Source organism: Syngnathus floridae, chromosome 13, assembly GCF_059516105.1.
Source record: "Syngnathus floridae isolate MCC-2025c chromosome 13, RoL_Sflo_1.0, whole genome shotgun sequence".
In the NCBI taxonomy this organism is placed as follows: domain Eukaryota; kingdom Metazoa; phylum Chordata; class Actinopteri; order Syngnathiformes; family Syngnathidae; genus Syngnathus; species Syngnathus floridae.
In genome coordinates this window covers 14,004,270-14,075,240 of record NC_142425.1, presented here as the reverse complement: position 1 = coordinate 14,075,240, position 70,971 = coordinate 14,004,270, and the positions used below count along the sequence as shown (strand labels likewise).

General features: G+C 43.6%; 4 protein-coding genes across 6 annotated transcripts; all 4 read left to right on the top strand.

The window, feature by feature from the left end:
- The first annotated feature begins 36,464 nt into the window (after positions 1 to 36,464).
- On the top strand, positions 36,465 to 38,696 carry foxd3 (forkhead box D3). Its single transcript, XM_088393989.1, has one exon. It carries the CDS (start codon positions 37,123 to 37,125, stop codon positions 38,293 to 38,295), a length of 1,173 nt encoding a protein of 390 aa, XP_088250115.1. The 5' UTR covers positions 36,465 to 37,122; the 3' UTR covers positions 38,296 to 38,696.
- A 3,500-nt stretch (positions 38,697 to 42,196) lies between these two features.
- On the top strand, positions 42,197 to 52,745 carry alg6 (ALG6 alpha-1,3-glucosyltransferase). Its single transcript, XM_088393939.1, has 14 exons — positions 42,197 to 42,371; positions 42,557 to 42,641; positions 42,954 to 43,043; positions 43,183 to 43,271; positions 43,343 to 43,425; positions 43,761 to 43,825; positions 44,092 to 44,277; positions 44,720 to 44,855; positions 46,492 to 46,577; positions 47,676 to 47,760; positions 47,941 to 48,011; positions 48,648 to 48,716; positions 49,728 to 49,908; positions 52,359 to 52,745. The coding sequence occupies exons 1-14, from the start codon at positions 42,290 to 42,292 to the stop codon at positions 52,551 to 52,553; spliced, it is 1,503 nt and encodes a 500-aa protein (XP_088250065.1). The 5' UTR covers positions 42,197 to 42,289; the 3' UTR covers positions 52,554 to 52,745.
- Positions 49,925 to 65,119, top strand: efcab7 (EF-hand calcium binding domain 7). Of its 2 annotated transcripts, XM_088393936.1 has the most exons (14): positions 49,925 to 50,520; positions 59,489 to 59,652; positions 59,863 to 60,074; positions 60,215 to 60,301; positions 60,375 to 60,570; positions 62,385 to 62,473; positions 63,025 to 63,166; positions 63,287 to 63,396; positions 63,563 to 63,726; positions 63,875 to 64,008; positions 64,145 to 64,293; positions 64,363 to 64,572; positions 64,831 to 64,938; positions 65,006 to 65,119. In XM_088393936.1, the coding sequence occupies exons 2-14, from the start codon at positions 59,523 to 59,525 to the stop codon at positions 65,084 to 65,086; spliced, it is 1,812 nt and encodes a 603-aa protein (XP_088250062.1). In that variant the 5' UTR covers positions 49,925 to 50,520; positions 59,489 to 59,522; the 3' UTR covers positions 65,087 to 65,119. The 2 variants fall into 2 exon arrangements, with proteins under 2 accessions (XP_088250062.1, XP_088250060.1); XM_088393934.1 differs by lacking the exon at positions 49,925 to 50,520 and having other exon boundaries at positions 59,310 to 59,652.
- pgm1 (phosphoglucomutase 1) lies at positions 64,853 to 70,562 on the top strand. Of its 2 annotated transcripts, XM_088393938.1 has the most exons (13): positions 64,853 to 64,938; positions 65,393 to 65,425; positions 65,961 to 66,217; positions 67,475 to 67,637; positions 67,786 to 67,929; positions 68,001 to 68,126; positions 68,234 to 68,424; positions 68,724 to 68,878; positions 68,959 to 69,074; positions 69,161 to 69,296; positions 69,562 to 69,745; positions 69,870 to 70,004; positions 70,164 to 70,562. In XM_088393938.1, exons 3-13 carry the CDS (start codon positions 65,975 to 65,977, stop codon positions 70,251 to 70,253), a joined length of 1,683 nt encoding a protein of 560 aa, XP_088250064.1. In that variant the 5' UTR covers positions 64,853 to 64,938; positions 65,393 to 65,425; positions 65,961 to 65,974; the 3' UTR covers positions 70,254 to 70,562. The 2 variants fall into 2 exon arrangements, with proteins under 2 accessions (XP_088250064.1, XP_088250063.1); XM_088393937.1 differs by lacking the exon at positions 64,853 to 64,938 and having other exon boundaries at positions 65,179 to 65,425.
- The last annotated feature ends 409 nt before the right edge of the window (positions 70,563 to 70,971 follow it).

Here is a 70,971-nt window from a genome sequence, read left to right as displayed (position 1 = left end):
CCTTTAAAGGCCCGTGACCGAAGGGGCTCACGTTTGATTACCACCAACAGCATTGGGACAAGGGCAAGGTTGTGTGCGGGGGGGGGCAATGCATTTTTCATGATCAACTCGTTATGCTTTTCTATGTTATACTGCTGGCTATTGCAACCTGGAAGATGGTTCAATTCCTTTGCAAGAATTCAGAATTTAGCATGAATGATAGCCAAAATGGAAGCGAATCTAATTGAAGAATTCACCGTTAAAAAGAATAATGCTTTTTTTTTTTTTTTTTAATCTCATCCAATGTAGCTCAGAATGTGTTTAGCGCTTGGGATCAAATGAATCCTGGCTTCCATTAGCAGTGCAAAAATTAGGGCCTAAAATGGAGCTCAACAAAACCCTTTCTTTATCATAATGTGAGGCGATTCAACATTTCGTGAGAAAGATTGTTCTCTGGACATCAAGTGTACACACCGCTTTCCCTCCCCCTGTCACCCATATTTGTTGCCGCTGGTCCAAATTCACACTGAGGCTTTCTTTAATAACAAATCATTTCTTTCCGAGTCTACTTTTTAATCGGGCCACGCTTGACAGGTCCCATCCTTTCCGTTGAGGGCCAAGACGACTTGGGGGCCAGGCCAATAAGGCCCAGCCCGGCCCGGGCGAGCCCCGGGCTGACCGGGGTGATTTGTCAGAGTGCTCGGCCGCGGCCACAGCGATGGATTTATCCCAAGGTAAATGGAGATCACTGGCCGTGGCTCCAACGTTCTGATTACACAGCCTCTCTGCAAGTTGCATTGATAGATGTTGCTTGTGTTTATCTATTTACAATGCCACTAAATTTGCGAATACAATGTAACACGGGGAGAAGGCCGATGACTCTGGGGGAGAGCGAGCGAGCGAGCGAGAGAGAGGGAGGGAGGGAGGGAGGGAGAGCGCCAGTCCGGTGTGATTTGATTTATGCTACGCAATGCAGAGCAATAGAGAGACAGCGCGGATGAAGGGCTCGGGATGAAGCGGCTCGCCGGGGCGGAGGTTGTGATTTTACATTGGAGGTCAGGAGGGTGCAAAATGAATCTCATGCATTTTTCAGCCCGGGTGCTGTCCACCATGCCGTAAGAATAACAAACATGCAGCAAAAGGAATGAGAGGATGGAGCCGCGGGACAGCACAATGTACTTTGGAGACAAGAAGGTTGAGCCTGCTGAAGATGGACGCTAGAGCGCCGGTGGGCGGGCGGGCGGGCGGGCCGGTGGGCCGACGGGCGTTTTTCATATCCGAGCTGTAGTGTAGAGTCATCGTGGCCAGGGACAATCAGTGGGACAGCTTTGCCTCAGACAGCCTTTTCCATCTTGTGCTCATTTAGCCAACATAACCTCCACTGATCTATCGTCCTGTCCAATTGTCTGGAATAAATATGAATTGATTCAAAGAATTTCTTTGCTTGCAGGGGGGGAGGGACATGTTTTCGTTTCCATTCATCCAAAGCCGGATTACTTGCTCCCCGAGATACAAATGAATATAACAAAAGAAAATGCTGGCGTAATAATGGATGTGTGCAACAATTTCTTTCTCTATGTCTCTTACATGCTGTAAGACTCGCGGCGGGTCTTTCTGTTTTACCATTATGAAAAGTCACACATAAATTTAAAATTGAACGCCTTGTCAGCCTTGTCAGCATCATGGGACTCATCTGCGAAGACTTTGAAAATGAACACCAGATAACACCAAATGACGGCTGTTTCTAATTAAATGAGAAAATATAGTCAGTCAGAATAAGTTCAAATCAACTGATCATCATTAGCCACGAGAAGACATTGTTAGCATGCACAGTAGGCCATTGTTTATGCAGCCTCCCTCGACGAGGTGCCATCCACTCATTGTTTCCTCAGCCTATTGAAGTAAAGATAACTGTGCCTTGTGAGAGACGTGAGTGATTATGCATCAGTAAAATCCCGCCGAGTATACATCACTGCCACCGAGACACACCCAATGCGATGAATCGGGTCGCATGAGAGCAGTGCATCGGGCAGGGCCCGCTGACAGTTACTAATGTAGCCACCGTGGTCACTAATAGGAGTGTACAAATTGCCAGAGGTTTATCAACTTTGCCTATTGGGGCATCTTGGAAGGGTAGCCGGTAACTAAATCAACTGCTCCCTGATACGGCCAGATGAAGGGGCTGGACTCTTCAAACAAAGAGGAGGGAGGGAGGGCAACACTTACACAAGTCAATGAGGATGAGATGGAAAGAGAAAAGATGGACAATGGCTGCTCTACTACACAAGCTACGCGGAGCTTGCCGCTAGTGGGCTTCTTACCACACTTTGATCGAATTGAAAACACTCATCGATGATTTCTCATAATAATGACTAGCAATGCAACAAAAGAGAAAAATCTCAATATACAGCACCTTATTTGTATTTGATTTGGGAAATGTCTCATTGAAAGAATGTTGTATGTTTGCATAATTGTGGCATATGGACTGGTTCTCCTAGTCACACCTGTCTGCTGCAGTTTGCACAGGGGCCAAGGGAAATGCAACAAGCATGCGGTGTCTGTGCATGCTGCTGCACCTGGCATCGAAAAGAAAGGCTCAGTGTCATGTTGCGGGTTACCGTGTTTTGCAGCTCCTGTCATGAATAACAAAGCTCTGAGAAAATACCTATCACAAAGTCTTTCGGCCGGCGCAACAATGAGGTATACCATGAGCTGAGTCCAATCCCACAGCAAAATATATACCGCAGCACTCGTTGATGTGAGCAAGCGTTTTTGTGTTGTAGAAGTAATGATACTTGTCCTTTCCCTTGGCGGGTGACTTGTTGGTCAGGCTAAGACCTCTTGTGTTTGCTGTAAGTCTATGCGCAGATATGTGCCAGTGTGGTGCGACTTGGCCTGTGGCTCGGCAGTGGACGGACACTCTGAAGCCTTTTGTGTTTGTGTACCTTCATGTGTGTATGTAGCCGTGACCTCTGCTGTGCGCAACACCTGTGTCCACGAAGAATGACACGGCCCCAATACTTGCAGCTGTTAGCCACGCCCATCCTCTTCATCGTTATATTTGCGTCCACTCCCGTTGATATTGATATGGAATGGAGACAAATGACATTCCCAGCTGGGAATGTGCATTTTCGATTTCCCCGTTTTTTTTTTGTTTTTTTTGGGCTTGAGGTCGAGGGGCGCTGCCTTGGAGCTCAGGAACCATCAGACTAAGAAAGAATATAAAAATACCATAATAGATCTACAGATCCAAAACTGAAAGATCAGACTAAGAAAGAATATAAAAAGATGCTCATTGAATTGTGGGTCATGCCACCCACGATGAGATTTGGTTGGCCACGCATGCGCTGACGTCCCGCTTTGCAGGGTGGGCGGCGGGCGGTCCAACATTCTCTTGCCACAGCTGCTGGCCATTTGCCCAGGGGCAAGAATGCTGCTCCACGCCACATTTCACATCCAGTGCCATTCAAAACACAACATTCAGATTTTTGCATGTACTGTCTCCTAAATAATTGCCTGATGGGATATACTGTGGTTCGCACACATTTTTGTGAAGTAACTGACTGCATGTGCACACTTTCTAACATTATGTTTTTTACACTCTGATCCTTCGTCATCAGCATGTTCCCATAGAAACGCACACACTCGGCCTTGGTGCACATAAGCGCGCGCGCACACACATGTGCACTCCTTGCAGGATTATGACATGTTATTAATTGCCACCATTATCGGTGACAGCTTGCCCGAGAATGTGGCCCTTCTCTGGGGGGCATTTGGCCTGCCTGGCGTTGCAGAAAAGGATGAGAAAAGAACAAACAGACACAGAGCCAAGAAAAGGGCACATTGAGTGATGGCCAGAAAGAGGCAGTGGAGGGAGGGGCAATACAAAAGGGATTGTGGCATTGTGAATAATTGATCAGAAAACGTTTTTCTTGGTCATTTTCACAGACCTACAAATCCTCCCTGATATCTCTCGAGGTAGGCTTGGACATAATATTGTGTGTGGATCACAGATGGAGGAGGGACATCGGACTTGTCGACGCGCATTCGTAAAGCAATGGCAGCATGCCATTTCATAAAACTTAGCAGCTATTACTGAGCCTTGTCCGTCCGGCCGTCCGGCCATCCATTGAGAAATTCTGTAAGACAATTTGTCAACACTGTCATGTTTTAATTTACAGCAATTACCACGTGAATGCTTGCCAATGTATCATGATGCAAGTGGCAGAGTCCACCATATTTCACAATCAATCTGTTGCCTCGGTGGCCCCGCCTCCTTCTACTCACCGGTTCCCTCCTTCTGCCCTTCCAAACATAAAAGCACTTGTAGTCACAGACACTGATGAGGTCATAATAGCCTATAGTGGGAAATGAATGTTTGTTATAAACAGGAGCATCTTATCATTTATTGTCCTCATTCAGCCAGTCGAAAATGGACAGGCACGTCTCAATGTGATTGTGTTGCCGTGCACCTTGTCCAGGTGTTGATCATGCACTTCTCATGATTTCATAGTATTATTTGTCAGGGTGAGAACGGGATGTCATTTTGGTAGCTAGGCAACCATAGTTCTCAACAGACGTGCAACAATTTCATTCCATTTTGGGTTCCATTTTGAATGGCTTCAGTGTGTCCTCTCCATTTGACTTTTCTGTTCCTTCTACTATCTTCCATCTGTGTATTTTTGTTGTTTTCCTCTTTTGCGCCCGTGTGAGTGCACAGGAGATTTGTGCACGTCGGCGAGGCGCCGCGCTTCTGGCCAGCCGTGTGGGCATTTATCAAAGCCGTGCTTCGTAATGACCACTCAGCAGTGGGGAAATTGAGCTGACCTCGGGGCCAAAGCTGTTAGAGGGGACTGGTGGTAAGGCCAGTGGGGTCAGGCCATCCTTGTCCCACCCACTTAGTGAGCAGTTAGCGCCCAAGCATTAGTTGACTATTTGGCGACTGTACACACGCTACACACAGATACGCTGTGACTTCCACAGCCAGTGGATGTCAAAGCCTCTCTACCTCAACACTTCAATGTTTATCTGACACAAGTTGGAAAACAAAAAGAGTCAAAGAAACTTTGCGGGATGCCGCTAAGATTTGTTGGTGGGACTTGACCCTGAAAAGAATCCAAAACAGGGCTTCTAGAAACAATTTGGGGGATTATAAAATAAAAAAAAACTCAATCTACTCAATAAAAAAAAAATTTTCAAGTGTGTATGAATTTCAAAGCGATTTACTTGAACAATATTTGTTTATTTAGCGGTGTATCATTATTGATTCAATTGATTTCTTTTTTTCCTCATTCTCGTCAATTCTTTTGCTGATTAAATAAAATGTCCAGCTTTGCATACAATGAAGGGATAATTTCAACACATGAAAATCCCACAATTTGCCACGATCAAATTGAATGCATGAAATCACGTCAGCCCATTGAATGCGCATCCCCTCGTCTGACCTTTATTGGCGTCTTCCCAGACGAAGCGGAGACACTACAATTGCCAGAGCATGTTAATGCCAGGAGGCCACATTGAGAGAGATCTGTGGCTCTTGCGAGCAGTATTTAACTCAGCTATGTCTCCAGGCCCTCGCTAACAACAGTCGAGAGGCCGCGGCAGGCGGGTTCGGGGAAAGAGAAAATCCACAGGGGAGCCGCGCAAATACAATCGATACGGCCACAGATGGAACAAGTCATGGGGGTGGAGACAAAAAGAGCCCGAATGGTCTCTTTTGCAGAGCAGAAAGCAGTGAAATAAAAATCTGAACTTTAAAATTGATAAGGATTGATTTCCCTGACAAGGGATCATAACATACATCCCTTCAGAGACAGCCGGCTCGCAGATGCCAGGCGCGTAAAGGCGAGAGAGGAGGTTGTAAATCTGACTGCAGAACAGCAATTAGCCTTTTCGCGCTGGAAAGATATGGAGAATCTTTACTGTTTCATCAAATGGCATTAGGCACGCCCCGAGGCCGAGAGGATTCCGCGGGAAGACAAATGTTAGAATAAACTTGTTTAGACAGATGGATTGGATGGAATTCTCCACAAAGTTCACTATTTTCCCTCCCAGATCTATATAGATCACTTAGAAACGCTTAGTTCATTACGTGACTTCTATTAAATGTCACACTGGGTTCAAGTAACACTAAACAACTAGCACAGCACCCGATGCGGGCAAAAAATGCTGTGGCTCTCCTTTGGGCTAAATGAAACAAAAACAAAAAGACTCATTATTATTACCGTTGGCAAAATATTCGTTGATTCTGAATTTACGTTGCTTTTTGCATTTAGTGATTTAGGACGTAAAATTCATATGTGATTTGTTGAAAGGAAAAAAAGGTGTCACCGACGGTTGAAGTATTTGTGCCTCACTAGATTTAAACATATTTGTACTTTCTTCCGTTTAATTGTGGTCCTATATAGAGGAAATCAACAGCAAAATATCAGAAAATAGAATTTTTAAATTGTCCACCTCTGATAAGTCATTTTCGTGCATGCGTGTGTTCGCGCGCATCCTTGCATTTAACAATTTTTATTGTCGTTTCATATGATTGAAAACAAACAAAGCCAACATTAAGTGTGATTAGCAGAAAGCACGACCCCCCAAAAATTGCCGCTAATTCCTCTTCAAATGAGCAATTGGGTAGAATGAGCAGGGTGGTTTTGATCAAAGCTAACATTGTACAGTACGCTGGTGAGCAGATGGCGAGTAATAAATCCTCAGGCATGCCCTGACACATATTAGCATTTAGTTAGCACACCACAGCCTGCCAGAAATCTTCCTAATATCTTTATCAGATCATTTTGGAAATGGTGACAGAGTGACTCAAAAGTTTTCCACTGCAAGAAGGTTGTGGGTACAATACCAGCTCAGACCTTTTTGCTGTGATCTGATTACTTCTTCTGCTGATCTGATTCTGTTGGCCATATTCATTTCCAGTCACACAGGACTTAAATAATGTATCTGGTTCTGTTGTCACATTACGTACATGGATGCCATGTTCGGAAATTTCACATTTGGCTCGTGTGTCACGTTAATACTTAGAGTCTACTGTGTGCGCAGGGGAGGGGGGCAACACGCTGGTATGGTAAAAATGATTAGAATATTCTTTAAAAATACTTGTCTCTAATTGTTTACCAGCGGTGAAACACAAGCGTATGATATGAACGGAATGGCAGATGCACGCATTCATTCAAATGCTGTAAACTAACTTGGTGACACTTCACGCTGACGGACGCAATGAATAAAGCCGCGCTGCGCGGATTAGGTTGCACGCAGCCCGGACGGAGTGAAAAGGCAACAGCGGTGACAAGGAGCCAGAGCAAAAGTGCAAACCATGCGGAGATGTGCATTTGCGTGAGTGTGTATGTAGCAGCAACGTGTGCGAGGTTAATTGTGGTTCAACAGCTGAGAGGACTCATATATGGTGAAGCCCGGGAACAAGCATGCTGACAGGCAACTTGACAGCACGGCCTGTTTTACGATGCCATGTGTGTGTGTGTGTGTGTGTGTGTCTGCGTGTTGGGGGGCAAAAGAAAGTGAAAGGGGGGAGACCAGCATTAGGAAGAAAGTGTGAAGTGTGTGCTAAATAAAGGCAAGTGATCAGTAAAGAGTCGCTCGCTCGCTCGGCCACCCAGCATGTTCACGGGATTCCATTGCAAATAGCAAAAAGCCCTAGTAAGCGTTTTCAGCACCAGTCAGAGGGAATTTTTTTAACGACATGTGTGTGTGTTAAAGCAACTAAATGAAAGAAATGGCGTGGAAGCCGTTCCTTCGCATTGCAAGAGACCAAAGGCTCTTAAGTCATTCAGCGACATTGACGGTTATCGACGTCAAAGTTATTAACTGGCTTGGCGGTGAATGAGTTAAGGCTGTTTTTTTGTTCAATTAGCAGGAACAATTACTAACTTTCCTCTCTCTCGGAGTAGCATGTTGGGCCGAGTCGCAGCTGCGCGTGTGTTCTAGTTACTTAAGCAGAGGCTTGCGAGCATCAAAGCTGCTCTCTCGGCTCGCTTTTCAGCAGGCGGCTAAAGGTTAGACTGATGTGTTGCTACTTAGGGTGACTCCTTTACACCGTATCATTATCATTACAGCACTCACCTGTCAATCAAGCTCATCCAATGAAGTGGGTCATCTCAACATGAGATGCGTAACATTTATTTAGCAGGCATTTCTTGCTCGATTGCATCGTAGAGGGAAAACTGACAATATTGTGTTTTCTGATGAAACAAATGTGCGTGACATAATGGTTTGCTATTTTGAATTAAAATGTGAAACGATGACATTGTTTTGTAAGCAGTACAAATATTTATGATAGCCTAGGAGCGGAGAAAAAAATATGAGTTTTAAAAAAATTATTTAAAAAAAATCCTGGACCGAGGAAAGGGTGCAAATGACAAAGTGTCGTTCCTGTGCGTTTCCTTTGTTGTCCCTCCTCAAGGTCATTAAAACCAAATTTTCTATGAGCCTTTCCTCCTCTTCACTCAAACTGAAGCCTTGCTCGGCTCACTCATCTGTTGTTCCTCAAATAGTTGACATTGCCCGGTCAGTGGAAAGCGAGTGAGAGTACAGCAACTGTCGGAGCGAATTCAAACTGACGTCTTTGGCATTCACTCACGCTGAGCCACCAGATCTGCTCTGAAAGACAAAGCCACTTTTCGGAAACTTATAGCAGCATTAGTTGGGACGCTGCGAATGTCAATAAGATTTGTGTGCTGATGCCCATCTATTTAAACTCATCTCAATCCAGTAAGAAGGTGATGGAATACAAATGTCTTGTGTGTTTGGGCAAGTGTGTGTGTGTGTGTGTGTGCGTGCGGGGAGTGGGTATGAGTGGAAGCAACGTAAGACGCCGGCTAAGTCTTACAGAACATCAGGTGACACTAGAAAAATACAGCTGCCGATAAATCTCTGACAACAGCCCCAGACTCAAGTTTCGCTCTATGATTTATCGGAGATGTTCCTTTTGGACTCACCATTTGGAATCCACAGCCACTGCGCGTCATTTAATATTTCACTTTTAATACCACGCTAAGTAGACTACAAGGGGGTAGAAAAGATGTCACATTTCAGAGGTTTCTTTTGCGGACAAATGGGATGTTTGGATTGAACGAGTCATGAACGTGGCACATTTCTGTTAGGGGCTTGGAATGAATTAAAAAAGCAGAAGGAAAAAAGCTTTTAAGGTGAAAGTCATTAGTCTCATTCAGTCTTTATTGATCTAGACATTTAAGAGGATTACATGTCCCCAATTCCCATATAATAGTTTTATTTATCTGTCTTCCATAATACTAGCAGCAGAATAGTCATTTCCTTCAGTAAAGCAACACAATAAGACAGATGCTAATCATAGATGTATATTCTCAGAGACAGCAGGGGTTGTTGTTTTTTTTGCAAATGTGTGCCTATCCTCTAAAACTTGACCCCCCCCCCCCCTCACTCTCCCCCCCTAAATACCCAGCCGCTCCTAACGTTTCTGTCTTGCTGTTGCTCGCCATCTTGACTCCATGCCTTGTGCAAAACGGCAAGAACGCCACGGTCTCAAATTCAGCCCACTGAAATAATTAAGGGGTTACATGCCGGTGTATTTTTGAAGAGGGGAGGGCACATGTGTTTGGACTCAAGAGATAGCACGCTGCCTCTGGCTGCCTTGGGCTTGTTAGGAAAACTGGGTTTTACTTTACACTTCCGATGACATGAGGGCAGATCAGTTGCGGAGGTGTTTGCGGGCGGGCGGGCGGGGCCGCGTGTGTTTTGCGTTTGGTGTCAGTTGCTTTGGCTTGGCTGACCCCCCCTGAGGATGTGCGTGTTTACAGAGATGTTCGCACAAACATTTGCCTAGGCTAGACTAGTGGCCACCAAGAGGGCTTTACTGCACCAGCATGCGCTTTGTGCACGCAACATGCTAGGAAGAGAACCAAATAGCTTGGACTAAAAACCCTGTCACATTTCTTGCATTTTTACACACAGGCTGATAGCAGCCTTTTCTAATTACCAGCGAAATTAGGATGACTATGTGATTAGTTTTGCACCCAAGCAAAATACTTGATAATATGACCCGGTGACAGCATTGGATGACATTAAAATCATCATTAAAATGATTGCAGTTTATCCTCGGGGCGTCATAAATGTCTGCACTGAAGTTCAAAGCAATCCATCAAATCATTGTTTGGATTTTGGAGTGGAAATAAAACAGAGGCCAGCATGAAATCGTCACTGATATGCGCTAATTGTGATCTTTTTTTTTTCCATTTGTTAAAATTCGAACAACATCTTTTTCCACAGTCGGCCCTGAACATATTGCAATTTGAACCGTTTCCTGCTTGAGATCGAGTTTTACCTTTCATGTACTTTTTCCGAAATACTTTTATTTGTAGCTGAATACCAAGTTATTTTCTTATTGAATTATTATTATTCAATAGCTTGGGCAACGTTGTTTCATTACACCACCCTATTATTAAATCAATCTACGTGTCTCTAAAAATCTACGTGTAGTATACACACAGACAGAGACAATTCATAAGCATGCAGACAAGGAACGAGGCGAGGGAGTGAGGGAGGGAGGGAGGGAGGGAGGGAGGCGTCCTTTGGCTGGAGGTAGACTGGCTGGCAAGTGTGAAGGACGTGACGAGGGAGATAAGTGTCCTCCGGGGCCCTGAGGTTACCTTAATGGTGTCGTACATCACCCCTCACAATGCCATGCAGAGCAAAGTTGTCAATGCATGAATGCTGCACTATTACTATCAGCCATTTTAATCATGGCACCTGTCAGTGCACTAATCAACACCATAACTTCACGCTGGAAATCACTTTGATACGCAGCTGTGCACTCTCAACTGTACGTATACAGCAGCCAGCCGGCCGGCCGGCCAGCCAGCCAGTCAGTAAGCAGCTTTGCTCAAGTGACTTTGCAGTGCATCATTGCCCTTGTTTGATGGGAGCTCGGCTTTTCCTAAACAGTTGTTGTGACCACGCTAAATGCTGATTTTAGGAACGTGCTAAAAAAGTTTCATCCCACTGTCAAGCGCCACCTCCCCTGCACCCGACTCAGCAAATACAAATGACTGATAAAGGCAGAATGATTGGAATAAAGATCATGATGGCCATTTATCAAAATAGAAGGTGTCCTAAGTATGCCTTTGCCAGGGCCTCCTCCTGAGATTTCACTCTCCCGGGGTGTACGTATCTTCTTTCACGCTTGACATACCAAACAGCTCCAGATATGTAGCATGACACAAGAGTTATGGGGGGCAACTGGAAAAATATGGATGATTTCTAACTATAAAGATATTGATATGTCAAAAGGAGCAATGGAAACAGCCACGGTGTTGCTACCCTCTTTGGGTGGCACCTGCAAGACTGACTGTTAGCATTTCTCAGCTTTTATGAGTTTAACTTGAATGGAAGATGACTCCAAAAGAAAGAAAATGTCCAAAAAAGAATTGTGAAAATGTTGCCTTCACTTACTTTGCAGTCTTTCTTTTTAATTGAATGAAAGCAACTTTGGTCATTTCTACAGCTCCAAGTGTCAGCGTCATTACGTGCTTGAACTGATGACACACATAATTGTTAATCGACACTCGTTAGAAGTGTCATATTGGAGACAGACGCAGCAATGATGGACAGACACTGACGCACCCAACGGCGGATTTGGATCTTAACGGAAGCCCAACCCTGCAAAAAAAAAAAAAAAGAAGCATGCCGCATACCATCCTAAGCTCAAAGGCAGTGTTGGTGAGGTGTTTGGTTAAAGGTGGAACATTGGGTAAAGTTAGCGCACTCTCCCTCAAGCAATCCCACCTCGTTGATGAAACGTTCTGAAGGAAAGCCGTTCCAGCTCAGTCTCGACCGAAAGCGAGCCACAGCTGAGACCTGCCTGCAACGAAAATAAACACAAATGTAGCATTGCCTTGTTTCTGTAATAGGTGTCAATACCCCACGTTTATTTGTAACTTGGGAGGCAGAATATGACCTACTAGCTTGTTCAGATTCACATGAATGATGGCTTTAAGGTTCGCTTTAATGATCCCCTGGCCTCTGCCTCCTCCCCGGTGCCATTACAACGTCACTTTCAAGTAGAGTGATGATCCTGGCTTGCAGGGTTATCGGGCCTATCATGTAGTCATAAATGAGACCCCTCCCATTTCAGCCATAGGAAAGCATATTACTATGTCTACTTGGCTGAAAATGCTGCCTCAGCGTTTTTAGCCTCCAACCCCCTTATGGTCTGTCTTTATGCTTTTCCGGCGCTCCGCTGATTAGGCACCTCGGTTCTGCAGAACTCAAGGAAGAAAGACAAGTTAAAAAATGCTAGTTGGACCATGACCCTTTTGTAATGGAGTCTTCCAAAAGCACATGACAGCAGTCTGTCACCTCAAAATCATTTTCATACACTCCTTGGCAGTAATGGTCTGTCCATTTTGGGAAGTTTATATGAAAACATATACTTTGTGCTACTAAGTTAAGGAATACGGCATTAAAATGGGGCTTACTTTCAGGCCCAGGGAACGAGTGAAATCCTCTTTACCTTCTAACATAAAATTCCGACCCCCCCCCCGACCGACACACACACACGGGGAAAATCACCACCTCGGTGCCCGCTCGCCTTCAGTCATTGTCTCTTCCAGCAGTCCTTCAGGGTATGAACGTCAAACTCTCCAAATTGGATGAAACATTATGGGAAATATTATGAGCCAGTCTGCTGGTGTGATAGCTTGAGGCTTCTGGCTAATTGAGTTGTTGCCTGCTCTGCATACTGAACAGAAGCAAAGGATCACAGATAAAGTGGGTGTGGATGATGGGGAGAGGGGGGTGGCGGACTTTTTATCAATCACTCCATCCATCCATCCGTCCGTCCATCCGTCCATCCGTCCATCCATCCGTCCATCCATCCATCCATCCATCCATCCATCCATCCATCCATCCATCCATCCATCCATCCATCCATCCATCCATCCATCCATCCATCCATCCATCCATCCATCCATCCATCCATCCATCCATCCATCCATCCATCCATCCATCCATCCATCCATCCATCCATCCATCCAACTTCATCTTCAATTTAAGATGAAGTGAACATTTCACCAATAATGGCCTACATCTGCACGGTGGTGCTCACAGGTTGAAGTTTCCAAAGGACTACTTCATTAAGATTTCTCAGCAGGTCAGTGTCCTTTGTTGGCAGAGCACATCAATTCACCGGAGGGGCATCGATCACTGACGCTCGTCGTCACATCATTAGCTTGACTTAATATACGTACGCTCCCCAAGCATGGAAGTGCTACACCGACCGGGGTGCCAGTTGGCTCGGACTGGAACGTTGACAGGGAAGCTAAGGGGAGGAGGTGCTGTCTAAAAACACTTGGGATGAACCAAAAGAGAAATTGCAAGGCAGGTTAAGACACTTCGGAGTGTTGCTCCATGCATGCGTGAATGATTAAAGGCGTTTTTGTTGTTATTTTGTATTTCGATACAATTTGGGCACCCAAAACTATCCAAGCCAGGAGAACAAATTGACAAGCTTATGACATCAACTCCAAACTGGAGAACATGATGATAAATTCAAGAGACAGTAGCAATATTTCCCTTGTGAAAAGTTGTGCGCATAGCGCCGAGCCTTTAGGTTAAAACAATGCTTGCGCCTACTGATGTAAACATTCGCTGGAGAGCAAACCAAAGAGACTGGCCGCCTTGTTGGAGCGGCCCACTCACCGATGAGGACCACATTGTGCCTTTTGTCCGACTCAATGGTGATTCCATTGAGAGGGCAAAGGGAGAAACTTGTGTAAACAAGTTACATCTTTAGCATATCAACGTGGCCACGTGGGCGTCTAATGCTAAACAAGGAATTGCTGCAAGAATTCTCGACCCGATTCTTCCTACTGCCTCTTTAGAGATCAATTAATTCATAAAAGTTGCATGTTATTTTGCTATGGGAAATACTGCACACAATGTTGTCTTTTCAATTTTAGATATCAGAGAATGTAGTATATTGAATTGTGTGGTGCCTATAGACTTGTGCTACTTCTTTTTAGAATATTTATTTTCAAGTCAGATGTAACGCGGTTTGCTGACTGAATAAATGTGGCACCAGTGTGCACGCACGCAGGCACGCACACACACACTAACGTGTGCATATTGTATGTGTTTGACCGCTGGTTGTCCCCTGGATTTATCTTTACAGATAGTCCCATTTTAAGAGGGATGGAGCTCTTCTGTCTGGAATAATTGCTGGCTAAAGACACTCTTTTATTGCTGTCTAGTTTGGTAATGCTGCCAAATAACACTTTATTGCTCTTTAATTAAATATTGATGGGGGTGTCATTACATCTTCATTCATAATTAAAGTGCTACTAACGACTGCATATTAATGCATATTAATGTAATTAAACGTCAATACAGCGTGTGCATGCGTGCGTGCGTGCGCACGTGTGTGTTTGCACAATTCTTGTCAAGCACAAGGTTGTGCACATTGATTTTGTATTTTTATACAACTCATTTACATTCCTGTCCATTTTAACATTCATATGCTGACAATGGGATTTGTGTATTACGTCGGAAAGAAGATAGCGGCCGTATTTTCCATCGCCATTTCATGGATCACCTCGCCATTACGCTGCCTCATTATTCAGTATAAACTGCAAAGAAATGGGGGACTGAATCAAATTTTGCGATGTCACAACGTAGGTAGTCATAATGCAGGACAAGAAGGCAGCTTTTGTTTTGAATTAGGCAAACAGGATGTTTGTGGCCTGCAGGCAGAAGCTGCAGAAGAAGCCATCTTTAAATCTCCCTGGAGAGATGTAACCCCTGACCCTGCTTCAGCGGAGGTCAAACAAAACTTAGCCCTCGATGAATAAACTAGTGCCCCTACTAGGTCGGCGCATTATTTGTACTTTCTGCTTAGCTAAGTAAAAGTTGGCTGGATAAATCTCATTTAGTGTTATTATTGGTGACGCGATAAAACACCTTCAAAGCATATTCTGCTTATAGAAAATGTAATCCTGTCTATAGGTTGTAGTATATTTTTTGTAGGTAAACAAGACAAATAGGAGAAAAAAACATTCCACAGTATCTTCACGTAAACTGCAGCAGCAAAGCAAAAGCAAATATTTTCTCCCACCACTGACAGACAAATCACCAGGGCACTTATGCACCGTATGCAAAGCCCAAGAATTACAAGTCAATGGGGATGTTGAAAGCGTAAACAAATTGTTGTGATTATAATAAGCTGTCATGCTGCAGCGGCATTCCATTGCCGTTCACGTAGGCAGAGTGGCATCATTGTCAGACTTTCCACAAGCAAGTCCCCCCCTCCACCCTCCCCCTTGTCTCTGCACACCTTTCACTTAAGATGCCAATGTGTCAACTGTTTGCTGGAGTGGGAGCAAAGCCGCTACGCTCTTTGACCTTCCGAGATGGCAATTGTGTTCAAGCCACACAGTCATCATTGTCTGTCTGTCTGTCTGTCCGTCGGCCGGATCAATCAGAAAACACCTGAGGCTCTTTTGCTGAACTTTGTTCACACGGCTCAACGGTGGAGGGGAAGACAGAAAGGCTTCAAAAAGAGGCCATTGTTTTCTTTCACAAACTAACATACAGCCACAACTGCAATTTATTTGGAAGTGAAAATGCAAATGCCTGTTGTACAATTGGATGTTGGTTTTTGGTTGGTGGAAAATTGCAATCAATCAGGTTTGCAGCAGTGGTGGCCTGGCCATCTAATTTGACTTTCTCTGGCCCTTCTATTTTAGGGTCTCCAAGCGCTAATTTCATTCTAAACCTATTGAATTATTCACTTTGATTCATATACGTACTTTGCGGGCTACTCAATGCATGTGACAAGCCGACAGTCTTGCTAACGTCAACCCAATGAGCAAATCCTAATCCAATTGAATAACACACTGGAGCGGCTCATCCCATGTGGTTGTGTTTAACACAGATTCCAAATTCAATATAGCTGGTATTTTCCCAAGAAATAAGCTGCTTCAAAGTCAAATCAACTTTGCTACTACTTGTCATGCATGGCAGGCTTGATGCCAAGTGTAGTTCAGCTGAGGCCCAATATGAGCTCAAATATGAAATAAAGAAGAGGATTCTTTTTTGAATGACACAAGGCTGGTAGAAATAAGCCATTGTTTCTTATAATTACAGGCAAAACAAAGAGAGATTTGGAAATTGATTTACTAGACAATCTCAGCCGTGAAAATATATTTTCTACAATGGTAATTGCATAAACAGTGTGGGGGAATTGGCACTCCTTTTATACGGCATCATTTGAGTGCAGTCCACAAGAGAAATACAATCATTTCCCCCCGTGCAACCCGAGATGACCACATTTTATTGGCTTTGAGTGATTCCATTTTTATGCCTCATAAGAGTCGCATGAAAAATTCTGATTAATTGTGAAGTTGTGGGTTCACTAAGTCATATAGACTGACCTTCCTAAATGATATTATTCACTTGCTCCGGCTCATGTTGATAGTTATAGTAAAAGAAAGAAAAAAAAAAAGCTGGCTGCACAGGGCAAAGTCTGCTATCAATATTCATTCAAACATTTTCCAACTTGGAATCTGCATTTATATTCTCCCAGCAGTAACATTTAATGCTCTATTATAGTGTGACACATTTATCACACAATAGGTCACAGCAGAAATGAAAGTCCAGCAATTATACGTACCTTCCTGACTACATTAAGATTCATCTCCTAAACCCAAATGACATATTGTTCGCAACACAAAATGTCCATTGCTTGGTCAGCGCTGGCAAAAACAACACAGTTGTCCTCATTCCGTTCAGCGTATGTAGGCACGGAGACATCAGGAGGTGTCTGCTGATGCTGCTTTTCCCCCCCCCCAAAAAAAAAAAAAATCAGTATAATGAATCACCGAGGCGCAAATGAACTTTGCGTTCATTTGTAATTTGGGCTTCGTGCCAGGGAGCTTTGACAGTGGAACAAAACATTTCACTATGAATGAGAGTTGCTAAATATGTTGTGACAGTCAGCCGTGTGTTGTGTTTCTTACAAAACACAACACAGACGCAAACAACGCAGAACCCCAACCATGACAGGCAGGCAGGCAGGCAGGCAGGCATTTTCTTTTCACCAGCTCCTTGACAGCCGATCATTTTCACATTTAAACCAATAACAATACAAAGCAATGAAATGTGGATTTGTTATCGAAGGGTGCAAGTTTGGGGCTGGGACTATGGATTATGTGTCATTTTTTGTACTACAACAGAACTGGTGACTCTCCCCTGAATTCTCCATGGAACCTGCTGCTCACAGGCCCGGTGTGGTTTCAAATTGCAAAATGTGCAAAATGCATGTCATCATCTTGTTTCGGTGTTCCATGCCTTTATGCTAATTGGATAAGTGAACAGGATGTGTGACGGCTGCTCCAGTCTACGCCCATCGGAGGGCAAAAGTCTCCTTTTGATTGGCAGCAAGGATACTCCCAAATCTATTTGAGCATTCAAGAGGAAAGACACATTTTGGAGTGAGTCAATGGGCTGCTAATATGCCTTTCAATCTGCAATGAATGGACTGTAATGTTTGTCTTTGACATAATGAATGACTTTGACTGACAAACATAAAGTAGATTCTAAATATTGCATATGATGATTGTTTCATTTCCAACCATGTATTAAGTGATTTCAATGATTCACGCTGTGCACTTTTGTGACAGAAGCGTGCGTGCGTGCGTGCGTGCGTGCGTGCGTGCTTACTCAGCAGTTGCAATAACACAGCTAATTTAAGCAAACTTTCTCCAGTCTTGGTGCAACACTGAATGCCTGAGCCGCCGCGTGAAGGCGTATGGTAAAATATACTCTGGAAAAAGCGACAAAGACGGACTTTTCTCTGGGCCTACAAAGGATTCCAAATTTCGCCATCCTGCCCAGCTGGCCGGAGAAGACTACACAGTCCCTTTTGTCCCAGTGAGTCAATCTGTGTGGGTGTGAATGCATTAGCCAGGCCTTCAACAACAGCATTATGCCCGTGGACTCCCCCGCTTCGCTTTGAAAGCAATAGGTTCCCGCGGTCACGTTTACATCACTTCCGGCCCATGGTGAATGCTCACCATTGACATGCTGAATAATTCGACTGGGACCTGTGAATCGGGAAACACATCATCCTCTGAGGGCGATGTGACAAACATGTTTTTGGACAACTGGTGACAAAGAGCATGTTTTGAAGTCAGGGTTATCAGTGTGATGCCGCTGCGTGGGCCCTGGCATCCTCTCCACGGCCATCTCCGCTCTTTGCTTTTGCTTCTCATTTGGCCACCATTTGATTTATGTGCATCTGCCTCTTTGTTTAAGTGTGCCTTTGCTGTTAATTCGGGTGTACACATGAGTCACCGACGAGTACACTGCCGCATGTGTTGCGGCAGTCTGGGAAAAGGGGTCGCGCACGGCTCGGTGAAGTCATGCTTTCCACCAGTGAGCGGACCGCATGCAATCATCACGCGCATACAGCATCTGTGCATTGATTGATTCCGAAGAGTCGTGATGAGCTGTCCGTTTGACCGACGTGACTCACAATGACACGAGCGTATTTTCAAGCGTCCAGATACTACATATTAGGTTATTAACATTTCTCCTGCTGCTTTTTGGCTTTATCACAAACCTCATCTTGTGATTCTGTTTCTGTCTGTTTCAATGAATCCTCCATTGTTTAATAAGGTCACGTATATTTGAAGCAAAAAAAAAAAAAAAAAAAAACTCCACCAAGGCAAAAACAATCCCAATGAGGCTTGGCAATAAAGAATGCTTTTAAACTATAAATACTACATGTACTGCTATCTGATTTGATCATCCTTTACAAATTGAGTGTATTACTTTTATTATGATGGACTTTGCTGAAACACAGCTTGGCTCATTAACGGTGACGTTTGGACGGGGCAAATGAAGCTCAACAACTGATGTCAGAGCCTTACAAATTAAACAAATGGGGGAGCGCCATGGTGTATTAGGCACCCCCTGATGAACACACGCCAGCAGGACAACATTGTCTGGCTCTCCTCTCCTCTCCTCCCCTAAACATGGCTGTGAGAATGAAGGTGACTCGTGACGCCGTGTCAGTCACCAAGCAAAATCCCACGATCGCCATTGATTGTTAATTGAGTCCTTTGACGAGCAAATAAACCGCAGCGATTCAGTGGATCAATATGACTGATGTGTCATTAGGCTGTGGGTGGACAATCTTTCAGTAGGGTGTCAAAACACACAGTGTGTAATGAATGTGAGCATCACTGGCTCAGATATATTTTCAATGGCACAATCAACTATCACTATTATATCGGCTCAATTATTAAAAACAAATATTCAAAAAGAAAGATTAATAGGAAAACAATCATTTAAGTCTATACACAGGTACGTTAAAAAAGTGAAATACTGTAAAAATATCCAATTCGTCATGTAAAATTTAAGTAATGACTATATTGCAAAATTAAATGAAGGGTATGGAAATATAAAATAAATGTGGAATTGTAAAGTAAATGAACAGCTTGATAAATGAAACAAATACATAAAAAATACCTGATACACTCGCACACAGATGCAATGATAAGAGCCTCTTTTTTTTTTTTTTTTGCTGCACAGCCCTTCAGGGCCCAACAAATATGGCAAGTGCTGCTGCAGGCCAGATATAGGTGTACAATTCCTTATTTGGCTTTGCCAAAACATTGTATAATGCCAGTGAGAAATTGTGTTGGGAAGGAATAAATGCATCACCTCCGTTTGGGAGGGATGCTTCATCATAAGCCATCATTTGATATACCTGTTTGTGAGTGTGTGTGTGTGTGTGGCTGCACGTGTGCACGTGTGCAGGATGAGAGCGGAGAGGTGAGATGGAATATCTAAAAGGGGTTAAGTGCCAGGGTTAGCCATCCAAGGCGTATTAAATGAAAGCGCTCATTTTGATGGACACCAGCACCCAGATCCCTGATGTCCCAAAATATTAGGTTTCTCTTCTAATAATGTTGGAAATATTGCCTACTGTCACGATTAATCTGCCCCGCTGCCGGGCCTGATTGCAGGTGACGCGGTCACAGCACAGTGCCCGTGTTAGTTTCCACACACCGCCAGCTTCGCTCCTCACCAAGCTGCAGCTCCGAGCCGGCTTGATAGCAGCCGTCGCCGCCTCCTCTAATGGGATGTGACAGCGGAGAAGGAAACCTTTATTTTAATTCAAACAACAAAAGCCAAACGGCCAAACTTATCTGCTCCTGCAACGTGGTGAATCTTTTTTTTTTCCGACCAATGCCATCTTTAACCATTTGATAGACAGTATGTTGAGGAAATGAGCTCAAGCCTGGCACTTGTCCAGAAGGCTGGGGCCAAAGAAGTGGAGGTATTTGCAGATGTGGAGGAAGGCACCAAAAATATTTGTCAAATCAAAGGCTTCAATGATTGCACAGTCGGGTCAGTTTCACATGCCACTTAGGTCCCATTGTGCCGCTAATGAACAAGACGGCCTTTATGTGCTCCCCTTGAAAAACAACGTCGGGCCTCCTCATAATCCAATCTGAGGATCCCGACAGGCCAGCAGGCCCTACCGCTCGGAATTCTTTGCATTGGCCATGGTCACGACGTGTCATTTGGCCCCAACAATAGCAACATTGATTTTAGTGCCATGAGAATTTTGCTTGAGCTGTAAAAACGCGCTCCGGTGGGGGTGCTCGCACCAATCTTCCCAGGAGCTCGGATGTGCGCTTGCAGGGGGGAAGGAAGGAAGGTGACTCACTCACTCACTCACTCACTCACTCACTCACAGGCTCCGGGGTTCTAACCCACTCTTAGGACCTCTGGCCTAATTCAATCAACCCGAGCATCATTAGTCCACTATTATCGGACATTATCTCCCAGGCTAAGTTACTTGGTGGCAATGTTGGAAGGGGAAAAAAGCAACGCACACACTTCCTGTCCTCCCTTTGCTTCCAACTGCAGACTGGCTCTCTCTCTCTCTCTCTGTCCCACCACAATCGGTCCTTGTTTACGTGCAGCCTTTTCTGAAGGAATGCCATCCAGCGGTTAGGAGAACTGATGCTGTATTGATGTCTGGTTGCTACGGACTGGGCGCTAAGGCCTCGGCATGAAGCTCCGTCCTTCCTGTTTGGCTGCACGGTAACAGTCCGAGTTGATACAAATTACTCCTCCGCTTTTCTATCGGCCCGTTTGGTTGCCCCTTCGTTGACACGAGGTCAAAACGGTTCCTTTCATGCGGTCATCTTTTGAAGTGTCTACAGATGACTGTGACACTTTAGCACCGGGGTTCTCCATGCAGGGGGCGGCGGGAATGTGCGGGTGAACAATAGGACCCCCTTAGAAAAGCCTCCAAATCTGGGTGGGTAACTTCAAAGGAGTGCGGCGTCAAAGCCCGTGTTGTGGCCGAGCAGGACTCTTTCCTTGGATATAAATGTTTTATTGGAGGGAACACCTCCTCGGGCTTAGCCTGTCACTGTCAGAGGTGGGATGAACAAGGAGACGCTGTGTGCCCCTGAGAGCGACATCAAATGTAATGGGCTTTGCACGCAAGCACACAGCCAACAAAAAGTTATCCATCCCACGATAGAGCATCGCACAGCTTGACTCATAAACTGTCAATCTGGCCTTGACGTGCATCATTTACAAGAGGGAAAAGAATCCGTTCCGTTATTCGAGATGCAATGTGGTCGTAATGGGCTTGCTTTGTCATATAGGTAGGTAGCATCAGAGTAATGTGGCAAAAGTGTGCATTCATTCATCAGCATTAAGTCTTGCCTCCGTGGATGAGATGGATGTGGGAGCCGAGCCTGTTGAGGTCCAGATGCTGCGCCCAGTCCGGACAAAAAGGAAAACGGCGCTTTCTTCCAGTATGCGTGACAGAACGGTGGAGCATCATTAGCGCCTCATTTAATTCTTTCTATCGCAAATATTGTACGCCCAAACTCTCTGGATACATCTTTCATCTGCTGCCCCAACCGTCCACGGGAATTTTTACAGAAGCCTTCCCTTCTTTGACCTCTATTAAGCATTCCAGACTTTCCGTCAAAAAGAGATTTCATTTGTTGACGATTGCCACCGATCTCTTTTAAACGGCTTTTAATTGATAACGGCAAGGGAGAGTGTTGAACTTTAAATAGACGTTCTAATGATGTCCTTAAGAAGCAGGGGCTTTTTGGGAAATGTTATGGCATTTGGAATGGGATTAATGGCTGAGTGAGGCGCTGGCCACCCCGCAGCTAAATGACATTAAAGAGAGAGATGAGTGAGTGAGTGAGGCTGCTGAAGGGAGCAAAGCCACTAGTCACGGGGCACCCATTGCCTTGGGCACACACCGTGGGCTAACATGGAGGAGCATTATATGAGCTGTCCTTCCTCTGCTCCATCCCACAGAGAAAAGCCGATACGCTTTTACCTCCTCTGATGCAGTCGTCCACAAAGTGAGCAACATATTGCTTACGATTGGCGTCCCCGGGCTCTTTCGTGTATTCTTGATATTGATGATATTGATTTGGGCTCAAAGTATCTCAGGAATCATAACAGTCGGGCAAGTTGATCATCTGGCTCCTTCATCAATAGATTCTTTACTTGTCTCACTAGAGCAAGAGAAAATATTTTCTGCAGAAAAATTTAGGATGGTCAGATGGTTGATTTGTATTGTTTTGGATGGAATTGATAGTGAGCATACTAATATTACTACCCAACTAGTCAGACTTAACTTAATATAGACCTCCACAATAAGAGACGTGACTAATTCAGCCCAGCTGGGGTCGTGGTGGTCTTGCTGGGTGTTCCAGACAGAGATCTGTGTCCCCCGTGGTCTTCATCTGCAGGCCCAGGTCGGCTGAAGCTGGAGGCCAAACCGGCAGCTCTGCTGGATCAGGCCGAACAGGGGGTTGAGCGAGCGGCAGCCTCAGGGTTAAAATGATGATTGGATTCAAGTAGATGCCAAAGGTCCCCGTGGAATACAAACAGCATCCCCAACATCAAAATGATTCTTGCGAATGGCAACATTTCGGACTGTCGCGGTACAGTTGGGAGCTTCTTGCCGCTAATCGCTGCTGGAGTTAGCAGGTTCTCGGATAGGTTTTGTCAGGGTACTCTGGCTTCAAAAAACATGTACGTATGCTTGATTAATTGAAGAGCATCAATTGTCCATATTGTATGATGTGGCGTCTATCCATGGAAAGAGATGGCCGGCCGCCGCACGTTCAGCCTTCGGACCTCGCTTTGATTGGCCCGAGGCTTGCCGATGAGACCTGTGGAGAGTTGAGATGAGGCTGTCACATTTCCCATAGATCACTCATTATCACTAATCCAGTCAGCGCTGGGATCAGCACCAGGCCCATCCATCCATCTAGAACCGTCATTAAAGAGCTAAATGAGAGCTGCCTCTGCTAATGAGGTAATGAGAATTTCGGTGCGTGTGCGTGTGTGTGTGTTGGGGGGGGTGGGAGTGATAGATACAGACAGTGAGAAGAGTCATATATAGAAAAGGGATGGATAACACACACACACACACACACTAGTTAGACAGATGGGCCCGAATCATTTTGGCATCTGGTTGAATAAAGAGCCAATCTCACTCACACGTTGTGTATCCAGCTCCCCTTCATCTCACATCAACAAAAGTTTCACTTGTTTGCATTCTCTTGCTGATTTGATGTAGCCTCTTGCATGAAGGCAACTGTTCGCTAATTACCAACACGGTAAACATTATTGGCCTCAGTAGTACTCTTGCCCAAAACAAAGCGCTGCTGCGGCTGAAAATGTTTTGCTGTGTGACAACACTCGATTAAAATATTTATCTTGAGCCAAGATGTACGAAAAGAATCTGGCAGAATGCAAATAGATGCAAACATCAACATTCAGCCGTGTGGTGCATGGAGTGGAAATTGAAATCAACTCTTGTTCCAGACCATCTCATTGAAAAGGTTTTGATTTGACAAAAGAATAATACACATGATCTATGTGAGTTCATCTTATTTACAACGCCAAGAACTATTTTCAAGTATGCTGTATTGCAGTTTTGTTCCCCCACTACAATTAAAATATAAACATTGAATATTGGTCAAATATATAATCCAAAAAGTATTTTCGTGCAGGATGTTTTTTGTCCAAATTTATTATGTTTTTAATATTCGCTGTCATCAGTTGAGCGCTGCCAGATAAGATCTGAGTGCACAAACGTCAATAAGAATCTTCCTTCCTTGAGCTGCCATGTTGTACATCTAAAGCAATCTAAAAGCAAGGCTGGGGTCACTGGAGTGTCTCATCACCATGCTAAGCGTATACAAATTGTTTTGCTGTGACTTGCGGCGGTGGGAGGTAGCACGCCATCGGATGAGCGGGCCGTGCGTGTTGATCTCCGGATGACACGGCGCCCTGCCGGCGTTACACGTGGCCCTCCATTAACAAACAAATGAAGGGCTCACCCTAGAGGTCAGAGGAGCTCAGCTGGTCCATTTGCCGCTCACGGGGATCCAAAACGGTCACCCGTCCTGTCGGCCCGTCAGACGACTGCTAACCTTGTCTTTGGTGACGGGCAGGAGGGTGAAAGAAAGGGAGGTGGGTTGGGGACACCAAATGGGGCTCCTCCCTCCCTCCCTCCCTCCCCTTGCCTGATTAGTGTGAGTGACAAAGTGGAGCAGAGAGTCAACTCAGGCCTTCATAATAAATCTATCTGGGACTAATAGAATCCCATCAATCCCGACTCCTCAGCCTCCCTTCCGTCTCGCCTGCTCCTCATTCGGTGAGGGGGGGTGACCGTGTCAGGATGCGTGTCGGGATTGCGAGGCGGGGGGGGAATCCAATCCTCTGGGATTATACAACTGTTGTTATTCAATTACACTGCCTTTTCTTCTCAGTTAAAAGAGCGTGATATCATTATCACTTAATGAATATATATAATTGGATCTTGGCTGCAGCTTCCCCGAGGTCACTATTCATCCGCTTCCTAAAATTCACCACAGTGGTATTGATATTGCTCTCACTCAATCTTTTGCTCCATGTCACAAAAACGACAGTACTGATTTTTCTTATGGCAATGTCAGGAGTTAAATAAACTTGCAACTTGTTTCTGTGTGTCTATGATGACTGCACTTGAAGATTTTTTTTTTTCCTCTGAAAATGGGATTTATTTAATAGCCGTATCCCTTCATTGATTGTTCCTATTTGAATGGCAAGAAGAGCTTTCTCCCAAAGGACATGGACCTTGATAGGTGCACTCTTGACAGTCATGGCCATCAATACGCTCTCAATCTGCCAGGAAACAATGAGAGAAGATCAAGCTGGTGATGAGCAACACTAAAAACATTGATTTAGCGTTTGTCCACTTCATTTGAAGTGAGATAAGGAGGTGACAGTGGAGGGAGGGAGGGAAGGAGGAGATGATAGCAGACAAAATGTGTTTAGCACCCTCCCATTCAGATGTCGCCCTCTTGTTGGAAAGCAAAAGCAAGCGTCCCTCCCCTCCACATTGTTGAGGGTAAATGCGGCATGGCGGGGGTCGAGTGCTTGTATTTCAGCAAAAAAAGGAGGCCTCCGTCCGTGTTCGTGCTCATTAATCCTGCTTAAGAAGGACAGCGCTGGCAGAGCGGCGGCACCCAGGTCCAGCTGCTCCAACCCCCCAAAGAGCCCAGCCCTCGCCAGCCAGCCCCAGCCAGCCAGCCAGCCAGCGAGCGCCCCACCTCCTCGGCCTTCCGCATCTGATGGCTTTCTCGGCATTCTCTCCTAAGCCGCCGTTTCCCATCCCAAAAAGCCAGAACCCCATTCACTCAGCCGCTCGTGCCATACATCACTCCAAATTAAATTTACATTAGAGCCTCCTCCATCAAGGCCGAGAGGGGAAGAGACGGAGGGGCCGAGCGAGCGAGCGAGCGACATCATTACCCGGCAGCCGAGGGAGCGTGCGTGCATACGTGCGTGCGTGAGTGAGCGAGCGCCATCTATTAAAACCTTTTATACACATGTCTGGGGATTTTACCAAAGTTCATGCATACCTAAGTGCAAGTTTGTGTTAAAAATTAAAAGCTCTTTTAGCAGGACAAAGGAGTTTCTGAACTGTTGACTTTGAGCAGGCCTTTATTACCCCAACCATGGATGTCTGGCATGGCCAGAGATCGCGCTTTTTTTTCTTCTTCTTCTTCTTCTTCTTCTTCTTCCACCTGCTACTGCAGCAATCGTGTGTGGATATGAACGAGTGTGCTCAAATTTCGTTCCAGAGGCTCAAGCATCTCTGGGCATTGTATGGAATGGAATTTGTGCTTGGTTTCAAAATGATAATGCTGCAAGGATGAATCAACTTTTTCTAGGTTTGACTACTTCAACCCTAAATTGGGGAGAATATTATCTTCTTTTGTGGGTTTCTTTTTTTTTTTAAATCAATGTTTTCTTGCATTTGGTGACCAGTCCAGGTTACGGCGTGTCTCTCATCTAAACTCGGGTGCAATAAGCTCCAGTTAGCTGTGACCGAAATGAGAACAAAGCAATGGTGATGGTTCCATGATCATTAAAGCTGCACAAATTGATCCCTTGCCCGAGTGTTAAAAGACCATCTGGTGTTTTTTTGTTGTGTGATAATTGTGTGACATGTTCTGAATATTAGAGTTGTTTATTTGATTGTCCAGCCCAAAGCTGCCTGCTATGACACCATAACAGGTGCGTGTCCGATTGTTTGGAACTTTTACTGCAGCGTGATGTTGACGCACGACGCACGCCTTTGCCTTTGCCGTTGCCGTTGCCGTTGGCGTTGCCGTGATGCATTAGAAGGCAGTGTTTCCTGCCCTCACCGTTGGGGATATATTTGCATTGGAGCGTCTGAAAGCAGCTGGAGTGAACCAGCTCAGTAAAGGCACCTGAGTGCTGAGCGCTTACTCTTTAATTGCTTCATTATCGTCTGCGCTAATCCCTCTCCAATTTCGACACTCTCATTTTGCACACTAATTTGTCCCAGTCCCAGTCGGACTCGCTGCTCTCCTCGTCCGCAGTGCTATGGCAGCTATTTGCTTTCCAAGGCAATGATAACAATTAATGCAGGAGTCGGCGGCCCTTGTTTCATATAAACCGGTTTGAGTCGACTAAACGAGGGGCTGCTGACAAACAGACTCCGGAGCCAAGGCGCAGAGCTTCACAGCACCATTTGTCTCCCTAATTATGCTTTAATTACGACTGTGTATGCTAATACACCAAACATTTGCATAGAACATTCACTCAACTTTCTTCTTTCTCTTTTGGAAAGCTGTTGGACGAAGGGGAGTCATAACAATCACGAGCACCAACAACAACCCTGAATTCGACGTATGGGGATTTTTGTGAAATCAAAACGATACCGCGCAGCTTTCGGATGAACTTATTTGATATAGAAATGAATAAACGCATATACGGTACTTTGCCACGGCAGGAGAAGGATCTTACTATATGGAGTCTATTGGTTGAGTTCAGCCATACACCTGACTTAGGCAAGGTACATGTGATTAACATACAAATGACCTGCAGTTATCCTGGGATCGGGGCCCCCTAAATGCCACCAAATGCTAAGGAACGACCATTTATAGATAAGTTACGCAGCTAGCTCAGCTAAGAAATGTTCACTCTGCCATTTTGTCTCAAATCAAAGGATGTAATTGACCATTAGAAGCAGACAATTACTGATAGTAATAGGATGATGCTAATGGCAGAATGAAGGACAGAGAAGGAACACATTGGAAGAGCGCTCACCCCACTTTGAAATGGCGTGATGATGTCTCAATCATGAGTCATGAGTGTCACTGGCACATGTTTTGGACTCTTTGACCAAAACAAGACATCATGCTGTTTACGTTTGGCATTGGGGGTTTTACTTTGTGGAAAAGCATCACAGTATTTTTGAAAGTTGATTGAGTTCATATAAATCAGGGATTAGGTCCAATTTGAACCATTCTGTTTGGTGTTTTGAACAAAATTCGGTAATATATCTTACAAATTGCAACATGTCGTTAGAATTTTTGCGTCCCTGACATTTCAGCGTTCAGCTTTCTGCTCCTCAGCTTTCACTTGTGTCATCCAAATGGAGACGGCATCACAGAGGTAGGCAAAAAAATGTCAACTGTGGAAAGAGTACAAATAATATTTCCCTCCAACATCATCTATCTGTCAGAAAAAGGACATAAAGAAGAAAAAAATGTCAGCCTGCCCACCAATCTTTCATTCTCCCGGCACTCATATATCCGGGGTGAAGCTCTTAATAGGGTCCTGCCAGCGGGTGGACAACAGAGACATTCAGTCATTAGTAACAAATGATCAGGACATGAGAGGACAACAACTCACGGTCGGTCGTGTGATACTGCTCCACTCTTGGACTTCACCATCTATCACCAAAACGGCCTCCAAAACGGCCTCTTGGATTTGGTTCGCTAACTAATTCAGCAGCTGGGATATCAGTGGGAAGCATCAGCGAGCGAGCGAGCGGTAGCCAGTCTTTGGGCTGTGCGGATCCACGCGAGGTAGAATGGATGATACTCACGCGAGTATCCCTATCGCATTGAGTGGAAACAGCTCGTATCCATCCTTTGCATTCATTTCGATGATTTCAGTTGGCTTTCAGTTTTAAGCTTTTCTATCTACCTGCTGTTTATTATTGTGGCTCAACATCCAATGTCAATTAACGGACGGAACCTTTTAAAGTGGAACGATTCGATTGGGTTCACTGACATGTTTCATTTTGCAATTGAATTGCGCTTTTGTTACACCACGAACAACTTGAGAATCACAACAGAGGGAAAGAGTGCCAAACAGCAGCTGACATTATCGAGACATCTGTGCTTGGATATTTGACAAATGAGTCAAAACAAGCAAATGTTATCATTCAATGTTTTCATTTCTATCCCATTTGACATTTCATATAGCAAATTGTTTTTGCACGGCTAACAAAAAAGATTCATTTGGGATTGGAACAACACCGACACGCTTATGATAAGCTCAATGATGAAGATGCAGATATGGTCGCAGACACATCAAATAACTGACATGTGGCAAGCTTCCAGCCCAATACAGAACCAAGCAATTATCCACAGGACCTCTGGTTGGGTTAAATAGAATTTTTGCCTTTTATTATTCATTGTCAATTGTCTGCTGTGGATACAGGGCTCTTTTAGTTGACCCCCCTCCCTCCCTCTCGACATTCCTGATGGGGAAAATCCAGAATTCCTAATGGCGCTCAAAACATGACATATCCGGGGAGAAATGTCGGATGTCTTACAATTACTGTCTGTAGGAATCTGAATGGACAAATCGAATGGCAAAGAGCACAAAGGGGGAAAAAATGACATAGGCTACAAAACCTTTACTATGTACGTAACATCCTCAATATTTTCCTTTGACAGCCTTGCTTTGTCTCAAATGTGTTTCCAAAGCGAGTACACAGATGAAAACCCAGTGGGAGAATTGAATGAAATGACTTTGGCCGGGCAAATGAAATGTGGGGACTTTGCTGGACAATGGCAGGGTTTCAGCAGATCCGCCATACCCTGGAGCTGGCTGAGGAAGAAGAGCAACACACAAGAGAATGGGGCGCTTTGTGAGCCTCCCAAAGTTTCAAGGCCCCTCGCAGGATGCGGCAAAACCTGACCCAGGACGACACGACACGTCCCTCCGGGGGAAAGAAGAAGAAGACAAATTATTGCATGAATAATAACTGAGCAACGGACAATCGCCTTTGCAACAATGATGCGGCGTTATGAGCCGCCGCCGCCGCCGCCACCACGGAGTGCAAACGGAATCAGCAGCAGATTGTTTGATTTGATTGTAGCAAATCAAGCTCCTTTGTAAACATTTGATCATGTTCAAAGGAGGCGTAAGATTTTTCCAAACCGCATTACCCCTCTTAACAGCAGTCATCTGACATCAATAAGTCTAATTTCTAGTATAGATGGTTTTTTAGCTGAATTCCATCACGCCAATTGAATTTGTTGTTCTGAGCTACTTTCTCAAGTCGCTACTCACATGTTCTGTTGAAGCAATTTGCTTCTTGTGACATGAAAGGGCCAAAAACAAACCGGAGGAAAAATACAATTACCAGTGACACTTTGATGATTCGTTAACTTGTTTCAATTGTACAACTGACCTCATTCTTTCTTAGGCTGGTGCAGAAAAAAAATGTTTTCTTAGGATCTCCATGCTGACAATTCCTTGTGTATCAGCCCAAATGCTCGTCTCACTCTAAACAGAGGTATGATGATGAATTTTCACCATTCGTGGACTCTTTCAAGTGTTTTCACAGTCAACGGTAGTTTCTAAACGCACCTTGCCCCAACAAGCACGTGTTAAAAGTAAATACAAGTGGTGACGCGCAGACAGTTAACTTTGACTTGACATAGCGGACAAGTTTCTTACAGGCAAATTGAATGTGTGCTACTGCTAATTTGCTTGCACCAATACAGACAGTCGCCAGTATATATACATAGAAAAAAAAAAGTTTTCAAGGGTTTTCTAATCACCCATGAGCCTTCTAACACAATTAGCAAACACAATGGACCATTAGAACACTGGAGAGATGCTTGCTGGAAATGGGCCTCGATGGAGAGATTGCATTAAAAAGAGCTAGAATAGTCATTTACCGCATTAAGTATAGAGTGTATTCCGGATTAGTTTAACGTCATCCTCATTGAACGAAATGGCCGTTTTATTTCAAAAATAAGGTCATTCCTAAGTGACCCCAAGTGTGTTCTCTAATTCGTTTACCATTTTCTTCTCTACGTACCTGTGAGTAGAAAGCAAAGTGTGGCTTGTCGTACAGTTGGCTTGCGATCATTGCCAACATCCTCTCTCCTTATTCATGGCCATTTTCCTCCTTTTTGTGGCCATCCATTCCTTTCTTGCTGATCACGACATGTTTTTGTGCCTCCAAAATATAAATACAATGCAGCATATTGTGTATGGAGCCTCAAATCCCCCAATACAGAGTCGCAGATTTTCCGTTGTAGCCCAATTTGTGGTCCTTAATCACTTTTTGTGCAGTCCAGAGACGCCGACTGCCATTTTTTCTCAAGGGAGGGGGGGCGACGGTCTACTTTATTCACAGTAGTTTGCAGTGAGTCAACTAAGCCACTGCCATCAAAGCCTGTTTTCCCCCCATTTTCTCAAGAAATGATTCAGCCACAATGAGTTATATTCTTAGCCCCTTGCAAAATACAATGTAATAGAGTGCATTCAAGAGCGTGTCCTTGGTTGAAACGTGCAAGCGAGATGCTTTTGGGGCCTTTGATGACCACTTGGCTACAATTGTGTGTGCACATTGTGGCAATGATAGAGAACATCTTCAAACATTGTGTGGTCACATATTAAAAGCGCCACCCACCCATCAATTCCAAAGAACGGGCTTTGCCTTATTTTGCGAGCAATTTTCTTGCACTCGTGATCCCGACCCCCAAACTTCTTATTTAGCTTCTCGTTCTGACACGCGAGGGGGAACTTGTGATCTTTTTAATTATTCCGTACTTCATTCCTATCTCGCCATTCAAAAGGCTGCCTGGAAATGGATTGCCTGAAAGATCCATCTTTATAATCTCCCCCACCCCAGACGATAAATGATTCAACTTTGGGCCAAGATGGCAGAGCGAAAGCTGCATCCCGGGTTCAGCACTGAATCGGGCTGCTCTTTCACACTGACTGGAAGGGAGGGGAGGGGGAAAAAATGTACACTTGTTATCTTGTGAACCCTCCAACACGCAAGATGGGAATCTCTTGAATGTCAGCGACAGAAATGGAATTAACAAGAGATCTTTTTACTGTCACGGAGGGTCATTAGGCTGCCAATTATGGAAATGATCTCCATGGCTCTTTGGAATGTTTTTCTGCTTCCATAAGGACTTGAAAGTGTTCAATCAGCCTCTCTCATGGGAAAGTTCAGTCATAACTGCAAAGTGTACCAGCAAAATCAAATTAAGCAAAGACATTTCATTAGTATTTATGGCCCTGAGGCCTTTGTAAAAGCGTGAAGCACTGGAGTAATGAGGGAGTGTGGACAGGAGAATTATTGCTTAATGACAAAGAGCTTATACCTAGAAGACATACACGTGATCATGAATAAAAGCCATTGATCGCATCTTTAAACAGGAATCTTGGGGGAATGTGAATTATTGATGCTTGTGTGCCTGACTTTGGACTTCCAGCACAGGTGGAAGGGCACGACACGCTATTCGGAATTCAAACTCCCAAATTGAAGCAAATGTTTTAATACATACAATGGTCATTGTCTTGTTTATAATGGTAATGTGACATGAGATCTTGGAAACTGAAGTTATGAGTTTTTGAAAGGTTTCTAGATTGTTTTCTCAATTTGATGACAGGCCGTCTGATACTGCAAGCACTGGCCCTGTTTTTTGGGGGGTTTTTTTTCTCAACAGAGAACTTGAGCAAGTCAGAACACTAAGTGCACTAAATTGTACCACCTGAATGGAATCACTGCTTGCGTTGAGTCCACTTAAGCTCCCTTAATTGACCATTTAAAGGTGCAATGCTTAATTTCAACAGGCAGCATCATGATTTTGATGAGTGTGTGGGATGTGCACTTTCCTACTGCGGTAACACAACGAGGGCTCATTTCAGAAACCCAATAAGACAAGAAGAAAATGAGGTATTTTTGCTTTTCAATGATGGAGAATCATAAAGTCTGAGCATAGAAATGCTGTAAAAAGAAAAGAAAAAAACCTATAGCTTTGTCAGTTCAAAATAAAAACATCAGGATCATTTTTTCTCATTCAGTGGCTTCAAAAAGAGGAAAATAATCCCAATGATGGGTTGAACAGATTCCGCACAACAGAGTGGGTTGCATGTTGATGGTAATTTAGTGAGATATTACATATATGCATCAATAGGCAAGGGGATAGATATCAGGTGGACATCAGGGGTCACTGTGGATGGGGTTCAGTGCATGTGAACACAATTTACATATTGGAAAATATCGACCATGCACCGTTTGGGTGGGCTTGGAGTTTTTTTCTGGTTATTTTTGTATTAATAATAACAATAATAATAGGTATTTTACTGTGCACATGCTCTCATTTGACATATTACTGAAGCACCAGTTTACTGTCAATCGCGCGATTTTTTGCAAGCAGAATGAAGACGTTGCTGCTCGCTTTTTATTCACTCAATGTTAAACGGGTCTGCATGTGTTTAGACACCGCGCTTAAGGCTCATTTGCACTGTTGACTGCCGGAATCACATCCACAGCACGCTGCGTGTCAGCTTTATCTGAATGACAAAAAAAGCCTACAAAGTGGGTGACATTGCAAGTACTTACCAAGTGCGCATTGGCATGCTAATCGGCTTGCATTTAGCGCAAGGTGTCATTTTCCCACCAGTGTTGCGCGTTTAATGCAACCTTTTCGATTTTTTTTTTTCCTTCGTTCGGGCAATCAGTGAAACCGTGTGGAAGCTTTTGGGTTTGTTTGTTTTCCACCATATTTTTACATAATTCTTGGATATTATAATAAAGCCCCTCTCCCCCACATACTTCTTAATTTGGTCTAAAAACAAAATACTGTTCGGTGTCTGATTTCGTTTCCTAAATTTAAATGATTAAACTACCTATAAAAGTGCTTATTGCTTAGTGCATATTTTCATCTACGAATTGGAGAGGATGTCAGAGTCGTTAAAGGCCTCCACTCTAAAAGCCCCATGAATGCATCTCGCCCGTTACCTGCTGACATCTGTTGGACAAAACGGGCCAAATAGATGAAAATGTGCAAAATTCACAAATCCTTCTTTGATTGTTGATTTATTAGTATGCAGATTCATTGCAAACCATTTTAATAGGCTATGGGGGAAAATCTGGAGCGTCTCTGTGCATGCGCGCACGCATTGACCGACAGGCAGACACACGCACACACGGGGACGGTTAAAAAATAGCCTCCATCATGTTGTTTGACAGAAACTTGCAGGCTGATAGAGTGAGGGGGTGAAAATGGGGATGTGGATCACAAAAAAAAAAGAAAGTGGCACAACGGCTGAGTGCTCATGTCATGTACCTGACGCATTCAAATAACCATGAGTGGAAAACTTAATAGTTTATCATCAAAACAATGTTCGATTTATTTTATTGCGGTTTTTCTTTTGTTCAAACTGACTTATTACCCGCACAATAAAATTCCATGTTTCTCAACTCAAACAAACTTGCGAATTAAATTAATTTCATTTGCGTAAAATTCATATTTAAAACTAGACGCAGGCATTTATTTTGTATTGGGAAATACATGGAAAAAAGACCGTTAAACCGTGGCAATGTTTCATTGAACATTGGGGTTGATTTGTGCAGCTGGCAAGTGAATCCTGATTTGTGGTGGACGGAAAATAATTACGCAATATTGGTATACTAGAACTTGAGTGAAAAATGTGTTAGAACACACAGAGGCAAGTTGATGTATTATTTATTCATTTATTTCATGTCTCATGGCACATGTTCGTACATTACGGTACCTTTTGGAAGTGACCCTGACCTTTGAACCCTCTAAAGTGGAAGCGAGGGAGGTGTAGGGTGTGGGAGAAGAGGGGGAACTCTCCTGTCGGAAATCAACAGAGCATCGCGTTATTATGATCACAATTATTAGTTCGGTGACCTTGCAGTATATAGTTGGCAGTGATCGCATGACGTTTCCTCTCCATCACCTGTGCTCCACCACCACCACCAGCAGCAGCAGCAGCAGCAGCAGCGCCGCACACGCGTGCACGCACACGCGCACAGACACACGCGCGCACACAAACACACTGTCTTATTATACTAAAAGGTTTGGTCGCGCTAAACCGCGTGCATACGTGCTTAAAACATTTCATTAACAAACCGCGCGGCGGTGTAAGAGCGGATTTATGAGGCTTCAAAAGATCACAGGAAGGACGCCTGTGCTGCAAGTCAGACACTTTTTACACTACATTGCAACTCAGCTTCTATTATTATTATTATTATTATTATTATTATTATTATTATTATTATTATTATTATTATTGTAAAGGTGTCCGACCTGCACCTATGCAACAAAGAGGAAAACGAATTACTCAATTGCTATCCCTGCAACTGACCGATTCGTAAGCAGTGCATGCAATTAATATCACCTTAAATAATCTGCAATATAGCAACGAGAAATATGACACGTGGGTGTTTTCTTGAAATGAATCCTGCTCAATAGTTGACTGCTTGCTGCTAAGTAGTTCGTATTGACGCTCTCTCGGATCACACAGGTCGGCCAAAGATTAACACCGGAGCGGTTTAATTGGAAGATACAGGTTTCTCTCCTCTGACCCCAGCGAGCCTTATTAATGACAGCGTTTTATTCATTCATTAATCCCACTTTTATCCCATGAACAGAGGTGTCATGCAGCGGTGGGGCATCGCGCCTCCCTGCCTGCCTGCCTGCCTGCCTGCCTGCCTGCCTGCCTGCCTGCCTGCCTGCCTTCCTGCCTGCCTGCCTGCTTGCATGCGCTGAACGTTCGGGGGAAAATGAAAGGAAAAAATCAAACCAGCGAAAATATATGAAAATACAATTGCCTATTCTCACAATCCATTAAATCACAATAAACAAAAATTACCGTGGAAAAGGATACTGTTAAATATTTATTTTCTTAGTAATCGTTTTTTAGAAAAACAAAATGCCGTTAACCAATATTATAGGAGTAGAGGAAATTGTCGTGCCTTCCAGTTTTACAATGTGCGCTTTTTTCTCTATCAATTGACTTGTGTTGATTATTGATATTTTCATTAACCGACGAAACGGCCCTCAATAGAAGCCTGTTAAGCGCTTAAATCACATTATGCACGGAGTCACGACAAACAATTGAGTGCATTTAATGATAAATATTAGTCCTTGGAAGGTTTGCCGTAAAGCTCAAGGCCGTTTTTGCCTCCGTCTTCTCACGCGGCTCACCTTCATGTGTCTGAATGATGCTCTCTGCATTCTCCCGCTGCTACATTTCCTTCTGTTTTCAAATGTAAATACATGCAATGATCGGAGTCGTTAACACCTCTTCAAAACTCTTAGGAAATTCGTTATTCTCTTCATTCATTGCTGGTGCTGCTGCTACTGCTGCTGCTCAATATTCTTCTCACCCTCGCTAATCCTGCAGGAATAAATAGACCTGAATTTGACGTTTTGCATTTGCGGCCCGGCCCGGCCGCAAAAGAGAAAAGAAAACGTGCAGGTGCGAATAGGTATTACGCATGCAGCAATAATAATAATAATAATAATAATAATAATAATAATAATAATAATAATAATAATAATAATAATAATAATAATAATAACAATAATAATAATAATAATAAATAACAATAGCGATGATGATGATGATGCAAGCACATTTAAAAGGTGCTAATAATAAGGATCCAACCTTAACCGTAGTCGATTGCATTCTGCGGCTTTCGTCACATTTGCAAAAGTTAATCGTGTTCACGCGTTCGTGATCATTTACGCCAGATCGTTCAATCACGCCGAGCAATTTTCTCTCTCCTCCTCATCTTCTTTCTCCTCACCCGCGTGGGCGCCGCTAAATGGTCTATGACGAGCGAATACAGAAAAGAGCGGAAAGCAGCACTGCTGATGTCCCTTTGTTGACAAATCCATGAAACAACTCCAGTTTGCATGGTTTAACAGCAGGCTGCAGGCAGGAAGAGAGAGGGGGCGTGATGGCGTCACCCGACCACGTGGCCGGCCGGCCCCTTATCATATACTGGGCTTGCATGGTGGAGGTGGAGGTTGATGTGCTGGTGCCGGTGCCGGTGGCGGTGGCGGTGGGGGCAATCTATCAGAGTCTCTTTTAAAAGCTCCGACCTTTAAAAGCATGTGACATCTCGACTTTGTGCTCCGAGTGTGGCTCCAAACGGGACATAAGTGAGGGACGCGCGGACGCACGGACGCACGGACGCGGCAAGGCACAATTAAGTGGCCCCGTCTCCACGCAACCTGCACATCAGACTGCAAGAAGTTTCTCTCCGTCTGCCTCTTGAAACTCATTGGAGAGACATCCGATCTCCTGACAGGGGCCAGCACAAAGTCAACACAGATCGGTGTGTGCGCGCGGGCGCACTGCTCTGACCTTACCATCGCACCACCGCTTGTTTTGGCTGCGAGACTTTTCTTTTTTCTTTTTTCTTTTTCCTCCCCCCCTTTTTGGAAAAGAAAAGAACTGTAAGTAAGCCGTGAGATGACCCTGTCTGGAGGCAGCGAAAGAGCCAACGACATGTCCGGCCAGACGGTACTCACGACCGAGGACGTGGACATCGACGTGGTGGGCGAGGGGGACGATGAGTGCATGGAGCGGGACAGCGACTGCGACAGTCCCGGCGGGGGCATCCTGCACGACCTCCGCGATGATGATGATGACATTGAGGTGGACAAAGAGGAGATGAGATCCGGCGGCGGGAGTCCGTGCTGCGAGAGCGCCGGAGAAGGGGAGACCGGCGCCGGGAAGGGAGAGGAGCAGAGCGCCACGCCGGGAGGCGCGCTACAGAAGCCCAAAAGTAGTTTGGTCAAACCGCCCTACTCGTACATCGCGCTCATCACCATGGCCATCCTCCAGAGCCCGCAGAAGAAACTCACCCTGAGCGGCATCTGCGAGTTCATCAGCAACCGCTTCCCCTACTACCGAGAGAAGTTCCCGGCGTGGCAAAACTCCATCCGCCACAACCTGTCGCTCAACGACTGCTTCGTCAAGATCCCCCGGGAGCCCGGCAACCCCGGCAAGGGCAACTACTGGACCTTGGACCCGGCTTCGGAGGACATGTTTGACAACGGCAGCTTCCTCAGGAGGAGGAAACGGTTCAAGAGGGTTCAGCCGGACGTGCTCAGGGACCAGACCGCTCTGATGATGCAAAGTTTCGGGGCGTACGGGCTGGGTGGCCCCTACGGGAGGCACTACGGCATCCACCCGGCCGCCTATTCCCACCCCGCGGCTTTGCAGTACCCCTACATCCCTCCCGTGGGGCCCATGCTGCCCCCGGGTGTCCCTTTACTGTCCTCGGCGGAGTTGAACCGCAAAGCCTTCAACTCGCAGCTCAGCCCGGGCTTGCAACTGCAGCTCAGCAGTTTGAGCACGGCGTCCATGATCAAGTCGGAACCGTCCAGCAGACCCTCGTTCAGCATAGAGAACATTATCGGGGTCTCCAGCTCGTCTCCGTCCACGGTGGCGGGCTCCGCTCAGGCATTCCTGCGGCCTCCCGTCACCGTTCAGTCCGCCCTGCTGAGCGCCCAGTCGCTTTCTCTGAGCCGGACCTCCGCCGCCATCGCCCCAATCCTCAGCGTACCTTCCAGCATTCTTTCCGGACACGTTTTACCCTCGGCCACCACGGCCACGGTGTCCAAATGGCCCTCACAGTGACTCTTACCATACCTACCCAAAAACATATTTTTATAATGAGACGTGTAATAGGCAGCACTGGACAATGGCTCACTGTAGACTGTTCACACGCAGACAGAAACAAAAAAGAAAAAGGAAATATTTCTGTACAGGTAATATTTGTAAATATTTGTTTTTTTGTTTTTGTTTTTTTTAAACAATCATTTGACCTTTTCTGTCTTTTTTTGGTTTGGTTACAGATCTGTGATGATTAGTTTACATTTTTTTGTACTGGATGAAGGATGTGGAAAATTTACACCAACGCTCTGAAATAGTCTGTTTATTATGAGAGAAAAAAAACAGTATGTGTCATTCTACTTAGCTATATTGTGGTGTACACTGGCTTTATTTGTAAATAAATCAGATTAATAATTCGAATACAATTGATCTATTTTTATGACTAACTTTCCATATGCACTTGAAGGAAATTAAAAAATCAGTAGCTAAAGCAAAATTCTAGAGCAGAACATTTTAATTTAAAATTTGAATTTAAAAAAATGCATTTAATTTTAATATGTCTAAAAAAATGTTCTTTTGCATCTGAAATCCACCACAATTAAAAACAGGTGCAAAACATAAATTGCCCAGCTACTGATAAAACTATATGAAATGCAATACAATGCAAACCTTCACAATCTGTTATTAAATTGCCTAAATTGCCACATAATACAACTAACCACAAGGACGACACTTTTACATTGGATTTTGAATTTTTAGACAGAACATTCGCTTCACAGGCTTTAGTGATTTCATTTGGACTGAGACCTTTTAATATGACATCACTGCCGGTGTCCTTTTACAAGATTCGGTGGCTCGACTTCCTCACAGATCACAGTTTCAACAGTTTCGCAGTTGTGTCTGGCTAATCACTTTTACACAAACAGCAAATGGTGAGTGTGTGCGTGGGGGGGCACCGGCTCGCGCGTGTGTGCACTCTATATTTATCCGATCCCCATGGGAAAGAAAGAGAAAGGAGCCTCTCGCTGCTTCACTTCACAGTCAGACACCGAAGAAGGTGATTATGCAAAAGCCTTCTCAAATGCCCCGATGGTATTTCTAATATTAAAAACGAAATAGAAAAAAAAAGGTACAATTATAATAATAATAATGATGATAATAATAATAATAATAATAATAATAATAATAATAATAATTATAATAATAATCAATAATAATAATAATAATAATAATAATCAATAATTGTTGGAGTATTTTAGAACCTCATTGTAAATAGGCTAATATTTGATCGATCATAGTTTAATAATTTTAGAAAAGAGATTGGGATTTTCGGGGCACAATGACACAAACGGTTTTGAAGAAATTCTTTGGCAATTTTATGAAAGGAGGAAAGCAGTATATGTTGAAAACGGAAGGTTGATGAGGTTGGGTTTTTCATCGTCTATGTGCACGTTCGTTACCGGAGGTGTGAGAGAGATCCGGGTTGGTCTTCGGAGCGAATCCCGCTCCCGTGACTGCAGTGCACAGTTGTTGCATTTTCACTCATACACTATGTGCGACGTTTACTTTGAGACGATGCACCTGTGATGAAGAAAAAACACACCAGTCACCTGAGAACTTTACATTTTGTCTTCATAACGGGAACACATTTAAAATTGCAAATATATATTATTGTTTTTTTTTAATTCTGACAATATTTTGGTCTACAATATAAAGTGCTGACTAGATGACACGCATGCTCATTTAAAAAGCAAACAGTAGAGTCTATATTGAGCTGTGCAGCTGCACTTGCTTGTGCACAGCAGGTGGAGAAAAGCCGAGCGTGTCGTTCCCACACTTCTGACTGCCGACAGGCTTTGTCATTCTTTCAACAACAACTTGCAGAATTTATAGAAAAACATGGGAAGCAAATGCAACTCACACTTTGTCGAATTTCCATCGTCTCGTTTGCAGGATCTTCATGGCAGTGCACATAACAAAATATTGGCATGGGTGTTAGATGCTCTATTTTTTCGATCCTCCGACCTCATGCCTGAACTTTAAGACTTGAGGCGCATCAGGGAAAAGTGTTATTATATAATATTTTTATGCGTCAATCTTTATGCGTCAGGCTTCAAATTGAACGATGATCAGTCGAGGCTTTAAGACTTTAGCTTTCCCTGACCCCGAGGACAATAAGTCAAATGAATTCATGGTATCGGGAAGACGAGTAAAAATAAACACAGATTTTAATTTTAACCTACAATCAGCATTGGGGCCTTTCCTTCAGTCTCAGTTTACTCTTGCTTTGATATAAAAGTAGACCAGAATGATCTCATAATAAAATATACATTATACCCTTCAACCTCAACCTCTAACCCAAATGACCAACTTACTGTATGTGGGATATTAAAAATACAATCTACTGCAAAATAAAAAATAAATGCTGGCCCCGTTTATTTATTTATTTATTTATTTATTTATTTATTTATTTATTTATTTATTTATTTATTTATTTATTTATTTATTTATTTATTTATTTATTCATGATTGACTAAACAGGTATGAAACATATAATTAACTTACATAAACGTAAATTTGTAAGAGAAAGTTGGATTTTGTCAAATGAATAATCTCTTCAAATGTGATGTGTTGTCTGAACAGGGTGTTTTCTTCCTCTAGTCAACACAGTGCCACTGGAAAACTCCTCCTCAATAACTAGGTCATCTTCCACACCACAAGCAATGCCTTCACCAGGGAGGAAGCCACAGACAGTAAATGTAGGTACAGCAGTTACTGAATATTTAAAAAGGCATCAAGATGAAGCAATAAATGACAAAGTAAAGCTGATGTGGCCAGGCATTAATAACTAATGGCTATCAGTGAGTTATTGGCTGCTCGCTTTGTAATGAAAGTGTCATTGCAAATCAGCAGTTGTCCAAGGTTATTATTATTTATACATAATTGATGCCAGAACCACAAGGAACATGTCTGCCCCAACACCTTGGGTAGGTTGGTGTCAACAGAGGAAAAGGTCACCGAGGAGATCATGCCTGTGGGCTGAGATTTACACGCTGAGGGGAGTGTAAAAGCTAGGCACCCCTTCATATTTCCATATCTGTATACAGACTAGCAAAAACGACAAGATATTTGACATGTGCAGCTTGTGATTACGTATAATTGGTGCAGGTCTTGTTGCATGACAAATTCCACAGGTGAACTGTGCATGCATGCATCCAATATGATGCATCCAGATTGATGTCCTTGTTTGTTGTTCAAATGTTACATCCATTACGATTCTTCTTATTGTATAAACTTCCCATATGCAGTTATAATAGGAAGGAATGTGCAATACATGACTATATCATACAAAATGTGTCTTCTTTTTTTAAAACTCTGAAATTCGTTTTACTGGGCAAGAGGCGGAGTGCACCTTAACTAATCACCAGCCATTAACAGGGACAAATAATCATTCATGCCTATAGTCAATTAACAGTTTTCAATTAACTTCGACACAGGTTTATTATGTGGGAGGAAGCTGGAGTGTCTGGAGTTTAACCTAGCAAGCACCAGGACAACACACACACTGCACAGGAAGAGGGACAGGCTTCGAATGAGTAACCTCAGAACCGTGAGGCAGATGTGTTAACCACTCATTCACACTTCCACCTCCCAAACTGATTCCACAATGTCTAGGCCACCGTGCCACTCTCCAAATTGATTTGATAAAGTATAAAATTGATTTGATAAAGTATAAAACATTTCTAAGCAAAGAAAAACTGACAGTGCAATGGTAGTTATGCCATAATATCCTAGGAAAATATCTGTCAGGCCATCTAATAGCTGAAGGGAAAAAGTCCGATTTTCTCAGGGTACCTGAATGTCTCAATGATTTGGACTGCTACGTCAGCAGCCATCGACCAATGAGAACGTGTAAATGATGACGTGTACAGGAAATGTACGCACGGTAAACATTGTCAATGAATAGCGTCTTGCCAGTTTGTAACTTCACAAAAGCCATCTCTATCTCTTGAGCGTTATGCAGACTTGGTGTCTCGTTTCAATATGTTTTTTACTCGGCGTTGTTGTGAGATGGGGAGTCTCCTTAAATTCCTATTCTGGTAGGAAACCTATTATATATTTGCAGGGCATCTATACTGTTGCTACTAATTGCAGCTCGGAAGTCCTGCAACATTGGTTGCAATTAAACCCACAACCAATGTTGCGTGTAATACCTTGTGTTTGAAACGGGATCATTTTTTAACTTGTCAATTTCTCATTCCCTAAAACTTGCATGTGTTTCAAGGTGCGGGAAAAGCACCGATGTTTGGCGACTATGAAGCACAGAGGCACTGGCAAGAAATCACCTACAATCTGCCAGTGCATGAATGGTCAGTATATTAGACGCCTTGTAAACAAATAGCAGTTGGGCACACGACATTGTATACATTGCTGTGCGTGGTGGTATGCAGTACCCTATGGCTTGCACTGTGTAACATCTACTGTTGTCTTGGTATTGAACTTGCAAGATATCCAAATGATTCACCGACCAGATATCCACTTTTTGTCATGTTGAATCATTTTTACTGTTCACATCAAGTGAGGTTTATCATATTTGGGAGTATGCATTTCGAAATCTCTCATGTAATATGAGCTTTTAATGTTACTGCAGAAGATTCTTTTTTGTTGTTGTCCTTCTCCAGGTACTTGAATACCACGGACAATGACTTGAATTACTGGGGTCTTGACTATCCTCCTCTGACTGCCTACCACAGCCTGATCTGTGGCCATATGTAAGTATTTTGTGATGAATGCAAACACTCTCATGATGAGACTTCAGTAGAACATTTGAATTGAGGTTTTATTAAAATTGGAGTTGGTTTTGATGTCCCCAGCCTTCCCTCTCCACAAATAATTTGTTTGACGTTGCAGTGCCAAGATAATAAACCCTGAATGGGTGCAGCTTCACAAATCCAGAGGTTATGAAAGTACAACGCACAAGTTATTTATGAGAACAACAGGTACGGGAATAAATCCACCATGTGTAGTCATCAGCACAATTTAAAGTTCTGGCTTTGTTTCTTTGTTGCAGTCCTTGTTGCAGATGTGCTCATATACATCCCTGCTGTTATATTATATTGTTTATGGCTGAATAATGGAACTATTAAGAGAAAGGTGAGACATGATGTTCTAGTGGCATTTACTGAAATATAATCTCTCGCTAAAGATAACGTAAAACATTGATCAGTGCACTCTTTTTAGTGGCCCTTACTGCAATGTATTGTAATAGTACAGTTAGAGTGTCCGTTGGTGGGGATGACAAGAAACAACAGTGTTAAGTTTGAAGACAGCAAACAACAATCTATCTGATCATCTTAAGACCTCTGAATAACAATATACAGAAAATCCATTTCACAGTGTCATCCATCATCCAATCACATCATCTGTTTTCTGTGTGTAAAAAATACAATTAAAATAACCTTTGTTTAATTTTTTTTTCCCCTGCTCAGATTTGCACTCTGCTCTGCTTTCTGATGTATCCAGGGCTACTTCTTATTGACTATGGACATTTCCAGTATCCTTTCTATATATGATGTCAGCGGTTTATTTTATTGACATAATGACAAAGCTTTACAGTGTTGCTTCGTTGTCATACCAATTTACAACAAGTTATTTCAAGCGTGTACGTTTTTTCTGCATGTGGTGGATGCTTTTTTCCTGGAGCAGAATAAAATGTAGCTGACAAAATGTTTTCATCTCGTCAGCAATACATCAAACCCGTTTTTTTTTTTTACTTGTGAGAACACTCTGTTTCCATTTATTACGCTTAACAGTGGCGAGGTACAATGCAGTGAGCCTGGGCTTTGCCCTGTGGGCTGTCCTGGCTCTGGGACTGGGTTGGGATGGACTGGGCTCAATGGCCTTCACCCTGGCCCTCAACTACAAACAGATGGAGCTCTACCACGCTCTACCCTTCTTCTGCTACCTCCTGGGAAAGTGTTTCAAAGTGGGCATCACGGGGCAAGGGTGAGTGTAACCCTAACTTTGATATTTGGTGTGCAACTACAGCAATCCCAGTTTAGCCAATTCTAATTTAGCCATCATGTTGTTTCAACCTTGGAAAGAAGGCCCATTCAAGTGGAGCACCAGAGAATGACTCAGCTAGGATGCTGTTACTTTTGTCTATTTATCTAGTAACAATGTTCCAAGGGCATTTCAAGCAAACGGAGAGCCGGATTAGAAGGGTTGGCGGGAAGATATGTCCAGATGACACTCTAGCTATGCCCAAACTCTTCAGCTATGCCTGTACGTGCAGCAGCGTTCATTGCACCCCCCCAACCCACCCGAAAAAATGAGGTCATCTCCCCCAACCGAGGGCCTGGCGAATGAACATTTTGATTTGGGGAAACTGCTGTAAAGGCAGATAGGATATCATTGTATCTTTTTTTTTGTCATCCTCTTAACACAGGTTGTTTATGTTGTGGCGAGTCGCCGCTACAGTATTGGTGACGTTTGCTCTCTGCTGGTTGCCCTTCCTCTCTGATCCCGCTCAGACCTTGCAGGTGCTCCGGAGAATCTTTCCCGTGGCTCGAGGCCTGTTTGAGGTACTGTAGTCGAAAGGAAAGCAAGAAGAAAAATGTTTGAGATCTAATCGTTATTTCAAGAAAACATTTGTACACTTGTCTAGCAATTGTGGCTTGCAACTGTGGTAGGCTATTCAGAGAAATAAGCAGGAGATGAAAATTGATCTAGTAAATCGATTCAGGGATTAGTCATCATCAGACATTTTCTGGGGAATGACGTTTCAATACCAAGGAATTGATGTGCTAATTTCATGGACATGCTAACAAATGTGTAGCAAAATGTGTTTTTTCATCTAGGTCAAGCAAAACCTCATAGTGCCTCATAAGCGCTTTCAAGCGGCACATATTTTCAAGTCCTTTGCTGCCAAAAGATGAGAGGACTCAAATGTTGCAAAGGTCAGGGGATCTGTCACAAGGGACGGAACCTGAATGATCCAGACTTAATGGTCTTATGGTTAATTGCGCAACAGCGTTGGAGCACTTACTATTTACTATATTCGCCAGTATTGAAAGATGTGTGTGTAAATAAATACGGAGGTGTTCATGAAAGGCCCCTCTACGTCTTAGTCGAGGGATTGGCCGTTGACAAATAATGTGCTCATAAAGAGTTTGCAATTTTTTTCTTCAAGAAGCGCTCAAGGTGCCAGCTGCCTGTTGTGCTGGGGCACGCTGCCTTCAACTAGTTGTGAGCAGAAGCATATACTTTGGGGAGGGGCGGTGACTGGCGCGAGTGGCGACTACTGGGTGTGAGCACTTGTAAGTTTACCCTCTGAACTACATTCTTTCGTCTCAGATTGCCCCCCCCCCCCCCCCCCCCGCTCACAAAAATGGCACCAAATGCTTCTCCCTGTGAAATTCTAACATAGCTTCTAGGTGACAGTGCCGCACCACTCTCACCCCGTTTGCAATTGCCCCCTCCGGCGTTCCTGTGTTGCCTTTAGGTGGCATTCAAGAACATTCCCATGGTGGTTATTTGGAGTGAGCCGACCGACGGGGGAAAAAAGAGCGGCGCAGTTGATAGAGCAGAACATCGGACAGCCCGATGCTGACAGGGCTAACACGAGGGTCCGCACAGCTGTGCCGTGAGCAGCTGTAGCAAGGACGACAGACGCAAATAGGCCAGAAATCGCATTTCTGGTCATGGCCCGAGACCACACAAGTGATGAAGCTGATCGAGTTATATGCTCTCTGTTTTCGGTGACGTTATTGCGGTGCACAGTGGCAGCGAAAATACTTGAAGAATATCTCTTCTCTGAACCCGACAAGCCTGACAAAAGTGGCAAGAAGTCAACAGATATTTATTCCCGCAAACATGACAACTTTGAGCGCACTTTTCAGTTGGGTCTCGAATCTAGGTTATGCGGATTATTATAGTCTGACCTTTGACCTTGTATCGCCACACCTCAGATCTGTCCTGTCTCCCAGGAATGCTCCCAGAACATTTAAATGACTCAACATGAGTTGGAAATCCGAGTTCTAAGTGCAAAGCTAGCGGCGTGCCTCCAAATAGTACGCAGCAAACCTACAACAATGAATGCTTGCGACATGCTTTAACGCACGTGTTAAGTGTTTCGCACGTGTTTCGCTTCCGACATGTATGACGAGGATGAGTTTGTATGTCATCACTTCTTAGTTAACCGAGTGTGCATGTGGACAGGATAAGGTGGCCAACACATGGTGCAGCTTGAACATCCTGATCAAGATCAAATCCATTCTGTCTCGTGACGTCCAACTCTACCTCAGGTAATCTCATCGACTGGAAAAAAAAAAACAATAACTTGATATTTGCTGTCATTGTTTGAAGCAGTGGGAAAACAGCCTGCCCAAGGGTGTACTAAATACTGTGTTCTAGTGGGGTAGAAACATCTTGTGAGGACCTTCTGAACATGAAGTCAAAGCTGTTTTTAGAAATGTGGTGACGAGCGTTGGTTGCTTGTGGAGGTATTGAGGCCTGTGATATTTCGACACAGCAAAACCAAGGTTATCCAACCTCAAACTGTAAAAAATGGATCTATAATACACGGGAACCTTTTTTGAATTGCTATTTTGAACAAAAGCTGAGCTGGGAGGAAGCATTGATATAACACTTGTGCCGTGGACGAGCGCTTGAATATCCCATCAGTCTAAATTTAGGAGTCCTATGTTTGCTGCATGAGTATGTTTTTGCCAGGCTGCTTGCCAGTCCTGGGATCACCTCTTGAACTGGAGTGATTTTCAACCAAAATAAAAAAACATTTGTGTGCTTTGCTAAATGCTTCTGCGTTGGTGTACATCGAATGAACGGTATCGGTGTCCTTCTGGAAGCCTTACATGAGACATGCATACTTGCTTGAGTTCCGCCATGGCTGCCTGGCGCACAATTGATTGTGCAAACACAATGTTGCTGTGACCTCTCAACACGTGCTAACAGCTAATCCCTCTCCTCTCCTCTCCTCTCCTCTGCTGTGTCCCTCCTCAGACGATGACAATTGAAGGGTTAAACTAATGGTCCCCTGGGGACAATGTTTTGGCTCTTCTACATAGCAAGAAGTTCCATTTGGCTGGAACGTGTTCAAATGGCGGTCTTGTCGTCAACAAATGCGAATGTTCCGCCGAATGTCACGCTGTCTCAATCTGATTGTGTTTGCACACATGGTAGTAAATATTGTCCTACTCCTATTCACACTTGAATGTGTGTCCGGTTGTCGTCAATTTGATTGCTACAATATGTATTATATAAGATCTTGTGCACGTGTTCTTCTGCTTTTGATCTGGATGTAATCTGCTTTTCTATCCAGTGTTCATTTTTCTTTTCAGAAGCCTGCATAAGTAAGCTCATCTGAATTATCTGTTTTATTCCAGTTTGGCCTGCACTGTCCTGGCAGTCCTACCATCATGTATGAGAGTGTTGAGAAAAGCTACATTCTGGCACTTTAAACTGGCCTTGGTGAGCAGGAGGAGCAGTTAAGGCACAAATTAGCACAGCATTCATTTCATTTTGTTTACCCGTTGCGTCTAAAGTGAATGATATAAGATTTGCTTCTATGCATTTTTATTCTCATCTCATTGATACAAGTCTAATTGTTGTTCAGATTCATGTAAGTAGAATAATTGGTTTCCCTTTTAGGTCAACTCATCTTTGGGGTTCTTCCTTTTCTCCTATCAAGTCCATGAGAAGTCCATTCTCTTGGCATCCTTGTAAGTACAGCAAAAAAGATCCGTTTCTAAAAATGACACCTAAGAAGAGATGCCTGCAAGGTAGTGATGTTCTTAGATTCTAGTGTCCTAAAAAAAAAAGAAGTCTTGATTTAATACTGTTCTAAAGACAAAGAAAACGTATGCATTTCATGAGCACTAAATAAAGGTAGAGGGTGTTTGAGAGCAGCGGATTTGGTTCCTTGATCTGGGAGCTTGTATTAATCTAGATTAGAGTAGATTGTTGCTTTATTAACTATTGAGTTAGTATATCTAGCACCTGTCCCCATAAATCAATCAGTAATGCGTGTCCAGGGATTAGGAAAGAATGGAACGCAACAGCTCTGGCCTTGTTTGCGCAGGATCAATGATTGAACTGTAACAGGATCGGCGAAGAGCAGCGACTGTAATAATGGGACCGCTGGAAAGGGCCTCCTTCACAGCGTACGACAACAGTGTAAAGTCGTGTCAAGTTCTTGCCCGTCCTGATGGTCAGTTCCACGAGAAGACCCACAGCTACTTGGAATAACTATTTACTGCTGTTTGAGGAGTGACCAATTCAAGTGGATCTTGTCTGACCATCTTCATGACAAAGACGTGCCTCAAATACAGTGTTGACGATCCGCTTATCTCTTCTAGGCCCGTGTGTCTCTTCCTCAATGACCTACCCCTCGTGTCCGTTTGGTTCCTGCAAGTTTCTACATTTAGGTAAAGGCAACTGTGGCTTTCTAAACTGATTACACTTCTGTGCGATGTGTTTTATGCTTAATGCTCCATTAAGATCGAAATGATGTGTCATCGATGGGCTCCCTCAAAAGCTGAATCAAGGACACCGATTGGCCAGAGTGTTAATGTTTCTTAGAATAAGACACCGTAACGATAATCAAGTGATATCATTCATGGCCAAAGTTGTGTAATGACCTAGTACAAAGTCATCAGTCATTCGATTTTCACCCACGGTTTAACTGTTATTCGTCCGTGCTTTTCTCGTCTCTAATCTGATAACTATCAAATGGCAAATGTCAGTCTTTAAAATGTCAGTGAGTCGTCGGGGTTAAGGTGAGGAGCGCTTTTGGAAAGGCAAGTGGTGGTGTTTCAGGTGCTTCCTCAACTTTCACCAGCTGTTGTTCAATTCTTCCGGCAGCTGTAATTGTCCTGTGTGTGTGTGTGCTTTAGGATAAGGATACAAGGGGATTAGCCTACATAGTCAGAATGCCTGCTGTCCAAGTGCGCATTGTATAGGGACAGAGGGTCATTCTCCACTTTCTCAGTACAGTCTGACATGGACATAATGTGCATCCTCCCCAGGCTCCATTATCTAAAAAATACATCTTTTGTTTGCATAATTGGCCGAATGAATGCGCCAGTTGAACGGGGCAGAATGTTTAAACTGATTATGTGTTTCTAAAATGTTTCGCTGTTGAATGGGGCCTTTGCAGAGAGAGAAAGAGGATGAGTGGCCGAGAATTGAGGGCTTTTTGATAGTTGGGGTGTTGTGCCATTTAGTATGAGTCAACTGTTGTTCTTGCCCATGGTCAGCGGCGAAACGAAGATAAGCTTTGTATGACTGTCACAATTACGGACAAAACGCTAGATAGGCTATGTGCCGTTGCCCTGCACTCAGCAAACATATTTGTGAATTGAATTTGTGACAGATCATTTGACAAGTATTGGCTATACACAAAGATGTTTGTTTGTGTTTTTCTTCTGTCCGCACAGCATGCTGCCTCTGTTTCTGAAGGACGGTCTTCTGGTGCCATACGTGGTGACTTGGCTCGGCTTCCTCTTCTTCGGCACCTACTTACTGTCAGCCCTGGAGCAAGAGCTCGCGCTGGGGGCCTACCAAAAGCTCTTGGTATTCCTACCCAGAATGGACCTGGCTCCGATTGTCAGATGGAAGGTGAGTGTCACCTGATGGTGCTACAACAAGAGAAGATTCCTATTGGAGTCAAATCTGTTTATCTTAAACAAGCGAGTTGTAATCTGCTTGTTACTTTAGAGGGGCACATGACGGGCGGGCCACTCGAAAACAAAACGGCCTTGTTGAACGGATAGAGTGAGGCCAAATCATTTCGGGTGAAAACATTTACTGGAGATAGGACATCAAAACAGGAATCGAAGATTAGGGAACCGCATTTTAGCTTTCCTCTCCAGATGGATCTGATACACACAGTAGAGCATTATTTGGAGCAAGACACCACGTCGGAAGAGTGTTTCATAACTTATTATTATCTGATCGATCCATCCGTCTTTACAGATCTGTCATGACCTGCTGTGTTCCTTGTTCCGCTTGTTGAATGAAATGTGGAACTGAGCAAAAATATTCAGTGCTACTTATTGTTGGAGTAATGTAAGCGTGTAAGACATCTGGGCAACAGCCCTGCCCACCGTAAATTCCAATAATCGGGCTCACATGGGAAAATGCTGGCTTCAAACTCAAGGCTCTACCCAAGTTGTGAATGAGATCCTCATGGAGGAACGCAGAAATGAAAGATGAACTTAACGTCATCAAGTAAGTAGCTCACCATAATGAATTGATGATGCGCAGCTAATACAATTAGTCTCGGAATGAGCAGATATTTTTATAAAGAAAGATTATGTGTCAATGCTTTTCAGGGAATGCAAAGTTGAGCGAGAATCATGAAGGCTTTATTTACGTTTCCGTGGAGTCTGCAGGGCCAGCCAGGCCCGTCGCAAAAAAAGCCACTGGTAGAGTGTCAAGAGATTAAGTGAAGGTGTCTTTTTATAGCGTATGTCATTAACACACGTTTGCCTAGATATATTTATTTACACAAGCAGCATAAATAGCGAGCACCGGTGACGGTGATAGGGTTTCATAGGTTCGGCGTTCGGGCGGGCACGGGGTGTTTCCTCGATCCTATTCACTGATTTATCTTGGGGTCATAAAGCTTAAATAGACACACAAGTGATCTCACTCTCACCATCAGCTGTTCGCATCTCTGGTGGTAAATTGAATTACTTGCTTTGATAAATCATAGTCACATTACAACAGTTATTTTTTAGCCTGAGGTGCTGGGCCTTCTTTTTTTTTTGCATATGGTTTTATTTCTTTATTTATTCATTTATCTATTTGGTAATACTTTCCTCTTGGGAACATCACATAAACTTGTGTGGTGGTGATTAAATGTCAGAAAGCTTCTGAAGGGATATCCAGAAATAATCAAGGAGATATCCTGTCATGGACTAAGTCAGGAATGTTTCAATTTAAAACAAACCTTGTTGACTTACACAAAGGATCCTCAGTTCACAATGACAACAATTGATGTTTTTTTCATACAAGTATTTCCTGTAATTCTGACTTCATGACTAAATTGCATGAATGTGACAGAGAACGTTCTGGCTTGCCTACCAAATTTGGGTTACGTCACGGCAGTATAAAGAGAACGCCATATATTTTGTCAATCTGCGCATATCCAAATGTTTTTTTCCGCCGGAAAGCGTGACACATGAACGCGCAAATCAGATCAATATTTTTAGTGTCCGTGAAAACAGTGCATCCCATTATAATTTTAGCTCTGATGTGTGCATGTAAACGAAGCCAGTGCTAAACCTTCCCCATTTTCTGACCCCGTTTTTGACAATCGATGAACACCGAAGCTTTTATCAATAATTTTGTGACTGTTTTCACCTTAATGCAAGTTAAAAAGAAAATTGTGGATGTTTTCAAAACTGGGCATGGCAACTCCATTCTGGTCACATTAAGGTGACTGACTGTAGGTTGTCTAACTATCCTCTTATTAGCACTTGAAGTCCTGAGCCTTGGGGTTGACCTACTTTTTTCTTCCTGCACTGTGTGAATATTTACATGGAGTGTCCAATTAAAACAGAAAAAGGTTTGTGTGCTATGACTGTAGGCACACTGTTTGTCTGATGTCGTGACTTAAATTAAGATCAGGTCACATTTTGGGAGCAATTTACACAGAACTCCAGGAAATTTCAGAGTACTTACTTTTTCTTGCAGCGGTTTCTAGTCTGAGACCCGATGCGTAGGAGAGCAAAAGCCAAAAGATGAGATCAAGGCTTTCTATCTCGTCTGACATTCTGTTTCCAAGAGTAAAGTGGCCTTTATAATGAATGGTCTTGGTAGAAACAATTTTCCTGGAGCTTGCTGGTGACTGAAACGCCTGCAGTCATTCTGGCTGAGTTTTATAGAGCCTAAATTCGTCCAAAGTTGCCCCAAACATCAGTTTAGTTATTTGGAAATGATATTAATCTCCGTGCAGTAGGATTATGTATTTATTTATGTGTACTTGATTATGTTTAGATTTGAGCCCCCCGCCCCCTCATCTTTTCTGTTACCAATGACAAGGGCCTCTCTTTGCCTTCCAGTTCTACATCAGCATCTTGACCATGGCCTGTTTGAGCATGGCAAGCGTTGCTCTCTCTCCACCGCCTCATTTGCCGGACTTGTTTCCTGTGCTAGTGTCTACTTTTTCTTTTGTTCATTTTTTGGGAGCATTTCTCTACTTCAATGTCATCCAGTTTAGTGAATTGCCAAGCAAGAAAGTCCAGAAGAACAAATAAGTCCATTCCATGCCCCCTTTAAAATGTGCAAATAATTGATCTGCATTGTTTTTGTGATCACTAAACACAAGAAAAGACCTCAGCTGAATGGTCTGTTTTTCTATTTTTCCATTGCCTATTTTTTTTACGTACCATAAAAGTTCTGTGCAAATGTATTTTAATCAGAAAATAAACTAAAACTATCAACTGAAATGTTCGCCAGTTTTATTAGCTTATTAAGTTATACAATTTCAAGCAATTATATCAGGAATTCATAGGCAATAATCGGACACAAATGACGCACGTTGTTACTAAATAATAAAAATGATTTGGAGTTGTTGATAGCACAATAGGCCACCTGACGAGACGGGCAGTTTTTGCAGCAAAGCAGGACAGGCCCTTAAAGCAGATGATGGAAGGTGACATATCCCAGCATAATGCTATAAAGTTGAAATACCACAGAAAAGCGCTACATGCAATTTCACTCTCCAATCTTTCTCAGAGTTAATGACATGGGCATAAAAAAAACCATTACAACTATAAATGTTAGCAGGTCAGAGAGAGGTGCCGGAGCATCGGACGGAGGCTTTCCGCCAGCGGCCAATAAAGGGCCGCGCCGCGCCGCGCCGCGCGCGTGGCAGCCCAACTTCTGACTTGCTGTTTTTCCTTGCTTTGACAAAATTGGATCCATTTAATAACTGGTGGACATGCTTGTTTTGAAAATTGACACTATATGCTTGGCATGAAATCAAAGAGACACATTGACTGCTTCCCCCATTCTTTCCTCATCTAATGAGCCCTCCGAAATATTTGGAAAAGTAATGGCTGCTTTTTGATGGGTAAATATTGTAAACATTTACCGCGACTATAGAAAAATGCCATTTGGTGCCCATTGATTGACATACGTACCTGCTGAACATTTTGAAGCCTTTTTTTGTTGAGGCATCCCCCCTCCCGCCAGCGGCACTGAATGCTAATATCTATCGTCAACATTTTTGCAAGCTCTTCCCGCCTGAGAGGAAGGCCAAAATTGGCAATCATTTGCCGCTTGGTGTCACATCATTTTTGTTGCTGACATGCGAACACAACTGTCATCTTGCACTTCCCCAATGACATGAGATCAAGTCATGTTGCCACCCACTAGCAATGCGTCTTGTCACACCTGAGAATGAATGGTGAGCCATCCTAGCTGGATGTCCGCGCCTCTTCACCCCGTGTCAGCTGCTGCCCCCCCCCACACACACGACAGTCTGAGAAGGCAGTCGCGTTATTGATACTATAAATGTTTCTAAGCAGGAAACCCTTCCAAGCCGTATAAATGAAAAAAATGCAATAACCCTACATTTTCCAGACAACATTCTATTTGTATTAATTGATTGAATTGGCATGTGTCATACCAAAAGGAATAATAACCCGATTGCCTGACAAATGTTTTTGAATGACTTTTAATATCTCCTGTGATTGATGACTTCAACCAATAAAACACAGCTTTGCTTCCAACTGTATATAAGAACAGAAAAAGTAATCGAATGGGAATGGCACGTTCAAAGATAAGAATTCCATTCAAATAACACTTACGTGTTAAGTGAGAAATAGAATTGGGATCCCATTCAGAAGCAGCAACAGTGAATCTTTTGAAGAATACTTTGCGCAAGCAGCAAATCATCTTGTGACTGTCACATTCAACATTTAGTCCTCGATTAAGTATCAAAAGTAAATATTTGTTACCACAGTAACAAATAAGGTCAAGCACTACTCAGGATGCTGCATTGCAAATCATTTCGGATTAGAAGCCGCTACATGGACTACTTCCCGTATCCTTCCAAATGAAACTTTACACTGACAGGAGGAGTTCAAGGAAGCGTCCATCAGGAAGTCAGGTCGCCGCCGTTCACCCGAATTGGGACCGACCGACCGACCGACGCGCTCGCCCGCCGGCACTTTGCAAGTCTGTACGACACTCCCAATGAAAACATTAGTTCTGTTTACGCTTGTGCTGGCTTTGTCCTTCACGTGGCCTCTAAGGGCGATAAAGTGAGAGTTACACGATCCACCTTCGGCAGAAATAGGAAATGTTGCTGTGAGCGGCAGCTGTCGCTCGGGTCGACTCGTGCAGCGAGAGGCCTCGGCCTTCCCAGGCACCGCCAAATAAAGAGACTTCCGTGTCACGCGTAGGACCACTGAACTCCCCCAACGGCACGCACACACTTTTACTTTTCCAAGGTGTTCAACTGTGGGCTTGATGGCAAGAGCATTATTTGCACAAAAGTTGCTGGATTGGGCTTCTTGCGTGCAATCAAAATGTGTCAGTTCCCTGGCAGAAAGAAGATAGACGCGGCAAACACGACGGCCGATTGGCCGCTCGCTATACATTGCAAGCGCGGCTTAGGCAAACCAACGGCGGCATCCGGGACCGACGGAGCGTATTGGACATCCGTCTCCGGTTTTACCTGAGCGGGAGTTGAAGAGCAATTCCGTGAGCTGTCAGCAAAACAAAAAGCTGGGGAATATGGGAGAAGAAAACATGATGCTAACCCCGCTCATATTCCACACTCACTGTCAAGCTGGAATGTTTGCCAAGTATAAAGCCCACATGAGTCCATGATTGACTTTTGTAAGAAGCCTTCTTTAACAAACACTTGTGCTCAAAGGAGAGAAACAACAGACTGCAAAGGTCGGCATGAAATGTGCATGTTCCATACGTTTAAATGGACTCCTTATCGCACTTATTTTTCTTCATATGTTTTCTCATATTATATTAGACATTGATGATCATTTCGAAATGCAAACTAAAACTGCCTGATTTTGATCAACACTTGCTAATGTCGGTCATGGCGGTTTAGTCATTTTGGTGGCACTTTGTGTCAAAAAGTTTGAGAAGCACCGCAGTCAGAATCAAAATAGACCTAGGCAGATTTGCATCATATGACCATGTGCCTAATGCTGTGGCCAATGGGTATATTTTGCACCTTGGGTTGAAAAATTGCCTTTCACTATATCAGAAATGGCGCCTTCAAAGATTGCACACTATGCAATCCAGAGCGGCGATCGAAGTTGGTTGTATATTGGAGCAAAACAGCCCGATATACAACTCCCTCTTTAATTACAGCGCCGTGTTCAATCAGAAAGCATAAAACTCCCGCTGGACAGGTGGCATGTGTCCATGAGGCCTCGGAGGATTGATGCGTCCCGCTCGCTGGGCTGGGCTGGGCTGGGCTGAGCTGTGCCGGGCCGGGCCGAGCCGGGTTGGGCTGGGCTGGGCTGGCGGCCCGCGCCGTGGCAAAAAGTGATGGGCTTTAAGGAGTCTTCTTTTTTAATACAGCCCATTACTGCTATCATACAAATCTTTCCTTCTGTGGCCCCATCTACAGTCTGATCAATTTTTACACTGCTGACCTGTCTGCTTTTCACCCATTTCGTCATACTCAAATTTCATATTTTACAGGGTCTTTTTTTTTTTTTTTTTTTGCTTTACAAGGAAAAATGTCAATAACATACATTAGCATCCTGCTCTTATTTAGTGTTTAATTGTAAGCGAACGCTCCGAGAACATTTCATTTGTTTCTGTAGCGAGCAGAAGCGTTTAAATGTTATTTATTTTTGGTGCCAAGGAAAATATATTGTGAAGTGTTGCATTGATTTAGAACATAACCATGTCTCCATACGGACAGAAGGCGCTGAATTTATGAATCCTTTGCACAACTCCTTTAATTGAATTTTCCAAATCTCACAGCACACACAAATAATCAATAGCTGCTGTGGAACTGGCCTCAGAATTATTAGGGCTGTGCTTTTTCAATTTTGTAGTCATCAGCAGATACAGGCATGCTGGCTGGGTATTTGTAATGCAGGAACAATACCCCAAGGATTTATGCCTGCTCAAAGCTCAAAGTGACTTTTTCCACCACAATGCTTGCTGAGACTTGTGTTAACATCAAAGAAGCACTTTGAACAGCGCATCGCTTTGGATTTGTCCAAAGAGGGAGGAATATTTTCATGCATTTACTGGGCTGTCATGAAAATTTTGCCTGAAATCTAGTTCTCTTTCTTTCAAACTGTACTCTTTTCCAGTAACAGGATTCTCGTTAGGCCGCTCAAGTTCAACACAAGCAAAAAAGGGTGACTATCCTTCACAAAAGAAGAATGCTACAATTTTCCTGAAGATTCAATATTGTGCCACCGTTTCATTCCAATGAATGTCATTTGTTGAGAGGGAACAAAAGGCCATACATCGTGTCCACGCGTTAATAATTAAACAAGCCTGATGGAGCTGCAGGCTGAGGGAGAGTGTCATTTTGAAATGCAGTTGATTTGGAGATTCAAAGCGGATATTTCCCTTCAGAATTTTCTACAAAGTCACATTGGTCTTGCTTTAAATAATGTAACCTCGTCACACAAGCTTTCTTCTGTCGGTACACCGGATAGTCGGCTAATATCGCATCATGATAAACCTCCGTTCGGATCCGTTTTAGACGAGCGACATTTTTCGCTCTATGATAGCTTTAGCGGGATCCAGAGGCCAGAACTTTGAATTATAGTTTGCTTGCTTAAAATGTCTGCTTGAAAACAGCGAGGCCCAGGTCCTGTCCGCCGCGATCCGCTTTGACATTGTGACGTGTGTTGTTTTAAGGAGGTTCATGCAAAACAGATACATTTCACACATTCAGCATGTGACAAAAAATGTGACATTCCTGGGGCGTGGATTCACAATGCGTCATGTATGTTCAGCTCTCCTACTGGAACCAATGAAGATAATTTCTAACAACCTTGTCGGAAAACAAGCTTGCCATCTGACAATCAGCCCTATTCACTTTCCACCATTCACTATTGTAAGATTGGATCACAAGAATTGCTTTGCCGCCGGCATGATATGTGCCTAAAATAATCCAATTAATTCTTTCCCCGGGAAATTGGCTCGCTGACGTGTTGGTGTAACCATAGAAAAATGTTGTTTTTCTCCAAAGGTCGTAGAAAACGCGATTGTCTTACTCAAACAAGCGTCCATTGATGTTAGTCATGCTAAATGCCAGAGAATATGCGGCGAGGAGCAAATCAAATAGACAAGTAGTAGCGAAGGGAAAATCCTTGGGAGATCTAATAGCCTTGTGACTGACTCCATTTGTCTTCATGCTGATCCTGAAACCCAGCACAGGGAACAAAATGTTTCAACTGATCTGCTTCAAAGACCTTGGTCACTGATGGGAGCAGCGGGGGGGCCCTAGTGGTTAGCGCAGCCGGCTCACAGCTCAGGGACTTCAGGTTCAAGTCTCAGCTCTGCCTTTACTTTGAAACTGAAAGCTTCCTCTGCTATTATGTAATTATTAGTGCAGTCAAGCAATTACTGAACAAATGAATTGCCAGTACTTCTACTGTTTTGTAACAGATATTTATTTGGAAATGCTTGTACTGTAAGATCAACAGATAAAAAAGATATTTTTTTTCAAATAGCTAATACAACTAAGCAGGTAAAACTAAAAGGAAAACGACCTATTCTCTGTGTTTGTGTCAAACTTGAGGTTATGAGCTGCCACAGGAAGTAAATCAAATTGCATTAACTGAGTTGTTTTTCAGGCTTTAAATCATTTAAATTCGTCAGACACAATTTTGAGCAGCCCTTGTACTAATAGCAGACAAGTTTGTTCCACTTGGATTAATTACTTCAAAACGTGATTAACAAACAGTCAATTGCACACTATCGAACAAATGCAACGATCCATTTTACAGTTCTGCCCATTACTAGTGACGTTCTGCATTGAAATTTGCCTAAAATAACACTTTGCTGTGCTTCTAAGGATGGCAAAAAATGGCACAGTATGAATCTGCTGTAAACTTAGCTCATGAAATGTATTCTTGACTTCATGATGAAATTAAAAACTAATGCTTATCTTGATGGATGGGCCAGACACCAAATGTCTGCCTTTGCTAAGGAAATGGTTCTTGTGTTAAGTGCTCCTAACACAACTATTTTTAGTGCTATGTAAATCATTCATAATTTGGCAAGGGATGAATCCCTGCCATTTCTTGTCTCCTGTCATTAAATTCTGATATGTCATCATGTACTGTACATCAGGCGAAGCGTGGCAATTGAAATATGGCAACTCATAAAATGCAGCTCTCTATAAATCCTTTAAATCACCGCACTGGCTTCATCATCAGTTAACATAAAAATAGTACACTAACTTACGCATACTGGATTTTATTGATTAACTAACTTTTAAGCTACATTTCACACTTTGAGTACTTTTTCAACCCTGTTTGCGGTACAACTTTTTGAGGCCTGCTCAATATAAATTATACTGATTTTAAAGACAATGAATTCTTAATGAAGACAGTAAAAAACACACAAAAGAAAGAAAACCAAAACAAAAACAAGTCTCATCCTGTGTCAAAAAAGAAAGAATATAATAAAAATGTGATCATTTTAAATGACATATCTGAGTGCTTATATATTTTCCTGCATCATTTTGTCCTTATCATCAACAATGACTGAATAAATAAATTGACATGAACGGTGGCAATGGAAGATGATGCTCTCCGGCTTCAACCATTGGCGCATCAGCGCCATCTACAGCTGCAGGCGTGGAGCCCGAGGGGGGGGGGGAATTAAACATTATTACGCTTTCAGGTTACAACAAACCATACCCCTAAAACGGCACGGGAAATATAACGTGTTTAAGTGGAGATTCATTATATTTGTTGTAATATTGCAAAAGGGGGCAACCAAGCATTTGCAATTTAGTTCCGGATATTTGCAGTTGTTTCTTCCGTGTGGTTTAGAAGTGAACACCAATCTCATCATTGTTGACTAGCAACGGGCAGGCAGACTCTAGCAACGCGGTTATTGTATTGTTATTTGTAGCCACATAGCTCAATTCAGTTTTTAGGGGTCACCTTTTTGTGTCAATGAATAAATAAATGTAAAAACCACGTACTTTGAATGTGTTGTTCTCGGACAGAGAGAGACATTAAGCATTCGATAGCTATCTGAAGATGGCTTACTTGGACTCATCGGATGCTCCTGATGAGGAGGAGACTTTCTACATGCAGTGCAGAGCCGCCTACCTAAGTGTCTTCAGATCTAGTCTGACAAATATCTCCTCGAAAAGGGAATTATGTCGAGGTAAGCGTTTTCTAAATATTCGCAAAAGCCTAGTTTTTGTTGTTTTACAAGCACCCCTTTCAGTGATGTAGCATTAACTCAAAACAAGGACGAGTTGCCTTCTTTTTACATATCCCTTAGTCCAATGGGGGGGAAAGCCAGTTAGTTACTTGTCAGTGTCTATCCATGTTGGGACGGTTTGCGTCACAAAAATCCTTTTTTTCCCCCTAGTTCTCCAGATAGCAGGTAGAAATCCATCCCAAGCCACTCTTGATGAATACTGGAAGACGGGAACAACGCACATGAACTTTGACGATTTCTGTACAATACTGAAAAAGGAGTGGAAAGCTGAGAATAATGAGCTGATGGGAATTTTCCAAAAGTTGGATACAAATGGCGATGGCTACCTCACACACAGCAAAGTGGAAAACCTCCTTACAACCGTGAGTGACTGCATATTTTGCATTAGACATGCACATGTTCAACTTAACATTCAGGCAAAATGCATGAAATAAAACACGTCAGAGTATTTAAATGATGGTGCTTTGGCATTTTAATATTTAAAATATGTCAAACCTTACAGGGGGGAGATAAAATGACACCTGAAGAGGTTCAAGCCATTTTCTCACTAAGTGACATCAACAAGGATGGCAAGTTTAACTATGCAGAGGTAAGGTCATCTACAATTGTTTTTCTTTGTGCATCTTTGATCACCGCTACAGACATCGTACTGTTGCTGTCAGTTTTGTCAACAGCTCGCGTCCACCGCAGAGAAATGTCAGACGGCCTCTTTGATGAAGCTCCAGTCCGATGCAAAACTGAAGAGACAAAACTTTGGCAGTCATCCAGACAGCCCTCCAAAGCCCTCCCTGACATCAGCGACACAAAGCCAGCCTCCAGAGACAACCTGGTCAGATCCAGACGTCACGCTTCGGAAAGGTAGAAGAATTGATTTGAAATATGCTCGTGTCAAAGGCTCCGAATGGATGACCTTGTCTTTGTGTTTTGGATGCTTACCTGTCCTGCACTGTACAGCGCGCGATAGAAACAGAGCCCGAGATCCCGCTAAAGTAAGATGAAGACAATCCTACTGTGGGCTGATGGATGGGATTGCTCTAAGTCAGGGGTCACCAACACGGTGCCCGCGGGCACCAGGTCGCCCGTGAGGACCGCATGAGTCGCCCGCAGGACTATTCCAAAATTAGCTCAAATAGCGGCACTTGTCAGTGAGCTGCATCTATTTATTTTACAGTCGAACCTCAGTTTTCGAATGTCCTGGTTCTTGAACAAATCGGAATTCGAACAAAAAAATTCGAGATTTTTTGGCTTCGGTTGTCCAACAAAATTCGGAGGTCGAACCTCGCGAGATGAGCCGGGAGGAACCGAGAAAACCCGACCGCGCCGCCCGGATGCCGACTGACTCCGTTGTTATTGTATTTTCGTTACTTTTAGAATTGTATTAACCCCTAATCATGCCTCCAAAGAAAGCAAGTGAGAGCAGTAAAGCCATCCTAAAACACAAAGACGCTCTTAAAGCAATGCGACAGTGAGCACCCGGCGCGCTGTGGTTGCGCGATCGGACCAAATTAAGCTCCCTGCGCACTGAGGTCCACTTAAATTTTGGAAAGTACATCAGGACTTTAAAAATATTTTCTAAATTCTAGCCACGGCTCTGTCACAATAATGCGACCAGCGCGGTGCAGTTGCGCGGTCGGCGATGCGCTACTGTTGCGCGTTCGGTGGTGCGCTGCAGCTGCGCGATCGGACAAAATTAAGCTCCCTGCGCACTTAGGTCCACTTCAATTTTGGAAACTACGTACATCAGGACTTTAAAAATATTTTCTAAATTTCAGCGACGGCTCTGTCACAATAATGCGATCGTCGCGGTGCAGTTGCGCGGTGGGCGACGCGCTACGGTTGCGCGTTCGGCGGTGCGCTGCATTTGAGCGATCAGACAAATATGCGCAAATGAAAAAATGCTTAAAAAAGACGCGGGTTTTTTGTCTTGAAACGGATTAAAAATGTTTCCATTATTTGTAATGGGAAAAATAGATTCGGAATTCGACCGATTCGCTTCTCGAACCGCCTTCTGAAACGGATTGTGGTCAAAAACCAAGGTTTGACTGTATTTCTGCTATTCTTGTTAAAATCACACTTACATGTTAACTGCAAATGACAATAATAACACAGTGAAAGCCGAATTGAGAAAATTGGCTATTTCAGAAGTGTATGTCAAACTGGTAGCCCTTTTGCCTTAATCAGTACCCAGGAAGTAGCTCTCGGTTTAAGAAAGGTTGGTGACCCCTGCTCTAAGTGGTCAGTCTATGTTCGTGTTATTGATTCCGAGGATCCCGTTACTATTCACTGGGGAGACGATGAGGGATTTGAAGGTGGTCAAGAGGAGGACCCGGACCGACCGCTACTGAAAAAACAAATGAGTTCCCACACAGTAGTCAGGATTATCGCATTATTGTGGCTCTCCCACATATTGATTTGTCCCTGTTACATTTTAATAAGGAGCTGACAGAATGCTTGCACATGTTGAATGTGTTGTTCTTTCAGCTTGAAAACAGTTTGGCTTGTTCATTCCGATCTATATTTGTCAGTCTGTATTCAGGCTTAATCTTTCAAAACGATAATTATGGAGTGTGCGTGCGTGTGTGTGTGTGTGTGTGTTAATATATTTTTAAAAAAAAACAACAACAACTTTCGCCTTTGCTCGAACGGGAACATTGTTATGTCTTTGCATTCAGAGAGCCGAACACCCTCCCGTTCTTCATCTGCACGCAGTCGCCGATCATCTCTGTCAAACGTCGTCACGGCGACACCCAGCATCAGCAAGGTCAGTAAACAACCAGTGCCTGTTGGGTGTAAGTAAAGCTTGCTCTTTGTATGTTTGTTTTCACTCTCCTGACTTGAGTTCAGCTGCTTTGCCCGAGGTCAAAGGAAAACTATATAATGACACCATTGCTTTATCTGTCCCATGACAGGGTTGCCATTTGAAATTGCCACATTTCTAGCAATTTGCTCTCCCATGTGATGCAAAGTCTTAAAAGAAGTCAACATTGGTTATATTGACCAATTCATATGTATGTCTTTTCCCTTTCAGTGGAAGAAAAGTGATTTGACACAAATACAAAGTTTTAGCGGTCATATAAATCACTCAGAGAGACGAGAAAATGATCATACTGTTGTGCATATTGCTCGTGACCGTCAACAAACACGCTGACATTCACCATACACTGAAAGTAAAAGAAATGTGAGCCGAGATCTGAAATGCATAACATGTCTGCCCTCCTGTGGCTGAACATGAGTACGACAACTTTTATTGGTTGGCCAGCCTTACCTCGTTGAAGCTTCTTTGTCAACGACATAAACAATGTGTTCTTCCAGCAGTGGCATCATACTTTCATGAGGGGATGTTTTTTTTTGGATGAGGGTGGAGCCATCAGCTCACTGCAGTACAAGCTGCATCTGCCCCAGACTTCCAATGTGACATTAAGCATCCGGCCGATGAGCCTCGACCAAAGAGCTGGTAGGAGGACTGTTCTTCAGCATTCAGTAGTACACAAATATCCATAATACGTCTACCACGTTTTGTCACACATCTTAGAATTGATGAATTTAAGCTTCTGTTTATTGCTTTGTTTTGAAGACAAGCCTTGCCCCTGGATGAATGTGGACACAGCTCTGTTTGTGATGTTAGCTGGCGATGTAGAAGCGGATTCCACGCTTGTGTGTTTCACTGATACAAAGGACAAAGAGGTGAGTTTTGCATGAAGGACATTTTCATATTCACTTGGTCCAGCTCTGCCAGGGCCATCCTAAGACACCATTCTCTAAGGAGACACAATTTCTCGAGCGTGTCTCGGATCATCCGTATCTCAGCAAAGACCCAGAGATTTGATGGTGTCTGAAAAATGTCCCACAGAAGTACATTTGGAGAGGTGAACTGAAAGCTGGGCTGTACTACCTACTGCCTTTCTCCAGTGGCTGCAAATTAAAGAAAAGGAGCAGAAAGACCGTTGCTAATAAACCCATAGAACTTGTCTATAAGACAGTCAGTGGAGAATTTGACCTCAGCAGAGATTTCCGGTGAGTGCCTTTGCTTGTTTGAGAAGATTCTAAACCACAAGTATTCCGATTCACACCGGTTGCTTCGATGCGGGAGTCTTTGCTTTTTTTGTGGAATGACGCCATTGCAAAGATGGCAGTAGTGCAGTAATAGCATCATGTTCCACAGGGAGGCACTATCGGAGATCTTTGACATGATAGACCTGGATGGGAATGGTCTGCTCAGTCTTGAGGAATATAATTTCTTGGAGCTGATGATCAGTGGAGAGGAGTGCAAGATGGGGACTTGGGCCATCTGCAGAGGTACAACGCCAGTTAAATGCACGCGTTCATCATGTTTCTTTTTAAATCATGGTTTTTGATTCATATCCAGGGGCAAAGCAATCGTTTTCACGCCGAATGATTTTTGTTAGGAGACGACTTGTTCTTGCCTCCACAGAGAATTTTGACATGAGAAAGAATCAGCTGACAAAACAGGGCTTCATGGAGCTGACTCTGATGGAGGCAACAGAAAAAGGCGGAGACAGCGATGACCTGTGGACCCTCGTCGAGACCATGGGCTACAACCGGATGCTGGAGCTAGTCGAGGTTCTCACTCAGTGAAGCGAAAGATACGCTTTGCACGATTCTCCCTAACGTGAACTCCTACGTCATCAGGCTTGCCCATTCCAGATAGATATCGACTGTGAGAGCACACAGCCGTCACTTCAGCCTCTCAGACTGGACTCTGGTCTGAGCATTCTAAACCAGGCCTTGCAAAAGTCCATCACTTTAGAGGGAGCGGCCAAACCGCTCAAAGGGCAAGATCATGTGCTCATCTACACCTATAGAGGAGAGCACCGGGTATCCTCCCTCATAGTCAACAAGGTACATTACAATCGTTTTCTCAAGATTTAGACCAACACTGAGAGCTTTCTGCATCATATCTGAAATGTCTTATTACTATACTGACTTTTGTTTTTTCAATATTTGATTCACATTTTGATTTGAATCATTCAGTGATGGTGTTTGCAACAGGCAATATCACCTGATTCTGTTCTGTATGCATTATTTATGCATGGTTGTTTTTTGGCATGGCAACCCTAATCAGTTGTCAGGGTGACTGCAATTTTTTTGTCCTTCCAGTCCAACCAGAAAGTGACAGTTAGTGTGAACAACAAGCACAATAGCAACTGCTGCAGCAGTCGAGGCCTGAATGTGTTTGCCATAGAGGTACCGGCCAGAACTAAGATGGTAAGATGGCGAAAAAATTCTCTACTTATTGATAGGTTGGAATGTTAATCTGTTTGCTGTCCACTAGGTGTGTCAGCATGTCCTGCCTATCAATGAAAAACAGGAGTGGACCTACAACTGCGTGGAGTCTTTACTGATCTCGAAATAAAGCTGCTTACACTTTGCTGCTTGTGACACCCAATCGTTGTCGACGTGCATTTGTTTAACACCATTAATACCATTCCTTTGTGATATGCTGTGGGGATACTGTGTTGACAATGAAATGCACGCCACTCTGGACTGAACTTTACTTGCCCTTGGCCTTTTCAGCTTCATTTTGACCTTCTATTTATATCTCGCAGACCGTTCTTTGCCCTTTGACTTTATCTGCTGAAACAGTAGAGCCAGCTCGCTAAATGTCATTTGGCATATGAGATGTATTTTATGCCACTGACTGCTTTTCCTTTTCCAACAGGCTTGGAGCTGTTGCTCAATATTAGCTCTTGCTGTAAGTACTCTCTCTCATCAGTCTTTTTATTTAGTAGCTTTGAGATTTAGGAGGAGGATTATTTGATTTGTTGATCACATTCTACAAGAGTGAGCTTGTACTTTGTATGGTGAATAAACACACAGTGATGCAACAGGCAAATGGGAATGGCCTCAGGATTAGTTTTCAACGTTTCACCCACTCACAGTGCATGAATGTATACAAATCTTTTATTTTCTCTATGACACTATTCAACATAATTAAGTCCCTTTTTTTTCTTATAGTTCAGGAACTGATGAGGTTTTTGATTCTATTTAACTCAGCGGTTGTACGTAAACTGCGTGAATGTAAAAGCAAATCTAAATTTCAGCCAGCATTCCAACTCGAAAGTTAAGGCAGAGTAACTTCAGAGCTTGCCCTTTAAACCGAGGAGGGGGGCGTGGACCCGACCCCGACCCCGACCGCCCCCCGCCGCCACTGCAGGCGCTCGCCCGCTTCCATTGCCCTCGACAGCGGATCACACAGGAGTGACCATTGAAAGTCTTCTCCCTCCCAGGTTGCCTTGTCAAAATGGTGAGAGTAACGGTAAAGACCAAGCCCTATACGGACCAGAAACCCGGAACAAGCGGTCTGCGGAAGCGGGTGACTGTGTTCCAGCAGAACCAGCACTATGCGGAGAACTTCATCCAGAGCATTATCTCGGTCATCGAGCCAGCTGAGCGCCAGGCAGCTACTCTGGTGGTGGGGGGCGACGGCAGGTTCTTCATGAAAGATGCCATTCAGCTCATCGTTCAGATCGCAGCCGCAAACGGGGTGAGTCAGTAGGATAATTTAACCACGCCCCCCTTTTTGGACCAGCTAGCGTTAGCTAGCAGTCTGCAAGCTAACGGTCAAATTGAATGTCATTCTAATAAGATGTTAATATCCCAACTTTTCCAACTCGGCTCACATTTAAGCAATTCACAGTGAATTGCTCGCGTGGTTAAATGACATATCATTATAATGACAGTGGAATGCAACCTGCATGGCTTGTGCAATCACACTTGACAGTGAATTGCTTGCGGTGGTATATTATTGATATAATTACAATTATAATGACAGTGGAATGCAACCTGCATGGCTTGTGCAATCACACGCGACAGTGAATTGCTTGCGTTGGTATATTATTGATGTAATTACAATTATAATGACAGTGGAATGCAACCTGCATGGCTTGTGCAATCACACGTGACAGTGAATTGCTTGCGTTGGTATATTATTGATATAATTACAATTATAATGACAGTGGAATGCAACCTGCATGGCTTGTGCAATCACACGGGAGGGAGGGACAGAAGTAAGGTGCATGCTTCTTGGCCATAATGCAAATGCTCATACACTTGTCAGTCAGTAGGGGGCGTGGCAGGGGAGACGTGCCGCTTGACACGTTTCTCCGTCTCCAGGCCCTAAGTAAAATAAGACTTCCATTTATTGCACCAAAATAAATGTGAATACACCGTTTGTCCGAATTTGTTAGCTAAGGCTTTTTTTCCCCACAATGAGATAAGCCCATCTTTTACATTTGCTTAAACAGAATTGTCCAACTTATAGTCAGGTCGTTATTTTCCATTGCAGAGCAAGCTGTAAAAGGAAATGAATGCATCTATACAAGAGTCAAGTAAAGTCATCTGTGATTGCAAATGGCCAAAGTTGCATGAAGATGATGGCACTCAACTCCTGTGTGACAATAGTGGCTTGTGAAGAAATGACAGTTGGAAAATTGCATCAGTGTGTTACTCAAATAGAGATTCATTCCGTAGTCCTGTAATAACACTGGGCAACACATTTTTATAATTGTACACTATTACAACAATATTTACATTGGTAAATGAATATTTCAGATAGTTCACATAATATCTGAGCAACTTTGGAAAAGGTAATCATTTTGAATTAAAACATTATCATTATTTGATAACATTGGATTTGTAAAAAATGCTTTAAAAAAAAGTAAAATAGAACCAATTAAATGAAACAAAACCCCAGTTTTGGAGAATAATCAAATCTTTATTTTTGTATTTGTGCCTGTTGCAGATTGGACACCTGGTGATTGGTCAGGATGGCATCATGTCCACCCCAGCCGTGTCCTGTGTGATCCGCAAGCTGAAGGCAGTGGGCGGGATCATCCTCACAGCCAGCCATAACCCGGGGGGCCCCAATGGAGACTTTGGTATCAAGTACAACATCTCCAGTGGAGGTGAATGAAGAACTTGCACAACTGTGGCCTCTGTACACGTCACCCACCCTCCCCTGAAAATGTGCTATTGTTGTTTGCAATGATGGTGCTCCAGAGTTGGTGGTGCCAACGCTTAGCTACTTCTTTCTTTCTATTCCTCTGTCTGCAGGTCCTGCTCCAGAGGGCATTACAAACCAAATCTTTGAGATCAGCAAAAGCCTACAGGAGTATCATATCTGCCCAGATCTCAAAGTGGATCTGTCAAAGATTGGCAAGCAGACCTTTGATGTAGCGACTTCCAAGCCTTTCACAGGTACTCTTCCCCCCTTACGTATTCTTTATACTTGACAACATTTGCATCAATACCATCCATCTTTGTGCCAGTGGAGATCGTGGACTCTGTTGAGGCCTACGCAGATATGCTGAGGGGTATTTTTGACTTTGCTGCACTGAAGGAGCTTCTCTCCGGAGCCAATCACATTCATCTCCGCCTTGACGCAATGCACGGAGGTACAACTACAACTCTTTTATCGGACGGAGCTCATCCATTTTTCATATTGTGGTCTTGTTTAGATTGAAGTTGTAGACGTCAACATTTTAATTGTGCCTTTTTTCAGTGGTTGGTCCTTATGTGAAGAAGATCGTGTGCGAGGAGCTGGGTTCTCCAGCCAACTCTGCAGTCAACTGTGTGCCCAAGGAGGACTTTGGCGGCCACCACCCTGACCCAAACTTGACGTACGCTGCAGACCTGGTGAACGCCATGAAAGGAGGAGAGTATGACTTTGGAGCCGCCTTTGATGGTGACGGTGTAAGGAAACTTCCTTTTTTGCCGACTTTATAGCTGAAGCAAAGAGCCTCGAGCACAGCACCGGACCAGACCACAATGATCCAATTAAAATGTTCAACTGGAACACGGAGCTATGATGTCAGCTTTAAACCTAATTTCCTCTAAACTGTAAAAGTTGTTTTCTTGTTAGTCGGTAACTAAAATACATAGGGGGTATTCCTCCATGCTAAAAACAAAACAAAATTGGTTTTGACATCCATGTTGGTTGGACTCTGTAGTCGAAGTGACACACATCAATTGACCTTTGCGCTCCTTCTCAGGACCGTAACATGGTGCTCGGCAAGCATGGATTTTTCGTGAACCCGTCAGACTCGGTGGCTGTTATTGCCGCCAACATTAACAGCATTCCGTACTTCCAAAAGACCGGCGTGAAGGGACTGGCTCGCAGTATGCCCACAAGTGGAGCCCTCGACAAGTACAAATTATAAAACCCTTTCAAGAACATCTTATGAGCTGCCATCAGTAATGTATTTTTTTGCGTCACATCTATTCTAGTGTGGCTAAAGCACTGAAAATGCAACTCTATGAGACTCCAACGGGGTGGAAGTTCTTTGGGAACTTGATGGATGCTGGGAAACTGTCACTGTGCGGAGAGGAGAGTTTTGGCACCGGTAAGTAAAAGCCAGGACACTTGAAAGTGACACGCACCCTGCAAGGAGCCCGAAATGAAAAGCCTCGGCCGACTGTGACCAATCAGGCTCGGATCACATTCGAGAGAAGGACGGCCTGTGGGCAGTACTCGCGTGGTTGTCCATCTTAGCCAGTCGCAAGCAGAGCGTGGAAGACATCATGAAGGACCATTGGCAAAAGTTTGGCAGAAACTTCTTCACCAGGTAAAAAGAAAATAACCATGCAAGTTGCTTGCTTGTTTGTTTCAATTCCCTAATGAAACAAATATTGATGTAGCTTTTAATTATGATCATTGATATTGAAGTGATCATCCTCGTCTCGTACCGCGATGATCAATATTTCCAGTTTGAAATAGAAATATTTCGGTTTCTTTGTGTGTATTTGGCATGTGGAGAAATTGACAATAAAGCTGACTTTGACTTTGACTTTGAAATATGGATTCACTTCAAGACGCGCTCTTTTTTTCAGGTATGACTACGAGGAGGTCGACTCGGACGCTGCCAACAAAATGATCAAGGAACTGGAAACAGCCATGTTCAATCCATCCTTTGTGGGGAAGAATTTCTCATCGGGGGATAAAACATACCAGGTGGCAATCGCAGACAACTTTGCCTACACGGATCCTGTGGATGGAAGTGTTTCCAAAAACCAGGTCAGCAATCTGAAAAGAATATCACAATGATTGTTGTCAAATGTTTCTCTTGTCACCCAAAGACGACAGTAAATACATTTCCATTGCTATGACTTATCATTTGTTCATTTTGCTGTTCCCTCAGGGCTTGAGGATTATCTTTGCCGACGGTTCTCGTATTATTTTCCGTCTCAGCGGCACTGGCAGTGCGGGGGCAACCGTCAGGCTTTACATTGATAGCTATGAGAAGGACCCCCAGAAGATTTACCAGGACCCTCAGGTCAGAATTTTGAACGAGACAAAACTGTTATCCACCCAAAGTGTTCTTTGTCCAGACTGATGGCAAAACTCATGTGGTTGACTCGTTCATGTTATTGCTCACGTTTGCTCTTTTCTTGTAAGCTAAAAGAAAGGTCACATATTCACCATGTGTGTGTAGGTGATGTTGGCGCCCTTGGTAGACATCGCCTTGAAGCTTTCACAGCTTCATGAGAAGACTGGACGCACTGGCCCCACTGTGATCACATGATTCCTCTGCCGTGCTGCTCCTCACCCTCACGTTTAGTCTTCAGGATCTTATGTCGTCATTGGCCGCATTTCAATAGTAAAAAGTGTCGTGCGTAGAAGAAAATTAACGTCTAATACATGATCGACTGTTTGGTCCACTTTTTGTGTCAAACAACGGACTGACTTAAAAGCAGAAAGTTCTTTCATCCTTTCTTGTCTCTCATCTGGTGCCTTCCTGTCGTCTTCCAGACCAGTCAGAATAACAACCCCCCAAAGAAACCATGCACTAAAAGTCTATTGAAAATAAAGTAACATTTATGGTCATTAATAATCGTGCTCCTGTTCTGAATCCATTCGATTTGGAGTTGCAAATGATTTTCCATCTTGTCACCTGCACAAAGCTCCAAGGTATTGAGAGGAGAAAAAAAAAAAGTTTGGAGTAAGTCTGTCGTGACTTTCTTTTGGTAGAGAAAGAAGCAAAAATCCAATCCAAAGGTTTTTTCCGCAGTCTAAGCCCGATAAACGTTTCCAGTGGAAAAAGACGGAGCGTTTGTGACCCAAATTGGTGTCAACTTGCACAACTGCCATATCTGCAAGAAAATTGGCTGCAATTTAGTTAATAGGAGTGCGGCGGGTTAAAACTCAGGTGCAACAGGAAAGCTCTCTGAACATGACAGGCAAAATTGGCTTTAATCACAAACGCTATACTTTGCAACAATTTATGTCATCCATGTCAATGT

What these genes read in the sequence shown, in the direction of transcription:
- alg6 (XM_088393939.1), top strand. Translation starts at nt 42,290, where the DNA reads ATGCAGACTTGGTGTCTCGTTTCAATATGTTTTTTACTCGGCGTTGTT. An exon ending in CTCCTTAAATTCCTATTCTG is followed by an intron (nt 42,372 to 42,556) that starts GTAGGAAACCTA and finishes ATGTGTTTCAAG; the next exon opens with GTGCGGGAAAAGCACCGATG. An exon ending in ATGGAACTATTAAGAGAAAG is followed by an intron (nt 43,426 to 43,760) that starts GTGAGACATGAT and finishes TCCCCTGCTCAG; the next exon opens with ATTTGCACTCTGCTCTGCTT.
- efcab7 (XM_088393936.1), top strand. Translation starts at nt 59,523, where the DNA reads ATGGCTTACTTGGACTCATCGGATGCTCCTGATGAGGAGGAGACTTTC. An exon ending in CGACACCCAGCATCAGCAAG is followed by an intron (nt 62,474 to 63,024) that starts GTCAGTAAACAA and finishes GTGTTCTTCCAG; the next exon opens with CAGTGGCATCATACTTTCAT. An exon ending in GACCTCAGCAGAGATTTCCG is followed by an intron (nt 63,727 to 63,874) that starts GTGAGTGCCTTT and finishes CATGTTCCACAG; the next exon opens with GGAGGCACTATCGGAGATCT.
- pgm1 (XM_088393937.1), top strand. Translation starts at nt 65,353, where the DNA reads ATGTATTTTATGCCACTGACTGCTTTTCCTTTTCCAACAGGCTTGGAG. An exon ending in GTACAACATCTCCAGTGGAG is followed by an intron (nt 67,638 to 67,785) that starts GTGAATGAAGAA and finishes CTCTGTCTGCAG; the next exon opens with GTCCTGCTCCAGAGGGCATT. An exon ending in GGCAGAAACTTCTTCACCAG is followed by an intron (nt 69,297 to 69,561) that starts GTAAAAAGAAAA and finishes TCTTTTTTTCAG; the next exon opens with GTATGACTACGAGGAGGTCG.
- foxd3 (XM_088393989.1), top strand. Translation starts at nt 37,123, where the DNA reads ATGACCCTGTCTGGAGGCAGCGAAAGAGCCAACGACATGTCCGGCCAG.